The following is a 72,089-nucleotide window of genomic DNA, read 5'->3' as shown; positions in this document are numbered from 1 at the left end:
GAAGGAGCGGACCTCAAGGTAAGTCCAGATTGTTTGTCCTCCTTTTATGAAAGCAGACCTTGAAACTCTATCATAAACTGCCACAACCACATAATTGTCAGGATTCGCAATCGGATCAGCGGATAAGATAACCTTTGGGGAGAAAACCCTGAACCAATGACTCTGGGCATTGAAATCCAATAGAGGTAGACGAATGGGCGTCACATCTCTTTTGAACACGTTCACAAGTGTTGTACTGAGTTGATGTTCGCCTAGTTGATCTACTGCGACCAACCAACCTGGAGCATTACTCGAGCCACAACACCTCCTAGTGCTGTTACAAGCTTGTGGTAACTCAAAGTTGTTGTAGACCTTTTGCTCAGAGATGCTGTATAGTTTTCGCTTTCCTTGGGATTCTGAAGGGATCATAAGCATGGGATGCACCTTAAAACAACGCTGGGTTGTGTGGTTATAGTCTGTTGCGAGAGCATGCCATTCCTTGCAAACGGCAGCAAAACGAACATGGTCAGTTGGTTCCAAGTTCCAACAACTTATCCAGAATCTCTGAGAGAATGACTTGAGGAAGACTAGACCACTCTGCCAATAGGTATTTACGGAAGGTAGCAGCCATGTTCCTACAACATGACAGAGCCTCGTCAATTACCAAAACAGAACCCAAAGAAACAAATAACAAGGGTAGAACTAACAGGGGAATTGAAAGCAATCAAAATCCCATAAGAAAAGGATTTCAGAATCTCACGAAAAGAAGGATTAGTAACTAGAAGAATTTAGTATGAACCAAAAAGAGGACGTAAATGCATCAAAGATACAAAAGGTGGCATCCTTATTTCTTCTTCTGTGTTAAAATAAGCCTGATACTGACCAAATAAAGTAATAAACAAACAAATTCATAGAAAATGAATAAGCAGATAACCAAAATAGTACTCCTAGACAGGCGGGCGAATTGTATTATAAGGACCTTTTGGCAACAGCTCGAGCCTCTATTATCGACTGCCGTGGATAAAACGTCCGTCCGTTTTTCCAACATTCCTTTTCGGTCGGGGTTCTCTATAGATTCCATGCATTTGTCCCTCACGATCTCTTAAAAACTATCCATAAGGTAAGCAGCCTAGTGCCCTAGTAGTAATACTTCATTTGTAAAGTAAATAGAACATGTGTCCTCATTGACGTAATATGGTTCCTAATTGTGTAATTGGAGTTTTTTTTAGGGTGCGGCTATTGTCACCCTACAAATATTTGAATTATTGAAAGACTATATTACCCAAATACAAAATGACTAATAAGTACACTAATTTTCTAAAATTTAAATCTTTAAGGAAAACTAAATATATAACTAATTAAATACAAAACTACTTAATTTCTCTTCTGATAACATTAGCCTTCATCTTCCCCATCCAAATTTCAATTTATTACAATTTTCTTTTTTATCTTTTCGTTGCATCCTTATTGTTAATTCGTTATTCAATTCATAAAACCATTAGTGTTAACTTCATCAAAATCTTTTTAATACCTTTATAAACACCGAAAGTAAAATATTTAAAACGCGAAAAAAAATCTTTTTTTCATTACTCATAGTAGCACTTACTTATTTTTTTAATATAGATTGAAATAAACGAACATTGAAACTGAATGGAAAAAATAAAAAAAATGGAAGTAAATCAAATTATGATTTTATTAGGAAACTTTAATATATTTTAGGACGTCTTTTTAATTGATATAAATTAAATGAGAAATTTTCGTTAAACAAAATTTTTTTGTTAATTTGATATGTTATATGATGGAGGATATTCCTGGAAGAGAAATGGGTTAGATAAATAAATCTAATAATTGAAATTAAAATGTAGTGTGTAATGAGCAAGTAGGGTAAACAAAGAAAATTATAGGGTGACAATAGCCTCACCCTTTTTTTATCGTGTAATGTCTTTAAATAATAAGAAAATGACATCCATGACGATACATTTCTCTATTAATGATGACAAATGAAGTCAGAAGTTGTAATTAATGTTCTGTTTGTGGTTTTTCCACCTATGACCACATTTACAAGGGTTTAAACTTTAAGATGTGACAACGATTGATGTAAAAGAGGTCATTTTTGTTGTATTTATAGTTCAATTTTTTTTTTCCAAAGCAAAATATAAAAATAAAATCATTTTTAAAGATTGAATTGAGATTTTTGAGGTATGTCACTACGGGGATTATTTGTATATGCCATTTTGACTTTAAAATTAAATTAAATCTCTAATACTTTGTAAAAAATAATAATAATGATAACAAAAACAAAAGGAACAAAGTAATAATTGTTGTAGAGAAACTGAAATTGAGAGGAAATCATTGTGTATTCTCATTGATAATAGAGACCTCTTTATATAGAGGATATAGAATCTCAATCATATAAGGAAAGTAATCGTACATTGAATAGGAATCTAGATCCTTCTAATTTAACCATATTACCACTAGGTCAAGTAACCTAGAGTTTGGGCTAAACACAAATTAGGGTTTACTTGAACACTCCCCCTTGTGTTGCCCAAACGTGGTGCTTCTCTCATTGTCTTGTTAAAAACCTTGCCGAGTAACAAAAACCCAGTGGGACAAAAATAACCTCGGTCGAATGGGAAAAAGAGTACAACACACCCTTCACGTTTCAAGGTGAACATGTAGACATCTCCCCCTGATGTCTGCGTCTCCCCCTAATGACTACGATCATAGGAGTTCAGATAATTTCCGCAAGCCAATTCTTGCCACATGTTTCTCGAACGTGGATTTGGGCAATGACTTAGTAAACAATTCTGCCATATTATCCTCATATCGAACCTAGTTCACTTTGGTATTTGAGGAGAGTCTGTTGTTGCTGGTTATACTTGGTGTTGTCGCTTTTAATGTAGCCTTGCTTCATTTGTTCAAAACGAACAGCATTATCCTAAATGCTCGTAGGTTCATCTTGTGGTAGACTTCAAACCACAATTGTTCGAACATGCGTGATTATGGATCCAATCCATAAACATTCACGAATCACTTCGTGAAGAGCAATAATCTCTGCATGGTTCGAAGATATAGCGACTACGGTCTGTTCTGTAGACCTACAAGATATCACGGTCTTTTCCCATGGTGAACGCTTAACCAGTTTGGGAGCGACCTTTGTGTGGGTCAGAGAGGTACCCAACATCAGCAAAACCTTCCAAAACACTTATATCGTTTTGGGATGGGGATAGAGAACGCAAGCCAACGTTGGCGGCATTTCTGATGTATGATGGGTCCAAATCCATCATCTCTCTGTAGGGATAGAACAAGCCCATACCAATTGTACATCTCAAGTACTGAAAGATATCTTTTACACCAATCAAAATGGCGTTGCGTTGGCGCAGAGCTATACCTTAACTAACAAGTTCACTACAAACGAGATGTCTAGTCCTGTGCATTGAGCTAAGTACAATAATGCGCCTATTGTACTCAAGTAAGACACTTCTGCCTCTAGCACATCTTCATCATCATCCTTTAGACGAAGAGGATCATTTTCAGGATCAAGACTAAGAACGATCATGGGGGTGCTTGAAGGTTTGACCTTGTCAAAATGCCTAAGCATCTATCAACATAATGCTCAAGTTCTAAACCGAGACATAATCGTGTTCTCCCAAAATCCTCCATCTCGAACTCGGATTTGAAGTGTTCACCGGTTTCCCTTAACTCTTTAAGGGCTTCTAATGAAGATCATGTCCAACATGAACCGCGATGGAATCCGAAACTTGTTATGGAAACGCGTGGGCATATCCCTTCCCAATCAAGAAGTCATTTTAGCGAGCGTTTCAACCTCTTTGTAAACGCGCTCCGTAGTCTAGAGCCACTTGACTTGGGTAAATGAAGTTCACCATGAAGCTTATGTTAGAAGGTATTGGCATCACTAGCTCAAAAACCTTCCTTTTCATTAGAGAATCCATCTTAACCTGGATCGCATCTTTCCATTTAGGCCAGATTTCTCTACGGTGGCATTCATTCATCAACGGAGCGTGGTTCGATATCATCGGACTCAACAAACTCACAAGCAACGAAATGCGCGATTACATCATCAATCATGATAGAGTTTCTATCCCACGTCTCATATACACTAGTGTAATTTTCATAGAGCTCTATATTCTCAGGAATAGGTTCTGACGTTGAGGCATCCCCCAACGATGACCCTAACCCGGAAGATTCTCATAAGACGAATTTTGAGTCTTGATGATCAAATGATTGGAATGTGCCAAAGTGTCCTTCGAACCTACGGGCCTCCCACGCATCCTAGCTGGGGTCATGGCCTGTAACACCAGAGTGTCACTCTCTTTGGCGTTGGCGTCATGCCTACCTCCGTGTAGGGTGGTGCTACTTCCTCTCGTAGGGACGTCCTTCCTTGCAGGCTTGTTTGCCTCATATTTGTGTGATCTCGTCACTTTAACAGGGATCGAGATAAGACACAGTGGGGACAGGCCACGACAATTCCTGTCGTTCCTGCTGAACATCCGTGTTCTTATCTCCCCCTAACGACGGGAAGACTGTCTCATCAAAGTGACAACCTGCAAATCTAGCAGTAATGAGATCGCCTTGCAAGGGCATTATGTGGCGGACGATTGTTGGAGTCTCAAATCCAACGTAGTTGCCCATTCGTCTGTAAGGACCCATCATAGAGCGTTGTGGCGGCGCAATTGGCACATAAATGGCTCACTCAAATATTTGTAAGTACAATACTTGTACCCAATCACTAGCTGTAACGCAGAGGTACATTGAGTGGCGTGGGTCGTAGATGAATTAGCATAGTTGCATGCGATATTGCATAACCCTAAGCGGATATAAGGAGATTGGTGCGCATTACCAATGTCCGGACTACCATCGTAGTCGTTTCTGCAAGACCATTTGGGTGTGTACATGGGAATGTGATGTCCAACATCAGTCCCATTGCAATATCCATCAAAAGGCTTTCGATGTGAACTCTCTAGCATAGTCAAATCCAGTTGACTGAATAGGATTATCCGGGGAGTGAGCCCGTTGTCATATGATATGTGCTAGGAGTCTAGCATAAGCAGCATTTATAGGTGGACAATGGCACAACACGTGACCAGCGTGTTTGCGCGTCAACCAACATCATGAAATATTTAAACATCCGCAAGTTGGTTGAATCAATCCACAGAATCCCCATGGATTCTATGTAAGAACAGAATGAGTATGTTCATTTTCTTTGCATAGGACGGTCTTAGTCCTAATTTCCCTAAGGAACGGGCTTTGTAAAATGAGCGAGAGGTTTTCGAAGCAACCAATGAGTATTTTGGTTAGGCCTGAGCGTCTGAAACGCTATTTGAAGCAAGTTGGTGATTGCAGCATCACCTGGGGCGCCATCATCATGATGGACGCTATCCATGGTGTCATGGATAGGGACTGTGCCAGCCCTAGGCTGGTGGTGGACGAAGGCGGTGCCCTAGGCAGCAGCGTCGGTCACACTTAGTCCAGAAATCAACTTTTGATTAATGCTTCGTTTCGCTCAAAAGAAAAGATGTCCATATGAAGTCTTTAGTAGACGGATCATCATATCCTGACCAGGATGACCTATCTTGTCGTGACAAAACCAATATGTGTCTAAATCCAAGAGATCTTCTCTCATAACTTTATTGGATTAATAGCTCGAATAGTGACATAGAATCCACTAGAGAGACACATAAACTTCTCTAAGATGCACCTTTCTTCGCAATCATTAGAGGTGTTGCAAAGGAACTCATTTCCGTTCTCTACATGCGTTTTCGCATGGAATCCGTTGGCTATTCATAGGTGCGATTGGCCTTAGGAGCGTAGAGAGTTTCTGTGACAGTAATTAAGGTGCCATTTGGCAAGTAGAACTTGGGCTATTCCATGTCCTTGAATTAATACTGATGGCCCAGCCATCGTAGTCACAAAAGTCATATGCTCATAATCAAAATGGAGTCATAAAGAACTCGAAATTTTATTCATAAGCCAACAGAGTTACATCATTGTCTCTTTGACTAAACAAAATCTAATCCAAAATGATAGCTAATGCAAAACAATGGTAGTCGTCTAACTTCTTTCGGTAATTCCAAAATAAATGTGACCAGGTGAGTAGAGAGATGCCGGTGGAGCAAAGCTCGCTTAAGTACCACTAATCTCGGAACCTTCCTAGACATCACACTTACTTTGAGTGAGCTTACTTTGAAGAAAAGCTAAACCATTGGCATTTACTACAAAAATATATGGCAATCGCCTATTACATCTCTTGGAAAAATAAAGACTTAAATAGAATTGGCGATCTATTGATTCCAGCCAGATTTGTAGTCTTCAACCCTTCACTCTAGATCATCTTCTTGATCTTCTTGTTCCATATAGTGAGCTTCTCTTGCTTCACAATATGCTTTGTAGGCGGTGACGATTTCTTCACGAGCTCTACAAATGTGTGCCCAATGATCAGACACTCCACATCGAGAACATACATCTCTTTGCTCAAACTCCATTGATTGAGGTGCTTTGAAAGCGTCATTTAGATGGCTCTTAGTGTTGGTGGCGCCACCAACATGGCCAAAGGCGTTGCCTCCCTCTCTCTTTCCACGTTTACCTCTTCGGTTCCGTGTTCGCCTATTTTGGCGATTATCTTCCCAAGTAGAGCGATTATATGGACCAGAACGTCGAGAAGTATCCCTAAGATTAGGGTTTCGCTCTTAGCGCCCTCTTTTTGGAGCGCGACTATAATTGACTATAATTGGATTCCCGAATATGCTCTGTTCCCACGGATCTCGAATTATAGTTCTTCACAAGGATGTTGTCATGCTTTTCAGCGACATTCATAGCTCCAATGAGCTCATGAAACCTTGTGATTCGTCTTGCAGTAACATCGATTCGATAGTTCTTAGCAACCATCAATGCAGAGACGGGGAAAGTAGAGAGAGTCTTCTCAATCAACATCGCATTTGTGATCTCTTTACCACAGAATTCCATTAAGGATTTAATGCGAAGTGCTTCCGAGTTGTAGTCAAGAACTTACTTGAAATCACAGAAGCGGAGGTTATGCCATCTCACTTCTATGTCAGGAAGCAGGGAGTCACGGACGTTGCCAAATCTATCTTCGAGTGAGACCCACAGCCTTTTGGGGTCTTCTTCATTCATACACTCGTACTTGAGCGAATCATCCATATGACGAGTCATTAAGATGATGGCTTTCGCCTTATGTGCCTCTAAGACTGCTCTATTTGCTTCCAAAGCTTGAGCTTGCTCAACAGTTAGCACGTCCTGGCTAGGCTTGAGAATCGTATCCAAGATTCCATCGGCCTTGAGGTGCTGGCGGATATCACGAACCCACCTGTGATATTCAGAGCCAGTTGTTCCCAATGGAGCAAAGTCCAATTTGTTCAAGTTACTCATCCTGAAAGAGAACAAGAAATTAGGGTTAGTTTTGGAGCGAAAAAGGCTACCACGAAAACAAATAAAATTTTTGAGCGTAGTAGCTTCCAAGAATTTCGATTCCAAGAGGGGTTGGATTAGATCGAAACAATGATGTTTGCAGTCGATCGTTTTATCTCAACAAACTTAGTTTGGAGAACTCTACAAGCTCCAAGCTTGGAGTGAGCACGAACCCCCACAGTTCAGCTTAATTTGGTCTCCCCTATGATAAAGAAAGGGGGGTAGAAGAAGGGATGTTGGAAGTCCCCGATAAAAAGAAGAGAAAAGTAATAAAAATTTCAAAAACGGGAACTTTTAGAAAAGTTTACCTTGAAAAATTGCTGAAAATCTTGACAGGAAAATTGTCGCCAGAAAAGTGGCAGGAAAAGTCTCCTGAAAGTGGCCGGAAAAAGGTTGACCGGACAGATTGGTGGTTGACCGGAGGTGCTAACGTGGCAGGTGATTGGACGATGACTGGGCTGCTTGCGTGTCAGTGGGCTGAGGGGTTGGGCTTCTTGACTTGGGACGAGATCAGCTGAGCTTCTGGGCCTAGGGTTATTTTCCTTTTAGGCCGAAGCTTTGGGCTGCTGGGTTGGGTTAACTGAGGTAGGCAGCGGTTCGGCGGTGCAGTCACTTCAGGCGGCCGGTTCAGGTGATGGTTTTCCGGTTCCAGTAATCTGGGACGAGGTTCAGCTACTGACAAAAGATGGCAGTGGGAGGTGGACTAGAAGATGGCAAACCGGGCAGGAGATCTCAGATTCTTCTTGGGAGGCCGGTTTGGTCTCTTCCGATGGCCGGTTTAGGTCGATTCGGGCCGGTTCTGGGGCCAGCGCCGCTGGTTCTAGGCTCCTGGAGGTGAAAACTTCAAGGTGGGCGGCGGTGGTTCCTGGGATTTGAAGGCTACGAATATATGGTTTTAGGGTTAGGGCTTCGTGCTGATAACGTGTTGTAGAGAAACTGAATTTGAGAGGAAATCGCTGTATATTCTCATTGATAATAGGGGCCTCTTTATATAGAGGATTACACTGTATAGAATCTCAATCATACAAGGAAAATAATCGTTCATTAAATAGGAATCTAGATCATTCTAATTTAACCATATTACCTCTAGGTCCTAGAGTTTGGGCCAAACACAAATTAGAGTTTACTTGAACAATAATTTTTTTTTTTTTTTTTTTTTTGGAAATAACAAACTACTAAATTTTGAGCTTTTGAAATTTTTTTTTTATAGAAAAAAGGTAGCAGAGAGTGTCACATCTCCAAGCTAGAGGAGGGGTTTAAGGTTAAAGCTCTCCCCATAGAATTCTTTACACATGCAGATCATCAAACGCATGACCTCATTGAGGAGCCTGCGAACATTCGGCCAAACATGGTGGACCTAACCCCACCCACTAGACCAAACCCACATTCTAATCCTTGACAATACCTACAAAACCATGGGAAGCCTATTATTTACAAATGGAGTTCGATGTTCTATTATTTTTAATCCCATCAGTCCATCACTGGTCATATCTAACAATCTAGAGCCAAATTATGAAGGCTTTAGCTCATTTTATGGCATGCATGTGATATATATATATTACCATCTCATCACACACATATCGTACAATTATGTCTAGCCCTAACAATAAACAAATCCTCCATTGCAATATTTAGTCCATTCAGTCAGCATCATACCCATGTTGATGAGTATATAAACCACATATAATACTTGTTTAAGTCTCTAAGATAAATCAGACACTTGAATATATTGAATTGGTGCAGCCAAAAGTTTGGCTTTTGAAACCATCGGCGCACGATAGAGACTGCCACCCACCCAAACCCCAATTCGTATTAGTTTAGTAGCTTTCTTGGGTTGACGGCAACCTCAAGGTGCTGGGAAGTCACACTACAAACTTACCATATTTTCATGGTCGTCGTCTTGCTTTGGTTCGTCATTGACAAATACAGACAGCTCCACCAGACTATAATTAATCTAAACTCACCTTGTCTGCTTTCAATTATGGACCTACACCAGTCCAAAGATAGAATTTAGACTTTAGTGGAGGAATTAAATTACTGATTTACAACGGAGGTCAAGTGTGCAAATGGATTAACTGGTAAAGGTAATTTTCTCAAAGATGTGGACAGAATATGTTTGGAGGCTGTAGAATTTGACTCACTAAACACTCAAGGGTTTCGTAGTTTGAAAGTTTAGAAATATGAAATGTTTCGCAGTCTTTTTTTTAAATTTATGTATTATAAGATAAAATTTAATTTTTATTAGCATAATTTTAAATATCTATTTTAACCTTTAAAAGAGTGTTAAGGTAAAGACAAACATACAAAAAGATTAATACAAACAGCATACAAAATGTCTCAAAGAAAATTAAACAACAATAACCGAATCTATAAACTTATTAGGATAGAACCGAATTCAAATGCGCACAATTCTTTCACAAAGCTACGAGGAAAAAGCGTCAAGATATATACGGCACCAACCAAACGTTTCTATTGGGTCGAAGAAAAGGTTATGTATGATTTAAGATCATGGATACATCACTGTGGATCTCGCATAGATTTCAATACAATAATATATGATAATTAGTTCTCACTGTCCCTAACTTTTTGTCATTTGGGTAAAAAGACTTGCATGGTAGCCCCGATTATGGTGTGGCCATGTATATTGTAGATTTATATGTTTCCTGGCTACCTGGAGTTTTCAATGCCCAAAATTTGGATATTCTTCATGGGGTGCTCTGGTAATTCTCGTTTGGCATATCCCAGAATAATGAGGAATTCAGCAGCAGAAGAATTCATTGAGCCTCAAATTCTGCAAACAAAACGACAGACGAAAATTGGAGCTTTAGAGCCCCCAAAGAGAACGTGGCAAACATGCACATAGAAAGAGGACACTCCTTCATGTGATGCGGCACTTAGCTTATGACTCATAGACAGACAACGACACTTGGAAATTGAATCACTAGAATTTTATTCTGCTCTTCTAGTCTTCTTGGTCTGTCGGCAACAAAAATTGCTTCTTTAATCTGGCCATTGGAAAAGAAGTTTAGTCTCTGCGTGCAATTTGCATAGAGCTGCAGTAAAACCCCAGATTGCTTCCTATGAAACCGTAAGATCCGGTCCCAAAAACAAAGGTCGTATCGTATAAAAAAATACAATAAAGGTCGTATAGTGCGCTAAACGACTGAAACACTCGAGACATGACCGCTTTTGTGCCCTACGGCCCTGCCTATCATCGAAAAGTTCAAAAACATTCGCCAATTAATATTTTGGGAGTATTGAAGTTCAGAACAAGTTTACCATTAGGTCACCCAATCAGTTACTATTAATTATTTTTTAATATTTATTTTCACTCTCTGGATCACTGGCACAGTTTTTAAATTGATCTGAATCTGTGCCCATGCCCCAGAGAGTGAATAAATATAAAAAACAGTTAATAATAAGTGATCCGGTAACTGAACCGGTAGACTTGCTTTTACATGTCACACCATATTCGAACGGTTCAAATCTCCAAAGCTGTAACACCCGTAAACAGTTTCATCGAGCTGTAGAAGGCTAGACAAACACATCAGAATCGGGGCTAGCGGCATCATCTAGTTCTATTATGGTGACTTTAATGAATACTTCCAATAAACCAAACTGAGTACACTGATTCATAATGAGCAATTATGTATGTCCAAATTAGAAGCATGAAGACAAGTATATCTACACCCATCATGATATTGACCAAGCTGCTTGCTTTATCAGTAATGATCAACTGTTCAACTGTGGAAAGCAAGCCTAGAATAACAAAGCAGTTTTTCAGATGTAAACACCCCGACCCTGCATATATTATATACTAATATGAGGACTAACATGAGGTCAACACTGGTATTACTTAGAGATGTTGCGTGCTATAAGGGTTGAATGAAAGCAAGTATGCAATACAATTATAGCTCCCCCCTTCGTCAGTGATACAATTTCTTCCTGCCCCTTATTTCCATCCCATGTAATTAGTACCATTAATTTCCATCCATATATCTGTCAAAAGATGGTAACTTTCTCAACTAAACCCTGTCAAATATGTGAGGCTTTTCAATGTGATACTTAAATCTCAGCTACCCCAAATTGATGAGGAAACAGAGAAAGAAACCAACTTTGGCCTAGAAATTACTCATTTCCCAAAGTGGCAACACTGTAAAAACTATGATCGTAAATCGAAACCAAATGAAATGAAGCACAGAAGAGGGTAAACAACATTTCCCAAACTGGCTACACTGTAAAAACTATGATCGTAAATCGAAACCAAATGAAATGAAGCACAGAAGAGGGTAAACAACATTTCCCAAACTGGCTACACTGTAAAAACTATGATCGTAAATCGAAACCAAATGAAATGAAGCACAGAAGAGGGTAAACAACATTTCCCAAACTAGCTACACTGTAAAAACTATGATCGTAAATCGAAACCAAATGAAATGAAGCACAGAAAAAGGTAAACAAGAAGATTGATCATTGATATAAATATGAAATTACATTAATAGTTCCATTGGGATGAAGAGCTACCATTACATAATAGACATAAAAATTTTACAATGGTAGGGATCAGTAAGCGAGCAATAGCGGCGATGATGATGATGATAATAAACACAATAATTAACAAAAGGGGAGGGGAATCATACTCCACAGTCCACTCTGCTCTTAACTTCTTATGTACACAGCAAAATGGCAATTTCTTTTCTTTCCTTGCCAATCTAAACTCCGAGTTCTACTACCTTGTCCGAAACGATCCAAAAAAGACAGATTCTACTCTTCACCCATTAATATATACACATAATCTTGATATCTTCAGACTGACTATGCTTCCGAAATCAAATTCCACGTCTCCGATTCAGAAACTATTCACAAAATGAGAAAGATTAGAAGCAAAATAGGGATAATTAGAGAGGCCACCAAATGAACCCACAATAGAATCATCATAAAGAGTAAAATCCTTGTCACCAACAACCCACATGAGCCGCCACTTGGCTCATTCTCAATTCACCAGCTCAGAAACCCATCCAACATCCGGAGCACCGGAAGCCTGTGGCTCGGTCGGGTCGACCCGCTCCAGAGAATTCTCCTCCCTCAACCTCTCGAACATCTTGGCCCTCAAGTCCCTCCCAGACTCCACCCTCTCCATCGGCGGCTCCTCCTCGCAACCCTCGTCACAGAAATCCAGAAACCCAATTGCAGAGCGGGTCGGAATCCGGGTCGGAGTCGACGGCAGGCTACAGAACCCGGGACGGAGCATCGACCCGCGTGGAGAAACGAACCCGGGCGACCCGACTTGAACATTCCATGAAGTGGGCAGAGACTTGACCTTCCCCAGCTGCAAGTTCCTCAGCGACGCCACCATTTCATTAATCGAGCTCGAACCCAGAGACCGGCTCACCGACCTGGTCATCGGAGACACCGGCGGCGAATCTTCCGGCGAAATCGACGGCGGCGACGACATAAACGGCATGCCTTTCCCCAACGACGCCGCCTCCATGGCCTGCCTCAGCGGCGACCCGTCGTACGACTCGGCCGAGGTTGACCCTCGGGGACTCTGCTGGGGCAAAACCCTAAGCTGCTCCGGCGTGTGAGCGAAGAAGCACACTCTCCTCTTGCAGCTAGTACCATCTTTACAGGGCTGAGTCCGATAACGCGCAGGGTGGAGCCAGCACTCGAAAACGCCGTGAGCGAACTCGCACGAGTCTCCCTTCTTGCAGTGGCCCTTTCGGAAATCGGGGCAGGCGGAACCCGAATAGTGGTACTTCCTCGGGTCGCGGCGGCGGGCCTTCTCGCCCGGGTGGGCGAAGGGGCAGTCGGTCCAGTCATGGGACCTGCCACGTGCGCAGCGACGAACCTTGAACTCAAACATCCGAAAATGGTCGCAGGAGTAGGCGTCCACCGGAGAGTCCGAGTCCATACCCGAAATCTCGGAGTCGGAGTCCGGGTCCGGGTCGGAAGCCTCGTTGGAAGGCAAGTAGCGCTGGAGAGTGGCGAGAGCCTCGTTGAGGTGGTAGGGGCTGTTGGCATTGGTGACGTCAGAGTTGACGGAGACGCCGCTCAGGGGGTAGGGGGAGTACATCTCGGCCGTTGGATCGTCGAGGGTGAGCCACGGGGGGACGTGGATGGTCGGATTCGAACGGTGAGGTTCGCCGATCATCATTTTTTTTTTTTTTTTCCTTTTTCTCCCTCTGGTGGTGGGTTTGATTTGGACGGTTGTGTTTAGGGGAACAACAGAGAGAGAGGCTTGGTTTATAAACTGCTTCGAGACTAGGGAGTTAACCACGGTTGAGTTAAAAACTAACCGTGGTTGGGTTATTGGATTCTAGGAGCTCCGTTTACCGCAGCGGTCAAAAACCTAAACGTATGGCAAGGGCTTGGGTCACGCTGCTTTGGGACAGATGGAGTTCCCGTTCTATACGTGTGGATCGTTCGGAGTTTGAGGACGGTCAAAAGGCTCAACGTGGAGGGATGTGATTGGTTTGTGGGATGAGTGAAATGAACGTACTGTGTGTTGATCATGGGTTTGGACTTTAGTTCAGCCTTTGGTATTCCAAAGGCGGTGGAGCGGGTGGTACGTGGAATAGGGACTTTTTTTTTTTTTTTTGGGTTTGTTTTTATTTTTATTTTTAATGAAGCAAACCAAACAAAAGTAGAAAAATCCAGAAAATTCATAATAAACGAGAAACTTCTGGATATATTAGGGTTTGTTCGTTACGTTTCCACGAACAAAATCCATTAGGGATTGTTTTTATTAGGCAAATAGATCATGAGATTATCCCTGCTTCAAGTTTTTTGTGCTGAAATAAAGGGACAAGAAAAATATACTAATGTTGGGGCAGGGAGTCAGGGGACTGCCCTTCTCCATTTAGTTGAAAACTTTTGATTATCAGAATTTAACTATGGTTTAAGACTTTAAGTCAACTCTAAGTGAAGTTAACATCAACGTCTTGAGAGATAATCAGGGTCATGCTACTCTAGGTTCTACCCACTACACTAATATTGGACAGATGCAGATCCTAATATTTGGTTTGTAGTGGTCTAAGAGTTGAAATGGCTTAAGGGCACAAAACAAAGATTTCATATTCCTGACCTTGAAATGTTTGTGTGACTTGTGTAAATTTCAATAAAGAAATTTGTAGCCAATTTCAAATTCGGTTATCTAATAATTAGAAGTATAAACAAAAATGAATCTATTACCAAATATTTCGTAAGTTTAATAAATTTGTGTTTAATCTACATTATACTTGAAAAAGAATACGTTGATGTGGGAAAAATAAAAGCTAAAACTTATTTCTCTCTATTCATCAATCTCTGCGGTCTACTTTTCTCTTATCAGTGTATTTATTTTTAGGGTATAGCAGTTAAGTATATAGTATATTTAACTCATTTAATAACCGCGAAACATTATAATTTTAAATTTGAGAGATATTTAGAGGTCTTTATCAGTACTAAAGTACCAAGAACTCCCAAGGTAAAATCGATTTTCATGTTCATTGAGTAGTGGACGATTGGTTTGTTGCTTTCATCAATACAATCGTTACTCGGGAAGTCAAGGAATCCCGATCCACATCCCACCCTCACTGTCCTCCCGGTAAACGTCGAAGCCATGAAAAGGATGTTTCCCTAAACGCAGGGGCAGGGGCAGGGGCAGGGCCACATTCTTTACTGCTCTTGAGCAATAATTTAGCTCAAAATCTACAATATCGGGGATTAAATCAGGTGATTTAACCAAAATGGGGTATGCATGTGTTCCCCTGATGGCATCCAAGCATCAGGAGCCACAATTGCTCAGTCATTGAAATAATGAAGCAGCATGTGTGGCTGAGACTTTGATGTTTATCCACTTCAGGGCAGGCACGAGAGACCGCATTGGCTTACCGGATACCCCTTTTGGCATGCAACTAAAGTCGACCAGCCCTAATACTATTTAGCTTTGATGGATATTTTTAGGAACAAGATCACCGACTGCATGCTCTCCCCGAAAGAATAAAATACGATGGGACTTTAATTTGTCAAAAGAGGAATAAAGAAAAAGAACAAGAAATGATAGCACTGTAATACTTTGATTATTAGTACTGAAAAACTCTCCGCACACTACATTTACTTTTATATATATGGAGAATAAGTATAAGATAGATCAAAAAATAAAATTTACAAGCGAATAAAAAAAGATGATCATAATAAGACAAAAATCACAACGTGCTTGTGCACTAAATTAGAATCAAGTCGAATAAAAACAAGATTTAATTGATGCAAATGACGTTCATAAATTTAGTATATGAAACAAGCTATATACAAGAAATGAAATTGAGTGATTCCTATTAGACATTTATTCCCCGTACCATCAAAGAATTCGTACTAATATTAGTTGTCTGGAGAGAATATATATGCGAAAGTGAAAACCATTAGAAACCCTTATATTCTATGAGATGGTCACATCAACGATCTAATTTGGTTTGATCGAATAATATGAAATGATTATAGATTGAGGCTGGGGTCAAACGTGGAGGTTGATGAAGAAGATGATAAGATCAATGACCTAGGCAAGGCATGTGCAAATGTGCTGCAATGGAAGCAAGCTAGCTTAAACTAGGATGAGTGTGGTCAAGGGCAAGCATATAATTAGAAGAAAAGGAAAGCTCTTCCGGTGCCGACCTTTATCAATGCAGTATTAAAACATAATTAACATCACATAATTAAATTACCACAGAAGCTTTTGAAGTATGTCGACCCCTTTTGGTTACGTACAGTTGGAGGTTCCGTTCTTCTATCTAGGGCTAACCAAAGCTTTTGAAGGCTTTATTATAGGTCCTTTTATTTCGACAGTTCTAGTTGGGGGTTATGCCCTTTATATTAACTACTTACCGACTAAGTAAAGCAACATTGGGTATTAAGATCGAGCTGGACTCGGGCTTTTAAGGCCATCTCCAGTTGTGGAATAGCCCTTGGGATAAATTTTAGCCCTTGATAATCACTATTTATATAAATAGTAAAGACTATAATTTTGATCATTTCCAATCTTTATAGCTATAAATTTAAATGCCATGTTATTTTTTTTTTTTATCTAATACATAACGAGGTGATATATGAGCAGCAAGTAGCAAATATGGGAATGATTGAATGAAAAGGTATAAAAAAAAAAAATGAGAGATGGTGAAATATGAAAATAAGGTGATATGGGTATTTATAGAAATTTTTATTTTTCAAAAGTGTCGTGACATTTTAAAAATGAAAAAAAAAAAAAAAACCAATATACATTTTGAAACAATTAGCTGATATCATCTAATTACATATTTTAATCGATATCAGTCGTTGATCTCTATATTTTATCTCATATTATTTATTTGGATCAACAATGTGAAGCCCATAAAAAAAATAGCTCATGGGCTATACAAAGGGCCATCTTTAGCCCAACCCTAGGCTCTATAACCCCTCAAATAATTTTTTTGGTTTAGCTTAATTTGTGGAAATCTTCATTTTTTCGGCTATATGCCTCTATCTACCCCATAATCCACAGCTGGAGATGGCCTGGTTATTCACATTGCACGCTGCGAGCTTTTAACAATCTCGGCAGTCCCTTAAAACTAGCTAGCTAGGACTAGTTGTCCTTTAATAAGTTAGATTACAACCTTACGAAATTAGTTTTTCCATAAAATGTATCAATAGCATCTGAATATTAGTAATTTGATTTTTAATTCTTACCTAAATAACTCGACCTTACGTAATTACATAATAATTAAAAACTAATTCTTTAATAAATCGTTTATAAAGGTATGAATCTAGTTTAGCAATCTACTATTAAAGCTAAATGAGAGGATACATCTTGTGATCTTGATGAACTTATGAAAAAAGGAACCCTAGCTAGGAACTTATAATATGGAGGAAAATGAAAAGTGGTCGATAATAGAAGTGTCTTTATAATAGACTAGAGAAGCAGCCAACCCTAGCAAATATGGATAAGATTACTAGGGTAGGAAGACTAGAGCTAATATTTTATTGGTCTTGACTGACGGCGTCACGTGAAGTGTTGACGGCGATTTTGGGGGGGGGGTGTATGCGGTGGGACACATGTCCTAAGATAGGGCACTCCTCCCCCTTACGCGTCCCGACAAAACACAACCCAGCTCCCGGTACGAGAAATATCCCTTTGCTCGAATGCGATGTCTGCACGGACACGTCCCCACGCGTCCCGGTATTCTGCCTTCATTACGTGACCACCGTACACGTGTCATTGTCCTTTTCCACTCAACTCTGGAGAAACGACAAGCCCTGTCCCACAAACGACTGCCACGAACACCTCTCCTGCACGTGGCGACATCTCCGTGCTGGATGTCTCTCGAGATTCGCGTGCTTTTTACACTTCTTTTTTTGGTTTTGTTACCAATTTGACCGCCTTGATATTATCCAGGAGGAACGATCCGCTGCAACTCGGCAGCAGACGGAATAAATATGGCTTATGTTCATCGATCAGTAACTGACCAACGACGTTATGATCGGGCAGCAAAATACGAATCTTTCGATGAAAACACTACACTACTCGACATCAGAAAATCGCTGATCAGAAGGTTGAAGATCCCACTTCCAATGATTATGCATTTTGAACCGTAGATGTAAGATTTGCCACACCTTAAGAAATAATTGTTTCCGTTCCTGGTAGATTATGATATGTATGAAGGACCATTACCACGTGAGGTAGGGAAAGTAACCCTAAAATAGCTACCAGTTACCTTACACAATTGTGCGTCACGTACCCTGTACTGGGACACAGAATTGTTTACTTGCCTTACAAACAAGGTACATATAGTAAAATACCAACCACCACGTGATCACTCGTCACGACTCACGAGTAGTCAATCGAGCAAGATCGATACTTACCGTCTTTAGCCACCACGTACAAAGTTACAAAAACTATAAATTGTATAGTGAAATTTTATAAATTTTCGAAGTATTGAAATATGATTTATTATTTTATTAGATATTAGTCAGTGATTTATGTATTATAGTTTAAAGATTGAACAGTATATTTCTTTAAAAAATCGAACAGTTTAAATTTATTGAAGTGAAATCTTTCACAAAGATCAGATGTGAAAGTGCAAAATTGAAACCCTGATTATTGTTACATTTGTTGTAATTCTTTATGAGACTATGTTGATACAATATTTTTCGTAGAGGATAATTACTTTATAAATTAGCCAGTGAGTTATCATAGATTTATTAAATTATTAGCAATAAGTTAAAGACGATGACGTTAAACTTCGTCTAGTAGTAATAAAAGATGATAAAGTTAATTAGTGCTTTTAGAGTTAATTAGTGTAAGATATAGAGTTTATGTCCTTCTTATGTCAATCACTCACTCCGGACAAATTAAGAAAGAAAAGATAACTTTGTTCAAAACTTGAAAGCGACTCATTTTATGGAACTACATTATTTTGAGACACCATGTGTCCTAAGTTGATCTTAAACAATAAGAAGAAAAAGATATGATCTGCTCGCTTGCTAGCTCCATTTAGAATCTACTCTTATTCCCTCTAGGGCGCATCAATAAGAAATGACGCTTGTGCAACATCCATTTTTGAATTTCGTAGCCAAGAGACTAAATATGGAATCTAAAATACTATTTTAAAAAATAGGATGAAGCACATATATAATAGGGAATGGATCAAGAGACACTTTTTTTTACACAAATTTTGACACACCTTGCGAGCCATTAGATTTTAAAATGTTCAATGGTACAGATTTATTGTTTGAATGATGTCAACATACAACAAAGTGACGTGGCAAATGACATGGAATTACATATTTCTAATCTAAAATTAAACTTTTCTTCATTTAAAGAAAAAACAAAATTAAAATTTGAAGAATCAAAATCAACAAAAACTAAAAAGAAACAAAAGAGGAAGAAGAATAAGGAGTACTATTCTTATCAATACTATACACGATCAAAAGAAGAAGAAGAAACAGAAGATCATTCCATTGAATCTCTTGACACTCTTTAAAATTACCCAAATCATATTCTTTCCACGATGCACCTTCAAAATTGCCCAACTTTCCATCACCATGAAGCTTGAGTGACAGCTCTTTGCCATCATAACTTGGATTTTGATTTTTAGGTCAATATATAATTACTTTGAATTGGTAGGGCACAATAGAATACCTTGCTTGTTGATCTTTCCAACATGAACATAGACAAGTGGTATGCAGAAGCACCTCGCTAGCTCCAATTCCCGCCGTCTCAAAATGATGTTCATAAAAAAATATTCTCCTATTTAGATCAATGTTCAAAAAACCTAGCCCAACAAATTCACCAAGCCATGCAGCAATCATGTTAGTCTAATTGCTACATACAATTTCAAATACATGTGTTAATTTCTATTATTCAATTATCTTGGATCATGGTTTATAGCATATACCTGAATTAACTGAGCTAGCAACCAACCCTCTACGACATCATTCGAGGCATTCATCTTCAATAAAGGCTTCAACCTCTTTTCAGCGCGACAATCAAGGTTGGTGATGGAAAGCCGGCAATTTTGAAGGTGTGTTAAGACCTTCAATGGCCTGATCTTCTGCTATTCTTCTTCGTCTTTTATTTCTTTTTAGTTTTTGTTGATTTTGATTCTTCAAATTTTATTTTATTTTATCTTTTAATGAAAAAAAGTTTAATTTTATATTAGAAATATGTAATGCCATGTCATTTGCCACATGACCTTATTGTATGTTGACATAATTCAAATAATAAATCTGAACCATTGAACATTTTAAAATCTAATGGCTCACAAGGTGTGTTAAAATTTGTGTAAAAAGAAGTGTCCCTTGATCCGGACCCTGTATAATATCTAACTTACATATATGACATATACAGAAAATCTAATGTTGTGTAAATGTGTATGTTATAAGTAACATTTTTCTCTCGTCAATGACTTCAAAATTCAGTACATGGCTTACATGCATGTTTAGTAAAATTGAACAAAATTATCTCACTTACCCCAGCAAATTTTTTTTATTTCTAGTAACCCAATTTAACACTAAATGACGATTTTGGGCTCAAAAAAATATTAAAAGTTACATACTGCCACTCTCTATAGCTCTCTCCTCTCTCTTCCCTCTCTACAAAATCACACTTCTTCTTCTTCTTCTCCTCTCTCTCTCTCTCCCCCCACAACGTGCGGGCTTAGGAGCCACCAGCTTGGTCGCCGGAATAGCCTCCGGTTACGCGGTCCCCTCTTTCTCCTTTATCCTATCTAAAACGATGTCGTCTCGCCGCGTCTACCTAGATCTGACCTCCCAGGTCTACCCAAAACTCGACCACCTGTCATAAAATCCACCTTGTGCGTTCTCTTCTTCACGCTCTACTCCATCCTGAGAAAACAGTCGAGCAATTCCAAGGTCTACATATCGCAAGTTTTGGCCGAAGACGGATACAAGAAGAGTAGGCGAGTAGCCATTTCAATCTAGAGAGGTTGATTCCTTCTTCTGATTGGCTCAAAGTGGTGAAGAAATTGGATTCAAAATGCATCAGGAATTTTATGAAGGAACACATGCACAAGGTAAGAGCAACTCCAACAACTTCCCTATCATTTATGTATTATCGGTAGGGTTGTCAATGGGTGGTGTCGGATCAAGGTATTTGTCGTGTCGTAATATACAAACTCAAACCCAACCCATTTAATAATCATGTCAAAAATTTAAACCCAAACCCAACCTATTTATTAAACGGGTTACCCATTTCCAACCCACTTAACCCATTTAACAAATAGATCGCGTTGTGTTAGACAAAATAATCCATTTAAGGGTCAACAATGCAACCCATTTAACTAAAAAAATGCATAAATTGATTAAATTCACTAAAAACTCCACAATACTAAGAATATAAATAATTATATATATTCATAAATAATTAAATCCAATAATTATAAAGCAAAATATTTCAAATTGTCTAATCCTATGATCAAATACTCCCAACGTCCAAAATTTCAAGAAGAAGTATAGCATAATCGGGTTATACGGGTTCACTTCGTGTTGACGGGTTAACCCGTAGCCGACCCATTTATTAAATGGGTCATGGTGGGTTGACCCACGGCTGATCTGCTTTTTAATCGTGCGGGTTCAACACTTCAACCCGCTTTATTTCGTGCGGGTTTCGAGTCGTGTTATCGGGTCGTGTCGGAATTGACAGCCCTAATCAAAGCTTTAGCCTTTTTTTCTTCTCCAAGTCCAACATATTCCCTATTTTACATAAATCTCTAAAATCTCCATAATTCTTTCTTAAATTTTAGAGATTGCTGTAAATTTAGAGAATTGCTTTTCTCTTTCCTTTTTATCTCTAAAATATGGATAGTTTTAGGGAATCTGTTTGAACAAAATATGCTTATTTTTCCCTAAAATATGAAAAAAATCAAAACATGGGGAACCTGTTGAGGTTACTCTAATAAGACAAACTGGTACTCTCGCTATTTTTGAGAGAGGCATGGTGGAGACGTTTGGGTTTTGGTTGGCAGCTTTTCTGAGGGGGTTAATGGTTTGGGAATATTTTAGGGTAAGAAAGAGGAAAAACTAAGTATAGTTGTTGTTAATGAGATGGTCCAGAAGATAGATTTGCCAAGTTGAGGTCATGGACGTAATAGTTCTCTAGATTTGTACAGGGTAAACTAATCTTTTTATTTCTCAGTTTATTTTGTATTACATTATAAGCTATACTCTATTGCAATTTCTAATGAAATTACTCTTTTTTTCTTTTCTTTTTTCAATATGTTTTGAGTTGCTAAAATTTTTTAAAACAAGAACAATTTTAAATTTTCATTGATTATTGACTCTCAATAAAAATTTTGTTAGGAGGCAATAAAAGGCTATTGGGGGCAATAAAGGTCTGTCAAAAGTTTATTGGGGGCCAATAGACGTTTTGAATTGATGTAATCTCCTCGTTTTTTTATTCTTTAATTAAAATTTTATTTGTCTAAATTTAGGGAGATTAGTTCTCATTCAGGCTACTGAAAGCTATTGGGGGCAATAGACGTTTTGAATTGATGTAATCTCCTCATTTTTTTTCTTTAATCAAAGTTTTATTTGTCTAAATTTAGGGAGATTAGTTCTCATTTTGGCGACTGAAAGTTCTATTAGAGGGCAATAAACGTTATGAATTGATGTAATCTCCTCGTGTTTTTTCTTTAATCAAAGTTTATTTGTCCAAATTTATGGAGATTAATTCTCATTCCGGTAATTGAAAGTTCTATTGGAGGGCAATAGATGTCTATTGGGGGGCAATAGAGGTTTATAGGAGAGCAATAAACTTTTCCGATGACTTATGAGATATCCGACAACATTTTTGGGGACATTCAGCGATGTTTTTAAAGAAGTCCGGTAGTGGTGGCTAGTGACTGGAATCCAGCTGTCGGTGGTGGATTTCGACGGCCAGTGACAAACTCCTGCGAAGTCTCCTATGGTTTCTCCCGGAATCCCGTGACCAGACTCCGACGAAGTCTCCTATGGTTTCTCTCTCTTACATTCTCTCTCTCTCTCTCTCTCTCTCTCTCTCTCTTTATGTAACAAAGGGGTGACGGTAAAATAGTCTTAAAAAAATTGGGTATTAGAGAAGACTTTATTAAAATCTTCATGGGTATGGAGGAATTAAAAAAAACTTAATGGTGTAAGTGGGAAAAAAAATCCCTAGAATTAGGGTAAATGGACCAAAAACCCTAAAATTTATGTCACGTTATGTTGTCAAATTAGATTCGATGAATCTAGTACGGGCTCCCAACACTATGTGTGTGAATATTATTTTATTTCTTTTTTAAATAGGGAGTGGGAATTTTTTTTATAAGAGTGGGTAGTTTTTCATGGAATTTGGTAGTTTTTTTAAGTACTAGACGGGCTCCCAACACTATGTGTGCGAATATTATTTTATTTCTTTTTTTAAATAGGGAGTGGGAATTTTTTTAGGGTTTTTGTCAATTTACCCCAATTTTAGAGATTTTTTTCCCACTTACCTCATTAAGTTTTTTTAATTCTCCCTTACCCAAACCACTCTAAGGAGCTCTTCCCTAATACCCAATTATGTTTTTTTTTTTAAAAAAAAATTTGAGACTATTTTACCCTTTATCCCTTTGTTACATAGAGAGAGAGAGAGAGTGGAAGAGAGAGAATAGGAGACTTCTCCAGAATCCGGTAATCGGTCGCCACCCACCAAACTTCTCTGAAAATCTAGCCGGAGTTCTCCAAAGAGGTCGTCGGAAATCTCATAGGTTGTTGGAAAAGTTTATTGCCCCAAATAGACGTCTATTGCCCCCCAATAGACCTCTGTTGGCCCCAATAAAGGGGCAATAAAGGTTTATGAAACCTCACCAGAAGTCTCCGAAGAGATTGTCGAAAATCTCATATGGGGCCGAAGAGGTTTATTGCCTCCTGAATAAACATGTATTGCCCCTCAATAGACGTCTATTGCCCCACAATAGAACTTTCGGTAGCCGGAATGAGAATTAATCTCCGTAAAGTTAGACAAATAAAACTTTGATTAAGGAAACAAATAAGGACATTAAATTAATTCAAAAAGTTTATTGCCCCCAATAAAACTCTTTGTTTTTTTTTCCTTTTAGGTTTCTATGAGTTCTCTCCTCATTTTACCCAAAAAAAAAAAAAGGGTAAAAGAAAGAGATGACTTGATCCACATATAACCTAGCCGGCACTGTAGTAGCTAAACAACCAAACCAAACCATTTAGCAATCAAACTATTAACATGGAAATTCACTAAGCCGCACACAAACTCCACTCGCCCCCTGTTTTGGTGATTTTGGGCAAAGGGTCGGCCCCTAAAAGCTAGTAGGCATGTGTATCATACTCGCGCGAATATGGAAGTGAAAGCGGAAACAAGACGAAAGCCTTTGATGACTACCAAAACAAAGTCCTCGTCTTCTTCCACGCAACCTGAGAGAAAGAAGAAGAAGTCGGCGTCGGCGCTGGCAGAGAGAGAGAAAAGAAATTGGCGTCCTTGCACAGAGAGAGAGAGAGAGAGATGGATCCTCGGGTCGTCGTCGACGGCGTCCTTGCAGAGAAAGAGATCAGTGATGAGAGAGCATCTTCCTTACAGAGAGAGAGATCAGTGATGAGAGAGAGAGTCATCGACGACTTCCTTATAGAGAGAGAGAGAGAGAGAGAGAAAGAGTGGCGAAATGTAATTTTTAATTTTTTGGAGCCCAAAATCGTCATTTAGCTATTAAGTTGGGTTAGTGGGAACAAAATTCTCTTGGTGGTGTAAGTGGGCTATTTTTAGTCTATTTTGGTGTTATGGGTCAATTACCCTTTTTTTTATAAGAGTGGGTAGTTTTTCATGGAATTTGGAAGTTTTTTTAAGTACTATATGTTTCTCACTCTCATGATTTTTTTTCTTTCTTTTTTTCTATTTTTGTTTACGTTGTAATTTGACTATATTACCCCTATCTTTTTTTTTTTTTTTTTTTGAATAAAGGGCTGGTGCGGCTGCCCTCGAGCATTGATTAATGAAACTGCCGAATACAATGGGACATTAAGCTTAAAACCCTGATTACAATAAGCAATTAGAGTATTTCCCGAAATAATATCAGAAATATCTACATAAGACATGTATTATAACAAGCACCAACTTACAAATAGTGCACTATTGGCTACTCCATTTGCTTTGACATAGCAGTGACATAACAGAAATATAACTCGATATGTAACCCGATTACAACGTAGCATAATTACTATAATCTCAGCTTTCCTACTATGTTGCCGCCAAATGATATATCCGACGACACTTAGCTTCACCCTGCTACTAGGCAGAAGCGACCATTTGTTGAAGCAAACTCGCCGCCGACCTAGAGCAGACAAGGCACTTTGAGTGCATACACAGGCACATAACCCGACTAGTCCTACACAACTATTGTAGGAACTTATTTCTTGCAAAAAGCGGAAACATACTAAATAGCAAAGTTTTTTAATATTTTATTATTTTAGGATCATTTTAGACATTTTTTTCTATTTTGACTAACAAAATCTCTTCTATTTGACTAACAAAATCTCTTCTCTTAATAAATCTCTAAAATCTCCATAATTCTTTCTTAAATTTTAGAGATTACTGTAAATTTAGGGAATTTGCTTTTCTCTTTCCTTTTTATCTCTAAAATATGGATAGTTTTAGGGAATCTGTTTGAGCAAAATATGCTTATTTTTCCCTAAAATATGAAAAAATAAAAATATGGGGAAGCTGTTGAAGTTGCTCTAATAAGACAAACTGGTACTCTCTCTATTTTTGAGAGAGAGTACTATATGGTGGAGACGTTTGGGTTTTGGTTGGCAGCTTTTCTGAGGGGGTTAATGGTTTGGGAATATTTTAGGGGAAGAAAGAGGAAAAACTATGTATAGTTGTTGTTAATGAGATGGTCTAGAAGATAGATTTGCCAAGTTGAGGTCATGGACGTAATAGTTCTCTAGATTTGTACAGGGTAAACTAATCTTTTTATTTCTCAGTTTATTTTGTATTACATTATAAGCTATACTCTATTGCAATTTCTAATGAAATTACTTCTTCTTTTTTTTCAATATGTTTTGAGTTGCTAAAATTTTTAAAATCAAGAACAATCTTAATTTTTCATTGATTATTGACTCTCAATAAAACTTTTGTTAGGAGGCAATAAAAGGCTATTGGGGGCAATAAAGGTCTGTTAAAAGTTTATTGGGGGCCAATAGACGTTTTCAACTTTTGTAATCTCCTCGTTTTTTTTTCTTTAATTAAAATTTTATTTGTCTAAATTTAGGGAGATTAGTTCTCATTCAGGCGACTGAAAGCTATTGGGGGCAATAGACGTTTTGAATTGATGTAATCTCCTCTTTTTTTTTCTTTAATCAAAGTTTTATTTATCTAAATTTAGGGAGATTAGTTCTCATTTTGGCGACTGAAAGTTCTATTAGAGGGTAATAAACATTTTGAATTGATGTAATCTCCTCGTGTTTTTTCTTTAATCAAAGTTTATTTATCCAAATTTATGGAGATTAATTCCCATTCCGGCAATGGAAAGTTCTATTGGAGGGCAATAGAGGTTTATTAGGAGAGCAATAAACTTTTCCGGTGACTTATGAGATATCCGACAACCTTTTTGGGGACATCCGGCGAGGTTTTTAAAGAAGTCCGGTAGTGGTGGCTGGTGACTGGAATCCAGCTGTCGGTGGCCGGATTTCGGCGGCCAGTGACAAACTCCTGCGAAGTCTCTTATGGTTTCTCCCGGAATCCGGTGACCAGACTCCGACGAAGTCTCATATGCTTTCTCTCTCTCTCTCTCTCTCTCTCTCTCTGTGTGTAATAAAGGGGTGAGAGTAAAATAGTCTAAAAAAAAATTGGGTATTAGAGAAGACTTTATTAGAATCTTCATGGGTATGGGGAAATTAAAAAAAAAACTTAATGGTGTAAGTGGGAAAAAAAATCTCTAGAATTAAGGTAAATGGACCAAAAACCCTAAAATTTATGTCACGTTATGTTGTCAAATTATTCATCGAATCTAGTACGGGCTCCCAACACTATGTGTGTAAATATTATTTTATTTCTTTTCTAAATAGGGAGTGGGAATTTTTTTTATAAGGGTGGGTAGTTTTTCATGGAATTTGGTAGTTTTTTAAGTACTAGACGGGCTCCCAACACTATGTGTGCGAATGTTATTTTATTTCTTTTTTAAATAGGGAGTGGGAATTTTTTTTAGGGTTTTTGTCCATTCACCCCAATTTTAGAGATTTTTTTCCCACTTACCTCATTAAGTTTTTTTAATTCTCCCTTACCCAAAACACTCTAAGGAGCTCTTTCCTAATACCCAATTATGTTTTTTTTTTTAATTTTAAATTTTATTTATGAGACTATTTTACCCTTTATCCCTTTGTTACATAGAGAGAGAGAGAGAGAGAGAGAGAGAGAGTGTGGAAGAGAGAGAATAGGAGACTTCTCCGGAATCTGGTCACCGGCCGCCATCCACCAGACTTCTATGAAAATCTCGCTGGAGGTCTCTAAAGAGGTCGTCAGAAATCTCATAGGTCGCCGGAAAAGTTTATGCCCCAAATAGACGTCTATTGCCCCCCAATAGACCTCCGTTGGCCCCAATAAAGGGTCAATAGAGGTTTATGAAACCTCACCGGAAGTCACCGAAGAGATTGTTGGAAATCTCATATGGGGCCGAAGAGGTTTATTGCCTCCTGAATAAACATGTATTGCCCCTCAATAGACGTCTATTGCCCCACAATAGAACTTTCAGTAGCCGGAATGAGAATTAATCTCCGTAAAGTTAGACAAATAAAACTTTGATTAAGGAAACAAATAAGGACATTACATCAATTCAAAACGTTTATTGCCTCCCAATAGACATCTATTGCCCCCCAATAAAACTCTTTGTTTTTTCTTTTTTTTTTCCTTTTAGGTTTCTATGAGTTCTCTCCTCATTTTACCCAAAAAAAAAAAAAGGGTAAAAGAAAGAGATGACTTGATCCACATATAACCTAGCCGGCACTGTAGTAGCTAAACAACCAAACCAAACTATTTAGCAATCAAACTATTAACATGGAAATTCACTAAGCCGCACACAAACTCCACTCGCCCTCTGTTTTGGTGATTTTGGGCAAAGGGTCGGCCCCTAAAAGCTAGTAGGCATGTGTATCATACTCGCGCGAATATGGAAGTGAAAGCGGCAACAAGACGAAAGCCTTTGATGACTACCAAAACAAAGTCCTCGTCTTCTTCCACGCAACCTGAGAGAAAGAAGAAGAAGTCGGCGTCGGCGCTGGTAGAGAGAGGGAAGAGAGAGAGAGAGAGAGAGAGAGAGAGAGAGAGAGAGATGGATCCTCGGGTCGTCGTCGACGGCGTCCTTGTAGAGAAAGAGATCGGTGATGAGAGAGCATCTTCCTTACAGAGAGAGAGATCAGTGACGAGAGAGAGAGTCGTCGACGACTTCCTTATAGAGAGAGAGAGTCATCGACGTCGTCCTAGGAGAGAGAGAGAGTGGCGAAATGTAATTTTTAATTTTTTGGAGCCCAAAATCGTCATTTAGCTATTAAGTTGGGTTAGTGGGAACAAAATTCTCTTGGTGGTGTAAGTGGGCTATTTTTAGTCTATTTTGGTGTTATGGGTCAATGACCCTTTTTTTTTATAAGAGTGGGTAGTTTTTCATGGAATTTGGAAGTTTTTTTAAGTACTTATCTGTTTCTCACTCTCACGATTTTTTTTTCATTTTTTTTTTCTATTTTTTGTTTATTTTGTAATTTGACTATATTACCCCTATCTTTTTTCTTTTCTTTTTTGAATATAGGGCTGGTGCGGCTGCCCTCGAGCCTTGATTAATGAAACTGCAGAATACAAGGGGGAACATTAAGCTTAAACCCCTGATTACAACAAGCAACAAGAGTATTTCCCGAAATAATATCAAAAATATCTACATAAGACATGTATTCTAACAAGCACCAACTTACAAATAGTGCACTATTGGCTACTCCATTTACTTTGACATAGCAATGAGATAACAGAAATATAACTCGATATGTAACCCGATTACAATGTAGCATAATTACTATAATCTCAGCTTGCCTACTATGTTACCGCCAGATGATATATCCGACGACACTTAGCTTCACCCTGCTACTAGGCGGAAGCGACCATTTGATGAAGCAAACTCGCCGCCTACCTAGAGCAGACAAGGCACTTTGAGTGCATACACAGGCACATAGCCCGACTAGTCCTACACAACTATTGTAGGAACTTATTTCTCGCAAAAAGCGGAAACATACTAAATAGCAAAGTTTTTTAATATTTTATTATTTTAGGGTCATTTTGGACATTTTTTCTATTTTGACTAACAAAATCTCTTCTCTTAATAATAACTAGTCTTGAAACAGTTTTTTTTTTTTTTTTTAAATTTTCTTTTTGTAATATTTATGTCTTGGTAATGATTGAAGTTAGAGAAATATGAGGAGCTATCAGATGAGGCCATGAGGGCAATGAGAAGTTATTTGCATAATAGGATAGTGGGAAATTATCCAAGTACAAAATGGCTTAGTGGGAACATATTTTTTTCTTTTAACTATTTATCAGTATTTTATTATTTACTATAACACCCTTCAAATATTAGAAATTAATTAAAAATAATATATGATATGGGGTCTTCTTGTCTTTTCCCGTCCACTTTAGCTAACAAAGTGAGTTATCTTAATAATGATATAGATATAGATTAATATAGATAATAAAATTGGAGTATATATCAATAATTAATAATATATAAAGTAGGGCTGTCAATGAGTCGTGTCGGGTTGGGTTTGTGTCGGGTTAAGATATTTATCTTATCGTAAGATACAAACCCAAACCCAACCCATTTAATAATCGTGTCAAAAATCTAAACCCAAACCTAATCTATTTATTAAACGGGTGACCCGTTTCCAACCCGCTTAACCCATTTAACAAATAGGTCGTGTCGTATTAGACAAAATCACCCATTTAAGGGTTAACAATGCGACCCATTTAACTAAAAAAATGCATAAATTGATTAAATTCACTAAAAACTCCACAAGACGAAGAATATAAATAATTATATATATTCATAAATAATTAAATCCAATAATTATAAAGCAAAATATTTCAAATTGTCTAATCCTATAATCAAATACTCCCAATGTCCAAAATTTCAAGAAGAAGTATAACATAATCGGGTTACACGGGTTCACTTCGTGTTGGCAGGTTGACCCGTGGCCGACCCATTTATTAAATGGGTCATGGCGGGTTAACCCATGGCTGACCCGTTTTTAATCGTGCGGGTTCAACCCGCTTTATTTCGTGCGGGTTTCGAGTCGTGTTATCGAGTCGTATCGGAATTGACAGCTCTAAATTATAAAGAGATAGTTTAATACTTGGGAGCGGATTCTCTCGTGAGTATTTTTAAGCTTTCCTAAACTTTTCATCATAAACCGCCACTTGTTCAAAAATACATCTAGCGGCTCGTATTTTTTACTGTACTAATCTATCTGTTGTAGCTTAATTAGTTAATTGACTTAATTCTACGGCTAAAATAAGACGAAACCTTCTTTCTTCTTCTTCTGCAGGTTCTCTCTCTCGCTCTTCCAACACAAATTTGAAGCTTTATGTGCTACTAAATTTTACTGCAAATACACAACCCAAATTACCAAGTCATGCTTTGGGATCGAGATTCATAATTTGTCGCTGGGTGTTTCATTAATTCTCTAAGATTGACGGAATCAGCCATACCCATCAATCAATTTGGCCTTAATTCAATAATCGAATGATCGCAAGTGAAAAAAAAAAAAGGACATATCAACCTAACTTGCCATGTTGTTGGGCGATCAAACCAGAGCCAAGTCATGAAATTTCTTCTCTGCAATTTCGGGTTGTGAATTGTGATATCAGAGAAGGAAAGAATAAAAGCAAGGGGAAAAGGAACAGAAACGAGAGATCGGTAGAGAGTGAAGAAGTCTGTGCAAACAAGAGAGACCAACTTTTAGTAATTCTCCATGCTAAACCTTTGCAAATGGATGTTACAAACAGAAAATCTCTTCTATGCAATTTTGTTTGTGAGACTGAAGACTGAAGAACACAAGAGAGAGACATGAAAGAACCAAAGTGGCTGTAAATGAAAAGAAGAATTGTTGACCATTAGATTTGAGAAAGCCACGTGTCTTCATCCGCTCCCTGATACTTTGCCTGGTGGTGATGGTGTGGACATTAATTCATTATTCAGGGGTAGGCTTTTAAAATCATCCCAAGTGTATCAAAGATCATAAAAGGTGGAGTTTTGAAGTGACTGAAAAGAAAGCATGCATGCGAATAATGATGGATTGTGTACGGGTCAAGATTAAAAGGGAGGGTTTGCTCTAATCTCTATCTGGAGTTGCCCAATACTTTTGGATTTGTGTTAGTGGTTCGAATTAACACCTTCGGGTGATGTTATATATATCAGTAGGCTTTTCCACTAATGGAGCTGCTGTCAACGTTGATCGGATATAGAAGATCTTGACCTATTCAAGTGAAAATGAAAGAAAGCTGGAAACTAAACCTAGCTAGCTGATTCAATTCCTAGTCGACATGAATGATATGGTCCATATTCTTTGATACTGGTTTAGTTCTTAGGAAAATAAACAGTGGAAAGGTAGGGTTACTACAAAAAACAAACACAAGTAAACAAAAGGCCATAGTCAATTTTTACCTAAACCCTAGTATATGCATGCTTTTCATCAATCAAATCCTAAACCCTAAATCCAAATTCGACCCTAACACTACTACCCTACGTGGACCAAGTTAAGCAAATTGTAAATTCTAATAAGGTGAGCGAGGACTGTGGACGAAATTTTTTTAAGTTATTTTCTGTCTGTCAATAAACTATAAAAAATGAGACTTGATTCTCCTTTTATTAATTTTATAAAAAAGAAATTGGAAAAGTTAGTATCGCACGCAGTGCCAAATTAGGAAAATTAAGGAATCCTTTCAGAAGAATAAGCAATATAATTTGTTGAATAGTACATATGCAATCAGATAAAGATGTGAAGGTTGAAATCATCTTTTTGGAAAATAGAATATAAACTTGACACCCTGTTCTGCTAAATCCTGTGTTAATTAATTAACCAAGGACTTTATTAGCTCCCCCAGACGATAGCAAAAACTGATGTGACCAGACAACAACCTCCTGCTGCTTAGTGCTAGTGCTGGGTTCACATCAAGTGATCAAACACAGCATTTTATATATCATGCATATATAGCCGCCCTCTGCAATATATTAAATAAACAATAAAGGAGGAACCAACAGTTGGGATAATTAACTTCGAGTGCTTTTGATCCTTTGCTGAGACGACTCATAGGCCCCATTGCGATATTAGTGCACGGAAAATAGGCCCTTTCTTTATTATCTTTTTTTTTTTTCCGTTTAGGATGCTTTTGTGGGAAAAAAATTCTTGCTCATTTTTTGTTGACTGTTTTTTTTTTTTTTTTTCGGATATGAATTTAATATACTCGCGTGTTGACTGGTTTAAGTCTTAATTAAATTCTAATTTGTGCTAGTTCCAAGCAGCGGCAACAGATAAGTGAGCATAGGATTTTGTTAGGATTTTCATTCTAAGTGGAGGACAAGAACTACTCCCGCTCGTTGTTCTTGGCCCTAATTTGCTCGAACAAGTAGTACGTTTTTTTGTTATCAAATAAATTAATAGCACTTTTAATAATTTTTTTTTAATATGCAAAATCTTGTAATTAAACCTTCTTAATTAAATTTTGATAAAAAAACAAACCTTCTTAATTAAATAGAAATCAATGAATTTGGAAAAAGAAAAAGAAAAAAAGAAAAATGTCAGAGTTGGGGACTTGGGGTAACTTGTGAAACTCATTGATGTGAATTGGTTTCTATCACGTCGATCTGCTCAGGCATATCATTCAATACCCAAACACGTTATTGTTGTGGACTCTCATGAATGAAGTAGCTAGGTACGGCATGAGGTTCATCCTTGTTTCTAACCCAAGCTTTAATGTTCCGCACCAGATTTCAACTATGAGTGTAAATATGATCGATGCTTTCTATAAGAGCTAGGTCATAACAGTATTGACCAAAAAAAAAAAACTCTATTCATAAAGCCAAGTATGATTCACTGTTCATATTTGGTCAAATTTTTGAACTTCTGATTTTGTAGCTAGCCAATTTGAAGAATACCCAACAAACCATCTGCTTTTTTTTTAATAGCCATGTAGCCTCTCTTTGATGCATTACTTTTAGTGTCTTTTTTAAAATTCACAAATTGTCTATGACCGATTTTCTTGCCCAACAAACCATCATACACTGATATACCAAAGAAATTTTGTTGCTAGGGTCGTCATTTTGTTAATTTTGAACAAATTTCAAAGAAAAAAATCACCAAAAGAAATAGAGATGACACAAAAACAAATTCGGTTGGTTTGTTTATATGTTTATTTCACCAAGAGAAAAAAAAAATTGCACGCAGTAGGATTATATCAAGCAAAACTTTTTATCAAAATTAACAAATCCAATTGTGAGTGTATAAATTGTAATAAAATTATATCGAAAACATATAAACCATAAAAAAGACGGTTTGCACGTGCCAGTCCTTCCGCACGTGCATTGCAAAATTAAATTTATAATGAAGGTTAGTAAATTTAAATAAAACTCAGGAAATTTAGGATTTCAACCACTGACCAGTTCAGCCTATGGTCTCTGAAGTATATTAAGTTCATGAAAGTTCTTCCTCTTGAGTTATGGAGTGCCAAATAGATATAGAACATTGGGGAGAGCTTCTAATGAAGATCACTACAATGAGGACTTCATAAGGACTTTCTTGTAAAACTCACTTTTCGATCACATTTATGCAAATCAACCGTTAGATGTTTAGATATTCATGTGCAGATTATTTATGCAATTATTCAACCAAATTGAAAATCGTTAAGACATTCATAATTATAGAAATTTTTCTATACACCGACGATGTAAGTGACCCAGCACTTATAGCGGTAGAAATTCATAATCATTTATGCAATTTTTCAGCCTTTGATATTTATAGTCAAATTTTTTTTTAATCACCAAAAAGTGTATTTGATGTTATCCAGCCGTTCATTCATGCTGTGCAAATGCATGTTGGTATTCTGAATCCTCCCTCTCATATCTTGATTTATAATTTATGGACATGAACACTTCATGTTTGATAGATTTGATTAGACATGAACAATTCAGGTTTGATAAATTTAGTTCGTTCATTAATCTGATCTATCTTTGAAGGTCAATTAATCATGGTCCCCAAGTAGAGACATTTGTTGGTGGTGGAGGGCCTGGAGGGAGACTGCTCTCAAATTAGGGACATGGATATGAAACTGACAAAACGAGTCACGTACACTGGTGATAATCTGATACATATAGGAAGTAAGGATTAATTTCAACCGCTAGATGTCACTGTTATATAACGTATATTATATACATTCTTATGGGAAAGGAGTTTAAGTACAATCGTGGATGAAAGAGACAATTGATATAGGTTATATATGAATATATATTCAATTATTCATCAATGATCGATGACTTGAATTCGGACCGATGCAAGAATACACGAAGTGTTAATCAATCACGAAAAGACTTGATGTTATGTTTGTCCTTGAATTTCTAGCAAAAATATCGATAACGCGTCTTAACTTACTCTTGAGTGAACGTATGAACTTGAAGCCACTCGAATCTAAACATAATTCGCTGCACTCTCTGTGTTGATTGCATGATTAATTGTGTTATAAAGGTTTTGAATCAAAACATATCATACTGATGAATACAAAGTTCATTGAAATCCACAATTTCACTCGATGATTTATATATTATACCTCTCTTATACTTTCTCGAATCCTCTCTCGTTTTTTTATTTATTTCTTTTTTTTCCGGTTCCTTATTAATGATTTCAATACATGATTTTCTTTGCGGATGCATATAATGCACTAAGATGTAAGTGAATCCAATATTAAAAAGTTACATAAGACAATTAAATTTTTTCATTTGTTCAAGATTCAATTACATAATAAAAGAATTTATGTACATACGACGGGGTGCAGATGGTGGCGACGTGGGTCGGACGGATCTTGGCCGGAAGGTGACATATGACAGGGTAATGGGAGGCGCAGGTTGATTAGCCCAAATCTGAATGATGGGCCTGGAGCGTGGACTACCCTATTGAGCCCCGAATTGTTGGGTTGGGGTTCTGCCCTAGTCCATTGTTTGGGCTATGATTTAGGCCATTGGCCTAACTCTATGTTTTTAGTTTGGTCTAATTAGAATAATTTTTCTTGCATTAGGAACTTAAATATCTAGCGCATCCGGCGTAGTTCCAATGGAGAATTCTCGCTACCTCTACGTATTTGATTGTATAATGAGTAGGTCTATTTCTATGTACCACTGTGGGTACTACCACTAATTTATTGTCTGCTAATATCTTTAAATGGCAGCAGAAATCATGACTTGTGATGAATATATTATTTCACCTCCGGGGCTTGACTAAAAATATATATATATATATATATATATATATATATGTATTTGAAGTACTCGTAGATATGTATTTGAACTCCGATAAAAATGAGGAGAGATTAAACTCATCATTGGGCCGGCAACCATGCAAAGAGATCAGACCTAGATAAGGTTTACAAACACCTAATTTTATAGTATAAATGTATATAATGGAACTGAACACAGCTTTAACAATGAGGATTAAAGAAATCAACTATCTTTTGGAGTTGCCTTCTTTCTAATTTCTAAAGCTTAGACCAACAAAATTATAAACTTCGTAGAAATCTCACCTACCTACAAAATTATAAACTTTGTAGAGATCTCACCTAAACTAGATTTGATGTTCATCTTTTGCCTAACCAATTCGCCCAAACAACAAATAAGTACTTTTTGCCCACTAATTACATTCGAAACTGGGGAGCAAAGTACTATAAAAAATCTTATAAAGAAAAGGCGCACTGTAAAAATACCACTACGGACCTAGATTTGAGTCATAGATTGATCCTAACAAAAAGGTTAATTATTGTTAGTGGGCCGAATATATAATAGCTGCCTAAAGCAGATCAAAGAAACATTTTTGGTTCAATTGATTCGGACCCGGCCCAGTTTCAATACATTACTCATTAGTTTACGGGGGAGCTCTATAACGCACTCAGAATTTTGATCCAACCTAAACCCTAAACCACCCAATTTCACCCTGAATTTACTGATGTGATTTGAGAAGAAAAATTGTTACACCAAAATACCAAATACTGTTTTAGGAAAAAGGGATGCAAAGAATAGCAGAGAGAATTGAGAGAATGAGTTGTGCTTTATAGAGTATTACAAGCATAGAATCAAAGTCTTACAAGGAAACATAATCGTACAATGATTTGGATATATACGAAGATATCTCCGAGAATATCTGTAAGACTAACCCTATTACAACTTAGACAAGTAACTAGAGTTTGGGCCAGACACACAATTCAGATATACTTGAACACTCCCTCTTGTGTCGCCCAAAAGCGGTGCTCCTCTCATTGCCTCGTCAAAAATCCTGCCCAGTAACAAAAACTTAGAGGGACAAAAATAACCTCAGTCGAAGAAGAAAAAGAGTACAACACACTCGTTACGTTTTGAGACCATACATGTAGACATTTCCCCTTGATGTCTGCATCTCCCCCTGATGACTACGGTCATGGGAGTTCGGATAACTTCCGCAAATAATGCTACCAACATGTTTCTCGAAAGTGAAATTGGGCAATGAACAAGTTTGCCACATTGTCCGTAGATCGAACCTAGTTCACTTTTATCTTGAAGAGAGTATGTTGTTGCTGATTATACTTGGTGTTGTCACCTTTGATGTAGCCTTGCTTCATTGATTCAATACAAGCAGCATTATTCTCATAAATGCTCGTAGGCTCATCTGTGGTAGACTTTAAACCACAATTGCTTCGAACATGCATAATTATGGATCCAATCCATATACATTCATGAACCGCTTCGTGAAGAGCAACAATCTCTGCATGGTTTGAAGATATAGTGATTAGGATCTGTTTTGTAGACCTCCAAGATATCGCGGTTTTACCTATGGTGAACACATAACCAGTTTGGGAACGACATTTGTATGGGTCAGAGAGGTATCCAGCATCAGCATCAGCAAAACCTTCTAAAATACTAATATTGTTTTGGGATGGGAATAGAGGATGCATGCCAGTATTGGCGTTCCTGGTGTGTTATGGGTCTAAATCCATCATCTTTCTGTAGGGATAGAGTATGCCCATATAAATCGTATATCTCAAGTATCGAAAGATATATTTTACACCAGTCCAATGGTGTCGCATTGGCACAGAGTTATATCTAGCTAACAAGTTCACTGTAAATGAGAAGTCTGATCTTATGCATTGAGTTAAGTACAATAATGCGCCTATTGTACTTAAGTAAGGCACTTCTGCCTCTAGCACATCTTCATCACCATCCTTCGGACGAAGAGGATCATTTTTAGAATAAAACTACGGACAATCATGGACGTGCTTGAATGCTTGACCTTGTCAAAATGTCCAATCATTCATCAACACGATGCCCAAGTTCCAAACTAAGACATAATCGTGTTCTCCTAAGATCCTTCATCTCAAAGTCGGATTTCAAGTGTACAACAGTTTCCCTAAACTCTTTAAGGACTTCCAATGAAGATCATGTCACTAACATGAACCGCAATAGAATCCTGAAATTGTTATAGGAACGCAAGGGCATTTACATATCCCCTCCCAATCAAATAGTCACTTTAGTGAGCGTTTCAACCTCATTGCAAATGCGCTCTGTAGTTTAGAACCACTTGACTTGGGTAAATGAAGTTCACCATGAACCTTCATGTATATTCTGTATCTAGATCCCCATAGAGATACGTAGTGACCACATTCGTAAGCTGCATGTTCAGTTATTCGGAAACTACTAAACTGACAAGGTAGTGGAGTGCAAAGACATCCATTACGAGAGAATATGTCTCATCGTAGTCGATTCCAGGGCATTTTATGGGAAGCCTTGCGCCATAAGGCCAGATTACCATATCTTTTTCTCATCACGCTTTCTAATGAAGACCCATTAGTCAACATGTCTTATGTTAGGAGGTGTTGACATTACTGGCTTGAAAAACCTTCCTCTTCGTTAGTGAATCCAACTTAACCTGGATCGCATCTTTCTATTTAGACCAATTTTCTCTGCGTTGGCATTCATTCATTAACGGAGTGTGGTTCGATATCGTCGGACTCAACAAACTCATGCACAATAAAATCCGTGAATACATTATCAATCATGATGGAGTTTTTATCCCACGTCTCATGTACACTAGTGTAATTTTCAAAGAGCTCTATATTCTCAGGATTAGGTTCTGACGTTAAGGCATCCCCCAACAATAACCATATTTCAGAACTTTCTCATGAGACGTGTTTTGAGTGTCGATGATCAAATGATTGAGTTGTGCTAAAGTATTCTTAGAACCCACGGGCCTTCTGAGCATCTTTGCTGGGGCCATGGCGTGTAACTCCAAAGTTTCACTCTCTATGGCATTGGTGCCATGCCTACTTTCGTATAGGGTGACGCTACGTCCTTTCATAAGGACGTCCATCCTTGCAGGCATGTTTGCAGCAGATATGTGTGATCTTGTCACTTTAGAGGGGTTCGAGATGAAACATAGTGGGGATAGGCCACAACAATTCCAGTCGTTCTTGTTGAACATCCTCGTTCTTATCTTTCCCTAACGACGGGAAGACTGTCTCATCAAAGTAACAATCCGCAAGACATGCGATAAAGAGTTCGCCTAGCAAAGGTATTAGGTGGCGGACGATGGTTGGAGTCTCATATCCAACGTCTTTGCCCATTCGTTTGTGAGGACCCATCGTAGTGTGCTGTAGCGGTGCAATAGGCACATAAATGGCTCACTCAAATGTGCGTAAGTACGAGATACTTGTACCCAATCACTAGTTGTAATGCAGAGATCGATTGACCGGCGGTGGGTCGTAGACGAACTAGCATAGCTGCATGAGATATTGCATAACCCCAAGCGGATATAAGAAAATTGGTACGCATTACCAATGTCCAAGCTACCATCGTAGTTGTTTCCACAAGACCATTTGAGTGTGTACATAGGAATATGATGTCCAACATCAGTTCTGGTGATATGCAATAATCATGGAAAGTCTTTGATGTAAACTCTCTAGCATTGTCAAGTCCGATTGACTGAATGAGATGATATAGGGAGTGAGCCCGTCATCATATGATCTGTGCTAAGAGTGTAATAAGCAACATTACAAGTGGACAATGGCACAACATGTGACCGGCGTGTTTGTGTGTCAACCAACATCATGAAATATTTAAACCTTCGCAAGTTGGTTGAATCAGTTTACAGAGTCGCCTTAGATTCTATGTAAGAACAGAAGGAGTATTGTTGTATCATTTGCATAGGACGGTCCCAGTCCTAATTTCCATAAGGAACAAGCTTTGTAGAATGAGTGAGAGGGACTTAGAAGCAACCAATGAGGATTTTGGTGGGCCTAAGCATCTGAAATGCTATTTGAAGCAACGTTGGTGATTGCAGTATCACCTGTGATGCCATCACCATGATGGACGCCATCCATGGTGTCATGGATATGGACTACACCAGCCCTAGGCTGGCGGTGATTGGTAGCGGAGCTAGAGGCAGTGACGACGGTCACATTTGGTCTAGGAATCAACCTTTAATTCATGCTTCATTTCGCTCTAAAGAATGGATGTCAGTGTGAAGTCTTTAGTAGATGGATCATAATATCATGACTAGGATGACCTATCTTGTCATGGCAAAATTAATATGTGTCTAAATCCAAGAGATCTTCTCTCATAACTTTATTGGATTTAATAGCTCGATAGTGGTGACATAAAAATTCACTAGAGGGACACATAAGTTTCTCTAAGATGCGCCTTTATTTGCAATCATTAGAAAAAATGCAAAAGAACTCATTTTCGTTCTCTACATGCATTTTCGCATGGAATCTGTTGGCTCGAATGGCTCAATAGGGTTCGCCCTAAGAGCATAGATAGTTTTTGTGACGATAATCAAGGAGCCATTTAGCAAGCGGAATTTGGGCCATTCCATATTCTTGAACTAATTCTGATGGCCCAACCATCGTAGTCATAAAATACTATGCTCAAAATCAAAATTGAGTCATAATGAAAAGAACTCGAAATTTTATTCATAAGCCAATGAAGTACATCATTGTTTCTTAACCATTTAGAGAATCTAGTCCAAATACTAGCTAATGCAAAACAATGGTAGTCGTTTGACTTCGTTCGGTAACTCCAAAATAAATATAACCAGGTGAGTAGAGAGATGTCGGTGGAGTAAAACTCGCTTAAGTACCACTTATCTCAAAACCTTCCTGGACATTATACTCACTTTGGATGAGCCTAGTTGAAGAAAAACTAAACCAATGACATTTTGTACAAAACATATGGCAATTGCCTATTACATCTCTTGAAAAAATAAAGACTTAAACCGAATTAGTGATCTATTAATCCCAACCAGATTTGAAGTCTTCAATCCTTCACTCTAGGTCACCTTCTTGATCTTCTTGTTCCACATAGTAAGCTTCTCTTGTTTTACAATATGCTTTGTAGGCGGTGACAATATCTTCACAAGTTCTACAAATGTGTGCCCAATGACCTAATGCTCCACATCGAGAACATACATCTCTATTCTCAGACTCCATTGATTGAGGCACTTTGAAAGAGTCATTTAGATGGCTCTTAGTGTTGGTGGCGCCACCAACATGGCTAGAGGCAACGCCTATTTTAGCGGTTACCTTCTTCATTAGAGCGAGAATATAGACTAAAACGTCCATAAATGTCCCTAGATTTTGGGTTTCGCTCATGACGCCCTCCCTTAGGGGCACGACTATAATTAGACTCAAGAATATGCTTTGTTCCCATGAGCCTCGAATTATAGTTCTTCACAAGGATGTTGTTATGCTTTTCAGCAACATTCATAGCTCCAATGAGCTCATGAAACCTTGTGATTCGTCCTGCAGTAACATCGATTCGATAGTTCTTAGTAACCATCAAAGCAGAGACGAGGAAGGTAGAGAGAGTCTTCTCAATCAACATCGCATCTGTGATATCATTTCCACATAATTCCATCAAGGATTTAATGCAAAGTTCTTCCGAGTTATAGTTAAAAACTGTCTTGAAATCACAGAAGCAGAGATCATGCCATCTCACTTCTAGATCAGGAAGCAGGGAGTCACGAACGTTGCCAAAGCGTTCTTCGAGTGAGACCCACAGCCTTCTGGAGTCTTCTTCATTCATATACTCATACTGGAGCGAATCATCCATATGTCGAGTCATTAAGATGATGGATTTCGCCTTATTTGCCTCCAAGGCTGCTCTATTTGCTTCCAGAGGTTAAGCTTGCTCAATAGTTAGCACGTCCTAGCTAGGCTTAAGAATCGTATCCAGGATTCCTTGGGCCTTGAGATGCTGGCGGATATCACGAACCTACTTGTGATATACAGAGCCAGTTTTTTTCAATGGAGCAAAGTGCAGTTTGTTTAGATTACTCATCCTGAAAGAGAACAAGAAAAAGGGTTAGTTTCGGAGCAAAAATGCTACCACGAAAAAGATAAAAATTTCTGACCGTAGTCGCTCCCAAGAAATTCGATTCTAAGAGGTATTGGATTAGATCGAAATAATTATGTAAGTGGTCGATCGTATCTTCGCAACAAACTCTAAGTTTAAAGGTCTTAACAAGCTCCAAGCTTGGAGTTAGCACGAACCCCCACAGTTCGGCTTAGGTCTCCCCATGAAAAAGAAAAGGGGGGGGGGGGAGTAGCAGAATGAAGGTTGCAAGTCTCCGAAGAAAAGAAAAGAATTGAAATCTTAAAGAAAAGTACACAAAACTTTAATGAAAAATTACCTTGAAAAGGACAAACGGAGGTTGTTGGAACTTTTGGCCAGAAGTTGGTGCTTCTGGCCAGTGGTAGCCAAAATTTGCAGGAACTGTCCTAAATAGCTTCCGTCTGGTTTTCTGCTTGCGGTTCAGTAATTGAGTAGGCTGGTTTGGTAATTTTTAGACCTGTTCTTGAGGTTCTACTTCTGGTTCCTGAATCCTGGGATTGAGGCGCTGCTGCTGAATAAATTCGGTGGCAATCAGAGGTCAGAAAGTCGGTGAACCGGTGAAGAATCTAATTCTATTTCTGGTGCCGGTTCGGTACTTTTCCTGCCAGTTCTGGGGATTCTGCCGCCTGTTCTAGACTTCTGGGATCAAGGTCTTTAAGGTGTGCGACGGAGGCAGAAAAGGTTTCAAGGTTTTGTATTCGGATATCGATTTTGGTTTCAGGGTTTGTCTATTTGTTTCTGGGTTAAGGCTTCGTGCTGATAACGTGTTTTAGGAAAAAGGGATACAGAGAACAGCAGAGAGAATTGGGAGAATGAGTTGTGCTTTCATTGATAATAGAGGCCTCTTTATATAGAGGATTAAAATCATAGAATCAGAGTTTTGCAAGGAAATATAATCGTACAATGATTTGGATATCTACGAAGATATCTTCGAGAATATCTGTAAGACTAACCCTATTACAACTCAGACAAATAACTAGAGTTTGGGTCAGACACACAATTCATATATACTTGAACGAATACAATATTGTGGAATTTTGTGACCAATATTAAGAAAATTATCTACATGCATATTAGTTTTCTACAACACATACCGAAGAGATAGTTGTTACCTTAGCACTCGTATAGTTGCCAAAACACTTACCGCCATGGGGATCTTGATGAGAAGAGAAGAATCGCCTTAAAGGACTTTTATCGAACTATAAGAACCCTACTATTCCTACATCCTTCACCCCAACGTTTAACAGTGCTTTTTACTTCTTTGCTTTGAGTCTTTTTCTTTGTTTCCCTCAACACATACTGAAGAATTAATTGTTGCGTTAACACTCATGTAGTTAACAAAACAATCATCGCCATTTTGATAAAAATAAAAGAATCTACTTCAACTAACAAACATAAATCGATCTGTTAACACAAACTAAACCCAAATGTAACTCAACTAGTCCTTTGCTTGTAGAATTGAAGAATAACTGATTTGATAGACCATGTAATGGTTTTCTCATATTATGATCCTTGATAACAAAATCGGCTTAAGTGGTCAATATAAAAGGATGAAGACAAAGAAATTTCTCAACCAATTAAAGTTATTATGTTCTTTTATCTAACTTTCTAATGAAATGCGATTTCTTTAACTAGGCAGTAGCTAGGCACACTCAATATGAGTAGACCTGTAAATGGACCGGATTTGAGCATATCGACCTAAATCCAAATCCGTTTGCTAATAAAAAAATAGATTAATTTCAGTTTACCCCCCTGAGGTTTGGGGGTGTCATCATTTCACCCCCCGACTCGCAATTTCACTTTTTTACCCCCTAAACTTTTCAATTTTTGTCTTCCGTGCCCAATCTCTGATGCTCTGTCCAATTTGGACGTTAAATCAGAATGTTGAGGGCTAAAATAGTCATTTTATGACCAAATAATTATACAAAATATATAATAAAGCCTTGAAAGAGATGAGGTTCTAATCCCCAACCTCTTTCACAACAGCCCAACTCCCCAACGCTGGAGCAGGAGCTGTCCTCAATATATTACCTACAAACTTCATATTTATGGTAATATATTGAGCATAAATATGAAGTTTGTAGGTAATATATTGAGGACAGCTCTTGCTCTAGCGGTGGGGAGTTGGGCGGTTGTGAAAGAGGTTGGGGTTTGAACCTCACATCTTTTCCAAGGTTTATTATATATTTTGTATAATTATTCGGTCTCGCCTAAAAGGATTACAAATATGAAGTTTGTAGGTAATATATTGAGGATAGCTCTTGCTCCAGTGGTGGGGAGTTGGGCTGTTGTGAAAGAGGTTGGAGGTTCAAACTTCACCTCTGTCAAGGCTTTATTATATATTTTGTATAATTATTCGGTCATAAAATGACCATTTTAGCCCTCAACATTCGGATTTAATGTCCAAATTGGACAGAGCATGAGAGATTGGGCACGGAAGACAAAAATTGAAAAGTTTAGGAGGTAAAAAAGTGAAATTGAGAGTCGGGAGGGGGGGGGGGGAAATGATGACACCCCCAAACCTCAAGGGGGTAAACTGAAATTAATCCTAAAAAAATTTATTCCGAACCCGCTCTATTAACCCTGCGGATCATTAATAGCTCGATCCCTCTAGATTGAGGGATACCCGATCAGCTAATCCGATCGGTTTATAATTTTAAATATTTTTAAATTTTAAATAGTAATAATAAATTTATATCATGATACCTTATAAAATTAAAAAAAATAATTAAAACAACATGAAGAGTATCACTGAAAATAGAATTATAGTATCAAAATATAACCTGATAAATTAAGAGAGAGACGTCAGGAGATGTGTATGAAATTAATTGTGCTTCTACAACTTTCTTAGCTTTTTGGTAAACTAAACAAAGCCTTGGTAAATAATGCTTCTTGGGTGATGGATTGATGAACTATGTTTACGAAGACCGTCCCTTAGGTTTTGCAAAAAATTTGTATTAGAAATTCTTAATATTTATATTTATATATTTTATAAAATAATAATGTATTAATAAAAAATAATATTTTATTACGATGAAAACGGATTATTAACGGATCGGATCGACCTAAATCCGTATTTGATCAATTAAATAAACGGGTTAACGGATTCGGATAATTAACGGAGGAATGGATCAAAATTTTCAATCCAAACCTGTCCAATAGCCACGGATCTGGATCAAAATCCGGTTAATTTACAGGTCTAAATATAAGTACATAATTGCATCCTGTATTTTTTAGAGAAATTAAAGAGGTCGATCTTTATCATTTTACTGGCATGGGATTGGGATTAATAATGAATAGATGAACCGACGGAAATGAAACCAACCATACACATTGATCAAAGGAAAGAGTACCCCAAGTAAAACTATTTCTTATTTCACTTAACTGGCGAGTCATGAATATATACACAAACTAAAGGACACACATCTTGAGGGCTGATGTCACGATGGCCTCCTCATTTGTTTTATTCATGGGGTGTAAATTAAACCTTGAAAATAAGGCTCTGTTTGGGATTGCTTCGCTTTTAATATATATATATTTTTTAATTATAGGTTTTATTGTGTTTGGTAAATAAATAAAAAACAGTTTTTATTGAAAAATAATAGGTTGGCAGTAGATTTTAGAAACAACCCAAATGTTGTTTTTAGAAGCTGCTTTGAATCAAAACACATTTTGAAGTCATTTTGTGTACTGACAGCACTTTGAAAGTACTATTTACCAAACACGAAACTGTTTTAATTCAGAGCTGATTATTCTCACAACACAACAGTAACAATTTTTTTTTTAAAATCACAGCAATATTAAATTAGCCTTAAAAAACTCCATATAAATCATATATAGTATGTGGAGTAAGTTGACCTTCTTTTCTTTAGGACTAATTTCAGTTTACCCTGCTGAAGTTTGAGTCCAACATCATGTTAGTCCCTATAGTTTCAATTTAATCAGTAGTACCTCTAAACTTTCTAATTTCATCAATCCTGTCCAATTTCACTAACTCCATCCAAATTCGTTAACTTTAACGATGGGGCCCATTTTTAGGGTCAAAATGGTCATTTCACCTAAAAAAAAAAAAACCCACGACCAAATGGCCGATCAACTCTCTCTCTTTCTCTGCTCCCTTTTCCCTCGTTCTCTCTGAAACTCTGTACTTTACAGAAATCTAAAAATCTCACAATGAATTAGCCCAGAAACCAACAACACCCCAGAAACTGAATTCCTCTGAGAAATGAAAGCAAACAAAACAACAATACAAGTTACAGAGCTTGAAGCTATGTGGTTCTTCTTCAAAAAAATGGTAGTCTTGTTGTCGAGTTCTGTTGAATTACAAGCTCAAGAAACAACAGGAAGAATGTAAGGAAGCCATTTTCTTTGTCTTACCTCGGAGGACATGAACACCAAATTATTGTTGTGGTCAAGTATCCTTCAAAATCAAGTCAATGGGGAGCAAGTTCATGTGTTCAGTTGTGAGAAAGCTTGGTGGTGGAGATATAATCAAGGCGACAAGGCCTGTCATATAAAGAACAGATTCAGTGCTATAATTAAAAGCATAATTGTTAGACATGTCAAAAGTATGCTCCAGCTTTGCTTTATATGGTAACTAAATGATAAAGAACAAAAGCCTCTGTCCAGGTGCTTTGAAGAGTGACCAAAATATATATAAACTGAGTATGATTGTCACATTGCTACAAGTTTGTATTCAATTCAAGTCAAACAACAAAAGACAGAAGCTAGGTGCTTCTTTCTCAATCAAAAAAAAATTATGCAAACTCAGACTACCTCAATGTTTAATGTATGGCTTGAATTGATCAAGCTTTTGAGGCAAAAAAAAGACGAACATTGATGGAATTGAAGGGAACCAAGCGGACTCCGTCAAATCCTTCGTCATCCATCTTTATCTCCAAGCCCAGTAATTAAATCACCTACTTTTGAATTATTCATGCTCTATATTCCAATTCGTAAATTCAAGCTTCGACGTCGGTAATAGAGGATCTTTCTTCGCTTGAGATTGGGTCCCTCCATAAGTTCGTCAACTCGCAGAGGGATCTCTTCCACAGCTAGATCGATGAGCTCCAGGAAAATCGTCATCACCCAATGCAAATTCACCGACGCCAATCCACTCTCGCAAGAGATGGTATGTTTTCAAATTTCAATTCTGTTCTGCATTTTTTTTCTAAGAAATTAGAAGAAAACTCAAGGTGGGTTTTGACAAAGAGCGACGGGTTGAAGAAGAAGAGCAGAAAGAGAGAGTTGACCATTTGGTCGTGGGATTTTTTTAAGGGTTAATCGACTATTTTAGCCCTCAAAGTTGGCCATATTTTCAGAATTAACGTCTAATTTAAAATGAATAAGTGAAATTTGACACGGCTGATGAAATTAGAAAATTTAGAGGTGTTATTGAAACAAAAGATCTGAGGTTACCCAAATCTCAGGGGAATATACTGAAATTATTCATTTTATTTATTATAAGAATTACTACTGTTACAGGCCGGTACTATAAAATCAACGTTTTAATGGCTTCCTGGAATTTTGTTGAATTTAGAGAAAGAAAAAATAATACATATTAGTCAGCCATGACTAGACTCCTTGTCAGTAGGTCCAGAGATAATTTTATTAGATATGATATCCACGTACTTCTGACTCATATATGCATGCCCTTTAGACTCAAAAATTGATTTACAATCTTCCTAATTTCGTAATCTGGGCTGCAGCCCTTATCGATCGGTTTCCCTATTAGCTGTATTTGAGCGTTTCAATCGTTTGTGATTTGGATAAAATAGTTATGGAAACAGAGTAGTTTTTCAGTTGAGGACTCCTTTGCTTCCTTATTTTCATGCAAGGACTTTTATCGAACTATAAGAACCCTACTTTGCCTACCTTTCTTCACCACAGCGTTTAATATTGCTTTCTCCTCTTTGCTTTGAGTCTGTTTCTTGGTTGAAGATTTGGAGACAAGGATGACTATCCTCATTGAGCAACCAGATCTTAATGGTATGCATGGTTCAATAAGCTTTATTGTTCATCTACGTAGTTCTTCTGCATTCTGATCTTAATATCACATTTCTGATTACAGTGCCGCAATTGGAGGTCAAGAAGGTTTTGGACTCTGAGAACAATGAAGAAATGTGTGAATTGGTATTGGATGGTGGGTTTGTGATGCCAAAAGACATAGCCGACAACGATGGATGTGTGAAGCCAGAAGTTCTTGAGTCAAATGATGAGTTCATTGCCCCCGACATCAATGCATTTGGCCAGACATTCAGGTCTGGATTGTGCTGCTTCCTTTGTTTCGATCATGTTCATTTTCATTAAGTTTTCGAATTGAAGTCTGATGTAATAAATATGCAAACGCATTGTTGTAGGGATTATAATGCAGAAAGTGAGAGGCAGAAAAGTGTGGAGGAATTCTATAGGTTGAACCACATTCATCAGACATATGATTTTGTGAAGAGGATGAGGGAGGAGTATAGGAAGATGGATAGAGTGGAAATGAGCATTTGGGAATGCTGTGAGCTCCTTAATGAGGTTGTGGATGAAAGTGATCCTGACTTGGATGAACCGCAAATCGAGCATCTGCTGCAGACAGCTGAAGCAATTAGGAAAGACTATCCTAATGAAGATTGGCTGCATTTGACTGCTCTTATTCATGGTATATACCCTTTCAAAATGCATATATGCATTTGACTTTTTCAATTGGATAAGTGATTGATTAACTTACTCAATGTGGCATGCGTGTTTTCAGATCTTGGAAAAGTGCTTCTTCTTCCTAGCTTTGGAGGGCTTCCTCAATGGGCTGTTGTTGGTGAGTTTTGTGTTGTGGACATAGAAATGTGATGGCCCTTTTCTCTCTCCTTTTGAGCTCTTTCAATTGACAAGGTCAATTTTTATGTTGCAGGAGACACACATCCTCTTGGTTGTGCTTTTGATGAATCCATTGTTCACCACAAGGTACGTATGAACAAGTCTCAAAGCTAGGCTTGGCTAGATTGAATGCATCTCAAAAGTGACTACAATCAATTAAGTAAAACTAAATTTGTCTGTTCTTGTAGTATTTCGAGGGCAATCCAGATCATCACAACCCTTCCTATAACACTAAGCACGGAATTTACTCTGAAGGCTGTGGACTAGAAAATGTCATGATTTCTTGGGGACACGATGACTACATGTACTTGGTATGCATTCACACAGTTCTGAATCAGGACTAATATATACATATACTTGTCATAACTCTAGCTTGTTGAGCTAATTAACTTGCATATTGAATGTGTAGGTGGCCAAGGAAAATGGAACAACTTTGCCTGAAGCTGGATTATTTGTTATCCGTTATCACTCCTTTTATCGTAAGCACTGTCCTCAAAATCTTTTCGAAGAATGCAGATAGTTGAGTACTTGAATCTGATATTCAAGCGGAATTTCTAATCCATTATATATATATATATATATATATATATATATATCTTTCAGCTCTTCACAAGTCAGGGGCATATAAACATTTAATGAACAAGGAGGATAAAGAGAACTTGAAGTGGCTTAACATATTCAAGTAAGCTTTCTTCCCAATTCACTTGACTTGTTTACATTTTCTATGTTGTAGTTTTAGATCTCTCATGTGTTATATTTTGCAGCAAATATGATCTCTACAGCAAGAGCAAGGTTCGAGTTGATGTCGAAAAAGTCAAGCCGTACTATTTATCTCTTATTGACAAGGTGAGTTCTCTTCAGCAGTTCTACAACAGGATCAGAGCATTTTTGTATCTGTATATTCATGCTCTAAAGTGGATGTGTGAACTTTATTGCAGTATTTCCCAGCAAAGCTGAGATGGTGAGCCATACTAGGGAGACTACAACTCTTTGCTCTCATTCATAATGTACAAACATTGTTTACAGAAGAAGAGACGTTGTGCTCCATCCACTGCAGAGATTTATTTACAAGATTGATCTATGTATTTCAAGAAATGTATTCTTGCGCTTATACGCGCACTGCGGAAATACCCAATTAATTCCACAGATAAATAAAATAAGTTTATTCTTGCATCATTTCTACAGCAGTAATTCATTTCCTTTGCACATTTCTTTTACTCTTGACCCTCAACATATTTTCCTCTAGCTCTTGGTCGATTCTTGCAATTGTCGTATAAACGAGTTCGAAAACTAATACAGTAGCTAGTGGTGTGTAATAGTGGCATTGCTCTTCTTATTAGAAAAGATATATTCCCATTTGTATAAGACAACACTAAAGCCAACATTATAAGACGAAGTAACTATTAAGTGACTAATCTTTAAAAAAAAAAAAAAAAAAACTATTAAATGACTAATCACGTATCAAACAAGCAGAAAATTCTTGATGAACCTAACAGGTTTGCACTACCTAATTCACTATCCTTATAATAATGTAGCTTATGAAGTTTTGATAGCATTATATATTTATATATAGCAAAGAAAACAAGAAAGAAGGTAACAAAAAAGAGAGGCAGCTTCTCATGGCGGTGAATGTGACTGATTACATTGGTATATATAACCCAAAGATTCATATTAATTGGTCCAACAATTCCATCGGGTGACATATACCTAGAATTGGGAAAAACTAAGATAAGCTTCTAGTGACATCGAAATGACATATTCTGTTGTTTCTAATTGTGTTCTTTCTAATTGTAGCAAAGAGACTCTGTCTTTGCACCTGGATTGATTACAGCGTTGAATTGGAAAAACTGAGATGGAAGAACAAGAGCATTTGTAGGTAACAAACCTCAAAAAGCTTCCAAAGGGAATTTGGCACGTGCCATGCACACGTGCTAGCTGGCTGTTCATCATCAACTCTTCGTCTTCTTCCTGTGCTTCTCTGTCACAACCACAACGCAACGCCAGACACCATAAACAATCCTTTCTCTGTTTACCATTTTCATTCATATAGTCAAATTTCCCAATAAAGGTCCTGGCTTTTTGGGTTTTCACATCATTCTCAATTCAGTGTTTGGTTAAAGTTCCAAACTTTGATCCAAAATCCAGCTCAATCCAATCTCTGTAACCCAGAAATAGGGTTTTACATTCCCCCAATTTGATTCCCAAATCAATTTCCTTTCTGGGTTTGTCTCTGTGATGAGTTTGAAGTCTTCAAGATGGTTCCTTTTGCCTCAGTTCTCCACCACCTTTTCATTCTCAGCCTCTTCACCCTTTTTACCATAAACCCTACTCTCTCCACTGATTTGGGCAATGAATTCTCAATCCTTAGCTTCGATTCCGATGACTTTCGTGGAGACTACGCGCCTCCATCACCACCGCCGAGTCCGCCGGAGCCTCAGCCGCCCTCACTCTCCTGCAGTGAGGGTCTCAATGCAACTGGGTCTTTCGACACCATTTGTGAGCTCAATTCAAGCTTGAGTCTTGAAAATGATGTGTATATACATGGAAATGGGAGCTTTTATATCCTCCCTGGTGTTAATGTGAGCTGCCCACATTTGGGGTGCTCCATTGTGGTTAATATTAGTGGAGGTTTTAGTTTAGGTAGCAGTTCAGTGATTATTGCCGGGTTAGTTTCGGTTAATGCTTCCAATGTTAGCTTGTTTACTGATTCAGTGATTAATGTGACCGGGATGGCGGGGGCGCCGCCTCCGATGACTAGTGGCACACCAGGGGGTGAGCAGGGTGCTGGTGGAGGTCATGGTGGGAGAGGAGCTAGTTGTGTCACAGATAACAAGAAGCTCCCGGATGATATTTGGGGTGGGGATCCATATGCTTGGTCATCGTTGGAGGAGCCGAAAAGTTATGGGAGTAAGGGTGGGAGTACTAGTAAGGAAGTGAAGTATGGTGGGGAAGGAGGTGGAAGGATTTGGTTGGAGACGAGAAACTCGATTGTTGTTGGGGGGAGTGTTTTGGCTGATGGTGGTGATGGTGGTATCAAGGGTGGAGGAGGGTCAGGAGGCAGCATATACATCAAAGGTCTTAGAATGTAAGTAATTTACCTGATGTTTCGTTGTTTGTTTAAGTTGAAATAATGACGCACAAATGCTTATGTATATGGTATGCTCATTTGTAGATTTAGATGCTATAGGTTTGTCATGTTTGATTGATTGTTGCTCTTGTGTGTTACAAGTGTTCTTATTATTATTCTCAATCCATGTCTGCATAGAACAGATGAATTATTATGTTCTCTACGTATTGCTAGTACAGGCTTTTGGGAACTTAAAGTAATATGAGGGTGGGAAACAACTATAAAAAATTTAATTCTTGTGGTCAAGAAAGGGATTAGGAAGAAGAAGAGTCTTATTACATGGTGACTAAATGCTGAGTCACTGGTGGATTTTGCTTTAAATTCCACCTGGTGGGGGAAGGTCGACTTTGTTAGGTTTAAGTTAAATGTGGACAGTTGGTAAATCATAGTTCAACACTTAATACATAGTGTCCAAGAAAGCTTCACAACCACAATTATTTTTCTGTGAAGAGCAGGACTGGAAGTGGCATGATAAGTGCAATTGGGGGTAATGGATTTGCTGGAGGTGGAGGTGGAAGAATTTCTATCAATGTTTTCAGCAGGCGTGATGAACCAGAAATCTTCAGTCATGGTAAGACTCAGATTTTTATTTGAAGCTAATTTGTCAGAGGAACTGTGTGCTTAAAATTTCTTTTACGCAATATGCGGAGGAAGAACTTCTATTTGAAATAACCACCAAAACTGCCTTGCTTTTGCATATTCCTGCTGGTATATTACTTATGTCCGGCTTCTTCCTGCAGGGGGAAGGAGTTTAGGCTGTCCTGAAAATGCAGGTGCTGCAGGGACATATTATGATGCTGTCCCTCGAAGGCTTATAGTCAGTAATCATAACTTGTCCACACGGACTGACACGCTTCTGTTGGAGTTTCCTAAACTGCCCCTCTGGACAAATGTTGATATACAAGATCATGCCAAGGCTCTGGTTCCTCTGTTTTGGAGCCGTGTTCAGGTCATTGAAGAACTAACATCTTTTGCTCTGTCGTCTTGCTGAACATGAATTAATATGCATTGCCTCTCTAGTTGATTCCGTTAAGACAAAAATGCTTCTTTTGGCAGATGATATTCCAATCCTGCATACTTTATTGGCCTTATCATGTCTTATATTTGAAGTTTTTCTTTTTAATTTTGTTAATGCTTTGATTTGTTTATTTTGTCATTTTCATTTCTGTTGAAAACATATGTTACAAAAGTGGTGGGGTTTAACTTTTAAGGAAACTCATAGTTTTATTGTACTTTTAAAAGAAATTCGTTAAGGATTAGATAGAGCACCTACCTGTTGCTGGTGGATTGATTGCACAATGGTAGACTGAAATTAAGAGACATCTCTAAGAGATTAACTGCATTTAATAGAGGATTGTAACATTCGTTTAACACATAATGACTCCAACGTTTTTTCGTTGAATACTCTAGCACATGCATGGGGCCGCTTCTTTCTTTCACGTTGAATTTTTTAGGCTTTGTTCATCAGGACTCTTGTTAAGTAGTGCATATATATTATATGTTAGTTTGTCATACTCTTCTGTAAAAATTTCAAGAGGTATCAAAGGAATACAAACCCAAGCCCATGAATTATCTCTCAATTTACATAATAATAATCTTGAGATGAATCCTGTTCGTCATCATGGTATTTCTGTTATTATATTGAAATATTAATCCATCTTACAGGTTAGAGGTCAAATTCGTTTAACATGTGGTGCTGTTTTGAGTTTTGGTCTTCAACATTTTGCTTCATCGGAGTTTGAGTTAATGGCAGAAGAGCTTGTAATGAGTGATTCTATCGTCAAGGCAAGTTTCAGACTTTTCATTCATTTTTTTCTTTTCTTATTCTAATCTTTAATGTAGTATTCCAGTGTTTTCCCCCTTGTAGTGTCACTACTATTTTTGATTCTACTCGATGTAAGATGTTCATTACTGTCTTTTCCTTTACATTCAGATATTTGGGGCTCTTCGAATGTCTGTGAAAATGCACTTGATGTGGAATTCCAAAATGCTTATAGAGGGTGGTGTTGATGCACTTGTGGCAACATCCTTGCTTGAAGCAACCAATTTAATGGTTCTCAGGGTACATTATAAACAGAACCTTGATTTTGAATAACCTATTGTGTGTTTATATTGTTTAAATTATAAATTTGTGCTTTGTATTTGGTTGTCAGGAGTCCTCTGTGATACATTCTACTGCGAATTTGGGAGTTCACGGACAAGGTTTCTTGAATTTGACTGGGCCAGGAGATGTTATTGAAGCAAAACACCTGGTTCTGTCTCTATTTTTTAGTATCAACGTAAGCTACAGATTCATTATGTAGATCCTATTGGTTCTCCTTGTTGGGAATATGAAAACTATTTTTTGGTTACTTGATTTTTAAAGTATAAATTCCATTAACTTATATATGCATATTCTCATTCACCCGTACTCTGTAGATTTTTAAAGCGTACTGTTGATTTGTTCACTAATCATCACTCCGCTTGCGGTGTTGCTATGCATTTACATACTGAATGTCTGTTTCTCATATGAAGGTTGGACCTGGATCTTTTCTGCGAGGGCCTTTGGATCGCAGCAGTAGTAACTTTACGTAAGTTATATATCCATAGTTCTTAGTACTGCTATTTTTTTTCTTATTTTTGATGAACTTGATATCCATTTTTGGAAATGGTAGGACACCCCAACTCAACTGTGAGCTCCCAAATTGCCCTGTGGAATTACTTCATCCACCTGAAGATTGTAACATGAACTCTACATTGACCTTCACTCTTCAGGTCTCCCATTGATACAGATTGAGAACTAAGTACTTATCTTGGTCAATTTGGTAAAACTTTTGTAATGGTTAAATGAATTACACCTTCTGTGTCTGATGAGTGGTTGGCTTGGATTGCTGCTCCAGATTTGTCGAGTTGAATATGTTATTGTTGAAGGCATTATAACTGGATCTGTTATACATTTTCACTGGGTGAGAGATGTAGTTGTACACTCTTCTGGGGTAATTACTGCATCTGGTCTGGGTATGCCTTCTGTCTATTATCGTTTTAACTGTTTTGACTAAATTGAGGACCTGAATTTTTGGATTTGAAGTGACAAATGAAATTTCTTAATCTTTGAAAGATATAGTCCCACAATGTCATAATTTTATAGAAGGTTCGAGTTTCAGATTTTGACTTATAATATGCATTCTTAGATCTAATGAGTCTTGATTTTGAACGTGTAGGTTGCACTGGTGGGCTGGGTAGAGGAAGATTTTTTGTAAATGGTCTTGGCAGCGGTGGCGGGCATGGAGGCAAAGGTGGAGATGGGTTTTACGACGGAAATTTTATTGAAGGTGGTGTTTCCTATGGAAATGCTGATTTACCTTGTGAACTTGGTAGTGGTAGTGGAAATGATAGTCTGGCTGGTGCAACAGCAGGTGGTGGTATTATTGGTAAGATTTAAATTGTTCTTTGCAACTTTATGTGGAATTTAGATAACTCTTACGCAATGATAAAGGTCTTGGAGGCTTGGTTATATAGACAAATGCGACTATATAACTTTAATTCATTTATTTATTTTTCATACTTCATTCTCTGTATGGGGTTTTTTATACTGGGAGGCTCATTTATTGAACCTAAGCAGGATTTATAGGAACAAGATATTTAAGACCCAAGCAGAACGCAGTATCAGTCACGGATCAGATGTTTAAATATAAACTTTTTCTTTGAAGGACATTAATAACCCAATAAAATAAAAATGTTATTTTGTTTCTGTTTCTTTTCCTGATGTATAGTTTTTTTATATTTAATTTTTTTCTGAACAGTAATGGGTTCATTGGAGCGCTCATTGTCTAGTTTCACTCTTGCGGGCTCTCTTAGAGCTGATGGAGAAACCTTTGGAGAAAATTTTGGGGAGAAAGTTGGTCAGACCATTTTAAATATAGGTCCTGGCGGTGGATCTGGTGGAACCATTCTTTTGTTTGTTCAGACATTAGCACTCGGTGATTCGTCTACAATCTCAACTGTTGGTGGGCATGGTAGTCCTAGTGGTGGCGGTGGAGGAGGTGGTGGGAGGATTCACTTCCATTGGTCGGACATACCAGTTGGGGATGCATATCTACCCATAGCAAGCGTGCGAGGAAACATTAATACTGGGTTTGTATCTGGAAATTATTATTTCTTTTCCCAGTTTCAATATATTTCCCTTTGCAGCTTTAACTTCTATCAAGTAACTATAATGAATAATTATGTATGATTATTTGCACAGTTAATGATAGGTGTGTTGGAATACTTCATAGGAAATTGTTTATATTTATTTATTTATTTTTGATCTGATAATTACTTGGTTTTACCTAAACATCGTTGAAGTAATAATTTTGGTGCTTCTGTTCCCTCCCAATTCTGGCTTAAGGGCAGCTCCTCCCCCTTAGGAAGGACGGAGTGTGAGTTTGTATTCTTTCTCTGGTAGATATATCTGTACTCTGTTTAGTTCCAGAGAAGAAGGAAAAAAAAATTGATCAATGAGTCTTGTGTAAGAGGTTAAACTCTTTAAAAAATTGGAGAAGGCAAGTCAAATGAAGCTCCAAAATGTGTTTAGTACTATTGATGAACATGATCTGTTATGGGGGTGTGGGCTTCAGAATTAACTCCTTGCTCCCTTTACGAAATGAGGCAAGGGAAAGATGTGAATAAATAACTTGTCATATTTTCCCCCTAATATTTTTATAAAGCTGATTTTTGCTTCTGATTGGATGTTCTTCTTAGAAGCCAACATATCTGCTAAACTACTTAATTAAACAAGCAAATAGCAGGTGATAAATCGTTTTTCACTTGTTAAAATTTGCAATCAAATTAGCTGCCAACCAAATTTTTAACTTTCGTTTTACTGAATGCATTTCAAAAATAAATTTTTTCCTTAGAATACATTTCTGGTATTGCGAGATAATCACTTTTAAACCCTCTTTCTCCTCTTGTTGATGGCAGGGGAGGATTCGGTAGAGGAAATGGGCGTGCTGGACAAAATGGGACTATCACTGGAAGGGCCTGTCCCAGAGGGTTATATGGTATCTTTTGTGAGGTATACAATTCATACGACTACCTCTGGTTAATATATTGTATTGCTGGTGTTGAAAATTCCACTTGATTTTACACTGGTTCAATTCTTTTATGTTAGTGATACATATCCTCGCTCTTTAAATAATTTGATTTACTCTTTTCAAAAAAAAAAAAAATTTGATTTACTAGGGGTATATATGATAGGTCAGCAAATTATTGGTTCATATTAATTTCATATGCGTATTGAGCTCCGCGATTGTAGGATTGAGGATGCCTTTAGGGCTTGCATTTTCTTTTAGTTATTCACCTTTATGTTTACTATTTGAGCAAACTGCACTGCAGGAATGCCCTCTTGGCACCTTTAAGAATGTCAGTGGCTCTGCTAGAGCCCTTTGTCATGCTTGTCCTTCTTTTCAGCTTCCGCATCGTGCCATATATGTTACCGTTCGAGGTATTCCTGAACTTTTTTCTAGTCACTAATTTATGCAGAATTTTTTATGCTTGTGGCATTTCACATCGTTTCTCATTACTTCGCTTTACCCAGGTGTTTATGGATAGTTTACTGGTTTTTATGGATATTGGTTATTTAGACTTGTGTTGCATTATATTAGTCCTGTAAATTTTTATTATTATTTTTTTTTTGAAAAGAAACAGCTTTTTATTGAAAAATCGAAAATCAAGTTACAAGGAGTCCGCTTTAAAGATCTAAAGAGGGCAGCTAGGGCTATAGGCGTAGCATCTCGTCTAATAATACTAATCAAAGCTTAGGGGCTTATACTACAGCTGCTTGCCAGTTCAGAATAATGGAAGAAAGATTATAATCCTTAAATTCCTTAGAAATAGAAGCCCATAAGGATGCCCAGAACTTGACTCTCTCCCACAGGTCTTCCCTCTCCACCCCTCCATAGTTTTCAAATAGTCTTTTATTTCTTTCCATCCAGACCACCCAAACTACAGCTAGCACCCCACAACCCCAAAGGGTTCTGGCCTTTTCCCCTGTACCAAAAGCTATAGGGTTTTCTCTTTGCAAGTCACTTCTCTCTAACGGAATTGTCCAGTCCACTCTTGCCTCCCTAAATAACTTTTTCCATAAGAAATTAGCCACTTCACAATGCACAAAGACATGATCAGCACTTTCCCCTTGAGCTTTGCATAAAATGCACCAGTGAGGAGAAAAACAACTTCCCGGTCTTCTCCTTTGAAGAACATCACATGTATTCATCTTCCCCAGTACCACAAGCCATCCCAAAATCTTCACCTTAGTAGGGACCTTGATGTTCCAAATAAACTATGCAGGAGCAAAAATTGGATCTGATTCGCCACTAGTTAAGAAGCTATGGAAAGATTTTATTGAAGTTTCATTTTAGGTGCTGTAAATTTTATTGAAGTTTCATTTTAGGTGAACCAGCTCTTTAACGTCATTCAACTTTTATCAGGTGGTGTTACTGAGACTCCATGTCCATTCAAGTGCGTTTCTGACAGATATCACATGCCAAACTGTTATACAGCAGTTGAAGAATTGGTATACACTTTCGGTGGACCGTGGTTGTTCTGTCTTATTCTGTTAGGTCTCCTCGTCCTCTTAGCTCTTGTGCTCAGTGTTGCACGAATGAAATATGTTACTGCAGACGAATTACCGGCTGCTGTACCTGCTCGACGGGGATCCCGTATAGATCATTCTTTCCCTTTCCTTGAATCGTTAAATGAGGTTCACTTCCATTTTCTTCCTTGGGCTACTTCTGAATAAGGTTCACAAAAACCAAAGTAGAGTGTTCTGCTCTTTATATTGCGTTCAGTATAATATAATCATGTTGTCATTCAGGTTTTGGAAACAAATAGAAATGAGGAATCTCAGAGTCATGTGCATAGGATGTATTTCATGGGGCCAAATACATTCAGTGAACCTTGGCATCTACCTCATTCCCCTCCAGAACAAATAACAGAGATAGTGTATGATTTCTTTCCCTTTTGGTATATGATGAATTTAGTAGTTGGGTCCCCACTTGCAAAATAATGCTGTTCGTCAAGCTTATGTTCAGTTATGCAAGTGTATTCAATCATTGGTCATAGTTATTAACTGAAGTTTCATAAACTTTGCAATTGTATAAGTGGTTAAGTACTTCATTACTTGGCAGATATGAGGATGCATTCAATCGGTTTGTGGATGAGATTAATGGTTTAGCTGCTTATCAGTGGTGGGAAGGATCAGTCTACAGCATTCTTTCTATTCTTGCCTATCCACTTGCTTGGTGTTGGCTACAGAGTCGACGGAAACAGAAATTACAACAACTTCGTGAATTTGTTCGATCAGAATATGATCATTCTTGCTTGCGTTCTTGTCGTTCCCGTGCACTATATGAAGGGATTAAGGTTGATCTCTAAAATAATCCTTTGTTTGAAGTGTTTCCGTACACACATTCTTTGGACTCATAATGTTTTAAGATGTTAAGAACCGCGAACAATTTTTTGTCTGCTACAGAACTTGCCTATATTTACATGAGTCTTGTACTCTTATGAAATACAAACAGATAATCAATTGTTTTATCTTCAGTTTATGCTACTGTTCTCTTGCTACCAATTTCTGATTTCCCTAAGAGGCATTGTTTGGTTTGATTCAAGAGTTTAGTATGTTCATTTACAATTTTGTATTGCAGGTGGCTGCAACTACGGATTTGATGCTTGCATATGTGGACTTTTTCCTAGGTGGAGATGAGAAAAGAGCTGGCCTTCCTCCCCGTCTTCATCAGAGATTTCCAATGTCTATAATTTTTGGAGGAGATGGAAGTTACATGGCTCCTTTCTCTCTTCAGAGTGATAACATTCTTACTAGCCTCATGAGTCAGGTTTGTTATCTATTCTTGTTTAGGGTTATGTGAAGTTCAGCTCCTATTGGTATTTAAATGAACAGACTTCTGATTATTATATTTTGATCTTTTTTCAGTCTGTTCCACCTACCATCTGGTATCGGCTTGTAGCCGGTCTAAATGCTCAGTTGCGCGTAGTCCGGCATGGACACTTAAAACTGACTTTTAGTCATGTTACTAGCTGGCTTGAAACACATGCAAAACCTACTCTTGGTGCATTTGGCATACATGTTGATCTTGCCTGGTTTCAGCCTACAGCGTCTGGATATTGCCACTTCGGAATCGTGGTTTATGCTATGGAAGTTGAAAGTCTGCCATCTGAATTGGACGGTCAAGGTGCATTCTTTCTACCAGAGCATCAGTCACGGTAAAGATATGCTTAAAATTATATCTGTAGTGAGTTAGTTTCCTTGAGCCTTATCCTCACGTTTCTTCCACCACATTAATTTGTTGCAGCATGCCAAGAAATCATTGGGAAAACCAAATTGAACATTTGAGACTCATCGACCTTTGGATATCTCAAAAGAAGTTTTCTGGAGGGATTTTACACACCAAAGGCTTGAGGACGTTAAAAGAGAAGAAGGCCATATGTTATCCCTTCTCTTTTATACTTTATAATGCTAAACCCATTGGCCATCAGGTTGAGAGTCTTTAGCTATTCCTCGTTATGATATTTGGTTGAAGTTTTTAGATACTATTCTAACTCTCACTTGCACTCTTTCTTCTTTCGTCTCAGGATCTTGTTGGTTTGGTCATTTCTATTTTACTCTTGGGAGACTTTAGCTTAGTTTTGCTTACTTTGCTCCAGCTGTATTCTATTTCACTCTTAAGTTTATTCTTAGTCTTGTTCATTCTTCCTCTCGGTCTACTATTCCCCTTCCCGGCTGGAATCAGCGCTTTGTTTAGTCACGGGGCTAGACGTTCAGCAGGTCTTGCCCGTTTATATGCTTTGTGGAATCTCACATCCTTGATCAATGTTGTAAGTTGTTCAAAACCTTTTGGCTTAGTTAGCATGTAAAGAAAGTACATACACTAGAAGGTAACATTATTTGATGTTGCTGATTCCTGACATTCGTCTCTGGTGACAGGTAGTTGCTTTTATATGTGGATTGATTCATTATACGACTCACTCAAATAAAAAGCATTCCAATTTTCAGTCCTGGACTTTTAGCATGTAAGTTTTTCGCTCAAGGGCAGCAACTTCAGCAGTACCCTGTAATTTTGATCGCAGCAACTTCAAATCTCACTGATGAAAAATTCTTGTCTGCAGGGATGAAAGTGAATGGTGGGTGCTTCCTTGTGGTCTGGTACTGTGCAAAGTTGTCCAATCACGACTTATTGATTGCCTCGTGGCAAACCAGGAGATTCAGGATCACTCACTGTACAGCAATGACCCTGAACTGTTCTGGCAGTCGTGATTCATGATCAGATGCTGCTTCGACCCTGAAGAGCCCTGATTTTTTTTTTTAAAATTTTTGTTCTACCATAAATTTTGGTATATATTCAGTCCCTTACAGGAACTCCTTTTTTTGATCTAGGTCACATTGCCTTTTTCGGGCAGTACAACTATAACCTGTAACACAGTTTTCTGACTTTTCTCAACCTATATGGCAATTTGCATTGTAGTTTGCCTCCACTTTCTTATACAGTACCAACAGTCTGGCTGTTATGTTCGTTACACTCTTTGACATTTCCATTACTTTTCCATTGGTTGATTGGAATTGGCCTTCCCTTGCTATTGACATTTTGAAAATAAGCGAAAAGTTCTCGACGCCAATCAATCCTCAGAAGTCTGGATTCTTGACATCTTTGATTACGAAACGTTCACAGCAAAGCTGAGTTTATACTCCTTTCCGACGACCAAGTCGGTGAAGATGGCTTCCACGGAATCACATAACCACTGGAGTCTTTTTTTTTAATTTCCGGGCATTGTCAGCATTATCAGTCTTAACACTCCACCCATTATTTTAGTTCCACCATATAAACAAGTAGTAATGAACAAAGTCCGCTCCAACTTCCATGCCTACTTTACAAGCTCTTCCAACCCAAATTACAAGCACAAACTTGGCTTTGCTTTGTGTCAAGAAAATTCCAGTCCAAAATATAGGTAAACAGTAAAAAATACACTCGGCATTTTGAAGCTCAACACAAAAGTTATACAACTTACAAGTAAGATTCTGACGTCTTGGCTGACGTGTCAGCAGCACAGTGGCCGGAGGTTGGCCAGGTAGAGACGGAATCTTCCCAATATATGGTTAATGTTTCTCATTTGGCAGGAAGAATCTGATGACACACATAAGAAATTAAGAAGAAGCCAATCGAAAACAGAACTTTGTATTGGGTTCGAAAAACCGACCACATTAAAATGGTGACAGTGATATATTACCAATAGTATTAATAATAATGTTTTCCATAATTCCTGCCACTTCTCCCATTTCCCCAAACTACATTTTGTCTCTTCTCTGTTTCTGAGCAGAGAGAGAGAGAGAGGGAGATATGGGTCAGCAGAGCTTGGCAACTCCACTTGTGTCTGATAACAACAACAAGAGCTGGAACAGGAATGCTAGAGCGCTGTGGATTCTGCTTGCTTTTACAGCAATCATTTGTAAATTTTGTTTCTTTAATTTCCCTCTCAATTTTTCACCTTTCTGATTTTGGTTGTGTGTTTGGGTTGATCCTTGTAATGGGTTTGCGTGATCAATTGAGATTCAATTTGACTGCAATTGTATGGAAACTGTGAGAACCCAGTTTTCTTTTTTACTGTTCTTGTTCTCAAGTGTTTTGACTTTCCTCAGTGTGGTCTATGTGTGCATGTTGGCGTTAGAATCTTTAAAAATGAATTGGCTTGTGTGTTGGGTTTTTGGATTGGTTTGATTTTGTGTATGAAATGGTAGTGAAGTTTTGATCTTGACTGCCCTTATTGGGTTTTGTTCATGTTTGTAGTTGTGGGGCTTATTTTTGGTGGCAACGGCAACACAAATGGCTGGGTAGTACTGAGAGAATCAGATAAGGGGATTGGAGCAAATGAATCTGACATTGTTGAGTCAGAGCACGGTGTTGTTGCTGCTGATGATGCCAGGTGTTCCAAAATCGGTGCATCGATTCTTAGGCAGGGTGGGCATGCTGTTGATGCTTCAGTGGCAACAGCATTGTGCCTTGGCGTTGTTAATCCGATGTCAAGTGGAATAGGAGGTGGGGGGTTTATGGTTGTCAGATCTTCAGCAACCTCGAAAACCCAAGCTTTCGATATGAGGGAAACTGCTCCTTCAGCTGCTTCACAGGTTCAAAAACCCTCTTCTTCTTTTTTTTTTTTCAGCTAACATACTCAGTTGATCGGAAATGATTTGTCAGTTGGTCATTATACTAGAATTGTAGCATAAGATGATGATTTTCGCAGTTAATGGAACTGTATTTGTGGATAAACAGAATATGTATGAAAGCAATGCTGAAGCCAAGTTATATGGTGCATTGTCAATGGGGGTTCCTGGTGAGATTGCTGGTCTACATGAAGCATGGTTACAACATGGGCGAATGGCGTGGAGGACTTTATTTCAGCCTGCAATAAAGCTCGCTAAAGAGGGATTTGAAGTTGCTCCTTGTCTTGGAGGACATATACGTTCATGTGAAGAAATGATTATAAAAGACCCTGGCTTAAGGCAAGTGTTTGCCCCAAACGGGAAGGTGTTAAAAGCAGGTGATAAGTGTTATAATGTGGAACTTGGCAATAGCTTAGAGGCAATTGCAGAACTGGGGCCACAAGCCTTCTACAACGGTAGTCTTGGTGAAAAAATTGTAAAAGATGTGAGAGAGGCTGGTGGGATTTTGACAATGGAGGATTTGAGGAATTACAAAGTGAATGTTACGGATGCCATGACTGCAAATGTGTTGGGATATACTATATCAGGAATGCCACCTCCTTCAGCTGGAACTTTGGGGCTTTCTATGGTGGGTGCTATCTTTTCCTATTTCCTTGTTTACCATTCTGTTCTGTAGCTTTATTGATGTCACCTTGACCATGTGAACTGTTTACACTTTGGTAAAAACAGATTCTGAACATCTTCAACAGCTACGGAAATTCAGATGCAGCAAACGGAGATCTTGGTCTGCATCGTCTGATTGAAGCATTGAAACACATGTTTGCAATCCGAATGAACTTGGGTGATCCTGCTTTTGTAGATACCCATGAATATGCATCTGACATGCTTTCTCCATCCTTTGCTAAGGAAATTCAGCAGAAGATATTTGACAACACAACTTTCCCACCAGAGTACTATTCATACAGGCATGATCACCCAACATTTTATAGTCTAAATTAGAGCTTCCTTTCTCGACATAAATTTTTGACCTCTAAGTCATTATTCTAAAAGCTATTCAGCTCATAACTTAACAGGTGGAGTCAGCTCAGAGATCACGGAACAAGTCATTTCTGCATAGTAGATGCAGATAGAAATGCGGTATCAATGACAACCACTGTAAACTATCCTTTTGGAGGTGGAGTACTCTCTCCTTCTACTGGAATTGTGCTCAACAATGAGATGGGTGACTTCTCAATTCCCACTGACATATCGCCAGACCATCTCCCTCCTGCTCCGTCAAATTTCATTGAACCAATCAAAAGACCTTTATCTTCCATGACTCCTATAATAGTCACAAAGGTATAAATAAATACTGCTTATGTACTGGAGGTGTTATCGAGAAAAGCTTAGTGCCAATTTGACAAGCAACATTGTTGGTCGTTGCAGGATAATCAATTGGTTGGTGCGCTTGGAGGTAGTGGTGGTTTGAACATTATCCCAGCTGTAACTCAAGTGTTTATCAATTATTTCATATTGGGGATGGAACCTTTAGCCGCAGTTCAAAGTCCAAGGGTCTACCACAGGGTAATTGTTTAACTTGTTTTAATTCTTTGTCATGATACACATTAAGGACTCTCACATCTATATTTGTTTGCTGATTCTTTTCTCTTCGATAATGCAGCTAATACCAAACATAGTGTCCTATGAAAACTGGACTGTAATCGATGGAGATCATATCGAGCTTTCAGACGAAAGAAAGCTCTTCTTGCAGGAGCGGGGTCATGAATTGCAGGCTAAAGCCGGGGGAGCCATCACTCAGCTCATTGTTCAAAGACTTGGAAACCCTATTCAGATGGGCAGGAAATGTGGTAGAAGTTCAAATGAAAACGTTTTCCATGGTATACTCACAGCTGTAAGTGACCCCAGAAAAGATGGAAGGCCTGCAGCTGTATGATAATTTTGCAAATTGTTTATAGATTAAAATTTATGTTGTTGAGGGATAGGTCTTGGTTAGAATCGGGTGTTGCTAGTGTAAATATCAATTGGGAAATCTGAATATGTTCAGGGGACTTTGGGTATGTTTACCAAGACTTATTTCATTAACTCTTTAGCAGGCATGATCTTTCTTACATGGTTTGTAGTCGGGTCAATGAGGTGTGTGGCACTCTTTTTCCCTTACTAATGTCAATTAAGAAATGGTAAAACAGTAGTTGATTCAATATGAGAATTTCTTGATCAATTAATATATAGGGCATATATATCGATCTGATTGCTTTTTAACTTAGGTTTGAATCTAGCTAGTTGGAAAAGAGAAAAAAAAGGGAAAGTAATTCGATCATCTTAATATACATATAGCTTCAACCAACACATTCAACATGCAAATATATATGAGAAAGAAAATAAAGAATATTACTAAAACAATTTGCTAGGTTTTTCTATTTTCACATCGACGATACAATGACGACAAAGCGGACACGAATCTTCTTTCACCTTATCAATGCAGTCACGGTGGTACGTGTGCTTACATTTCTTAAGCATCGCGCACTCTTCGTCTTCCTCAAACTCTCCCAAGCAAATAACACAATCTCCGCTGTGAAATCCAACAGCTTCCACATCCTTTCGGTGATGAAAAATTTCATAAGATTCAACCCTTTGGGCCTTCTGCTGCACTGTTTGTGGTGATTGTGGTGGAGTTGTTGGTGGCGTGCCGGTTTCAATATCATGGATTTCTTCATCAACTCCAAGACACATCTTCATCTTCTTGTAGATGTAGGTAACGGCTCGACATGGAATACAGAGAAGGACTGCGACCACCACTACAAAAACCAGATAGGGGGGAAACGGATGCATGACACTAACACTGTGATGTACAATTTAATCAAGATTTTAAGCTCGAGATGGAATAGAGAGAATGACTGAGTTGCTAATAAATATAGTTTCTAAATATTGCATAGTTAGGGTTTAGGAATCCACGTCCTCATGGGATTTGGATTCTGACATATGCTAATTTTAAGTGAGTCAATATAAGTTTTCAAAGGTTAACAAAAACATACTTCTGTTGCTAAAAGGATATAGGGAACTTGGTACTGCATAAATATTTTAAAAAAAATAAATAAATAAAAAAACCACAAACATCTGGGAATATTAGTACCGACATGTTTAAAAGATTTGTGAATGGAAATTAATATAGCTACAGTGAAAAGCATAGAAAATTGACCGATATATAAGTATATCTTTAACATAAAACGATACATTGATCTGAATGCTAGTGTACCATGAAGATAAGAAAACAATACATCGATCTGAATGCTAGAGTACCATGAAGAAAGAAAACAATACAAAACATGCATGCTAGCTAGAGTACGTTGTCTATTTTTCGATGCATGTCTTTGGTACTCTTTTTCCTTTGGTCGTCGTATGCCGCTGAATAATGTTAATCAAGAAATGGTAAAACACTAGTGGATCCAATATGAGAATTAATTAATCAATTAATATATAAGGCAAAATGGCGTAGATCGAGATCGATCTGATTGCTGCTTAACATCGGTTGGAATCAAGTTGGAAAGGAGGAAAAAAGGAAGTAGTTGATCATCTTGATATACATATAACTTCTATCAACACATTCAACATGCAAATACAGAAGGAAAGTAATAAAGAATATTACAAAAAAATTAGCTAGGGTTTTTCTATTTTCACATCGATACTATGACAACAAACCGGACACGAGTCTTCACCTTATCAATGCAGTCACGGTGGTACGTGTGCTTACATTTCTCAAGCATAGCGCATTCGTCATCTTCGTCAAACTCTCCCAAACAAATAACACACTGTCTGCTGTGAAATCCAACTGCTTCCACATCCTTTCGGTGATGAAAAATTTCATAAGATTCAATCCTTTCGGCCTTCTGCTGCTTCTGTTGCTGCACTGCTGGTGGTGGTTGTGGTGAAGTTGTTGTTGGTAGTGTGCCGGTTTCAATATCATGGATTTCTTCATCAACTCCAAGACACGTCTTCATCTTCTTGAAACAATATGAGACGGCTTTACAAAAGAAGAATGGAGGATAGTAAAATGGAGCCATAATAATGGAACAGGTGCAGACAAAGGCTCCGGGAAAGCATATGATGCAAGAAGGTAACAACGCGACCGTCACTGCAAAAACCAGATAAGAGGAAAAACGGATGAATGACACTAACACTTTGACGTACAACTTAATCAAGATTAGGTAATTCTTTCAGCTCGAGATGGAATAGAGAGATGATTAAAATCTTGCTACCTATATACGTAGCAAATGACGAGTTTCTTATGGGATTTGGATTCTGATATATGCTCATTTTAAGCAAGTCAATATAATTTTCAAAGGTTAACAAAAATATGATTCTGTTGCTAAAAAGATATGGGGAACTTGGTACCACATAAATATTTCAAAAATAAAAAAATTGAACCGAAAACATCTGGAAATATTAGAACCGACTTATATTTAAAAGATTGGTGAAGGGAAATTAAATAGCGGCGGTGAGATGCATAGAAAATTAATCGATATTTAAATATCCTTTAGCACCATAAAGATAGAAAACCATCGATCTGAATGGCACAACATGCATGTATTAGTTCCCTAGCTAGAATACGCGTGCGCGTTGTCTATTTTTCGATGCATGTCTGATGTAGGACGAGATTTTAGCCAACGTCAATAAACAATCTCGAAAAGAAAGAAGCGTCTGCACATTAAGAAGAATGATTTGAATATTGAAAATTGGTATTCAAATAGGCTTCTTAATGATGGAATTAATCATAAATTACTCTTTTGGATATATCGGGATTCTCGAGCGAAATCTTGGTTGAGATTCCAAATATATGTTTGCGTAATATTCTTTAATATCTAGGATTTTATTTCCGATTTTTATTTAATTAGGTTTCTGTTGTAGAGAAACTGAATTGGAGAGAAATTTTCTGTGTGTTCTCATTGATAATAGGGGCCTCTTTATATAGAGGATTACAATGCATAGAATCTCAATCATACAAGGAAAGTAATTCTACATTGATTAGGATTCTAGATCCTTCTAATTAAATCCTATTACCACTAGGTCAAGTAACCTAGAGTTTGGGCTAAACACAAATTAGGTTTTCCTTCAACACTCCCCCTTGTGTTGCCCAAACGCGGTGCTTCTCTCGTTGCCTCGTTAAAAACCTTGCCGAGTAACAAAAACCCAGTGGGACAAAAATAACCTCGGTCGAAGGGGAAAAAGAGCACAACACACCCTTCACGATTCGAGACAAACATGTAGACATCTCCCCCTGATGTATGCACCTCCCCCTGATGACTACGATCATGGGAGTTCAGATAATTTCCGCAAGCCAATTCTTGCCACATGTTTCTCGAACGTGGTATTGGGCAATGACTTAGTAAACAAGTCTGCCTCACTATCCTCAGATCGAACCTAGTTCACTTTGATCTCGAGGAGTGTCTGTTGTTGCTGATTATGCTTGGTGTTATCGCTTTTGATGTAGCCTTGCCTCATTTGTTCAAAACAAGTAGCATTATCTAAATGCTCGTAGGCTCATCTGTGGTAGACTTCAAACCACAATTGTTCGAACATGCGTAATTATGGATCCAATCCATATACATTCACGAACCACTTCGTGAAGAGCAATGATCTCTGCATTGTTCGAAGATATAGCGACTACGGTCTGTTTTGTAGACCTCCAAGATATCACGGTCTTTTCCCATGGTGAACACTTAACCGGATTGGGAATGACCATTGTGTGGGACAAACAGATACCCAACATCAGCAAAACCTTCCAAAACACATGTCGTTTTGGGATGGGGATAATGGACGCAAGCCAGGGTTGGCGGCGTACCTGGTGTGCGATGGGTCCGAATCCATCATCTCTTCATAGGGATAGAACAAGCCCATATCAATCGTACATCTCAAATATCGAAAGATATCTTTTACGCCAATCCAATGGCGTCGCATTGGCGCAGAGCTATATCTAGCTAACAAGTTCACAACATATGAGATGTCCGGTCTTGTGCATTGAGATAAGTACAATAATGCGCCTATTGTACTAAGTAAGGCACTTCTGCCTCTAGCACATCTTCGTCATCATCCTTCCAACGAAGAGGGTCCTTTTCAGGATCAAGACTACGGACGATCATGGGGGTGCTTGAAGGCTTGACCTTGTCAAAATGCCTAAGCATCTATCGACACGATGCTCAAGTTCCAAACCGAGACATAATCGTGTTCTCCCAAAATCCTTCATCTCAAACTCAGATTTCAAGTGTTCAGCGGTTTCCCTTAACTCTTTAAGGGCTTCTAATGAAGATCATGTCCAACATGAACCGCGATGGAATCCGAAACTTGTTATAGAAATGCGTGGGCATATCCCTTCCCAATCAAGTAGTCACTTTAGTGAGCGTTTCAACCTCTTTGTAAACGCGCTCCATGGTCTAGAGCCACTTGACTTGGGTAAATGAAGTTCACCATGAACCTTCATGTATATTCCGTATCTAGATCCCTATAGAGATACGTAGTGACCATATTTGTAAGCTGCATGTTCAGTTATTCGGAAACTATCAAACTGACAGGGTAGTGGAGTGCAATGACATCCATTACGAGAGAATATGTCTCATCGTAGTCGATTCCAGGGCGTTTTGTGAGAAGCCTTGCGCCATAAGGCGAGATTACCATCTCTTTTTCTCATCACGCTTTCTAACGAAGACCCATTAGTCAACAGGTTTTTATATTAGGAGGTGTTGGCATCTCTAGCTCGAAAACCTTCCTCTTCGTTAGAGAATCCATCTTAACCTGGATCGCATCTTTCCATTTAGGCCAAAAACTCTCTACGTTGGCATTCATTCATCAACGGAGCGTGGTTCGATATCATCTAACTCAAAAACTCATGCGCAACAAAATACGCAACTACATCATCAATTCTGATGGAGTTTCTATCCCACGTCTCATGTACACTAGTGTAAGTTTCATAGAGCTCTATATTCTCAGGAATAGGGTTTGACGTTGAGGCGTCCCCCAACGATAACCATAACCCGGAAGATTCTCATGAGACGGATTTTGAGTGTCAATGATCGAGGATTGGTTTGTGCCAATGTATCCTTCGAACCTACGGGCCTCCCACGCATCCTAGCTGGGGCCATGGCCTGTAACGCCAGAGTGCCACTACCTTTGGCGTTGGCGCCATGCCTACCTCCGTGTAGGGTGGCGCTACGTCCTCTCGTAGGGACGTCCTTCCTTGCAGGCATGTTTGCAGCATATTTGTGTGATCTCGTCACTTTAATAGGGATCAAGATGAGACATAGTGGGGACAGACTACGACAATTCCTGTCGTTCCTGTTGAACATTCGTGTTCTTATCTCCCCCTAACGACGGGAAGACTGTCTCATCAAAGTGACATCCGCAAATCTAGCGGTAAAGAGATCGCCTAACAAGGGCATTTAAGTGGCGGACGATTGTTGGAAGCTCAAATCCAACGTAGTTGCCCATTCGTCTGTAAGGACCCATCATAGAGCGCTGTGGCGGCGCAATTGGCACATAAATGGCTCACTCAAATATGCGTAAGTACAAAATACGTGTACCCAGTCACTAGCTGTAACGCAGAGGTACATTGAGTGGCGGTAGGTCGTAGACGAATTAGCATAGCTGCATGCGATATTGCATCATCTCAAGCGGATGTAAGAAGATTGGTGCGCATTACCAATGTTCGGACTACCATCGTAGTCGTTTCTGCGAGACCAATTGGGTGTGTATATGGGAATGTGATGTCCAACATCAAACCCATTGCAATATCCATCGAAAGTCTTCGATGTAAACTCACTAGCATAGTCAAATCCAATTGACTGAATAGGATGATTCGGGGAGTGAGCCCGTTGTCACATGATATGTGCTAGGAGTGTAGCATAAGTAGCATTTATAGGTGGACAATGGCACAACACGTGACCGGCGTGTTTGCGTGTCAACCAACATCATGAAATATTTAAGCGTCCGCAAGTTGGTTGAATCAATCCACAAAATCCCTACGGATTCTTTGTAAGAACAGAATGAGTAATGTCATATCCTTTGCATAGGACGGTCTCAGTCCTAATTTCCCTAAGGAACGGGCTTAGTAAAACGAGCGAGAGGCTTTAGAAGCAACCAATGAGAATTTTGGTTAGGCCTGAGCGTCTGAAACGCTATTTTGAAGCAAGTTGGTGATTGCAGCATCACCTAGGGCGCCATCACCATGATGGATGCCATCCATGGAGTCATGGATAGGGACTACGCCAGCCCTAGGCTGGTGGTGGACTGAGGCGGTGCCCTAGGCAACAGCGTTGGTCACACTTAGTCTAGGAATCAACTTTTGATTCATGCTTCATTTCGCTCGAAAGAAATGATGTCCATGTGAAGTCTTTTTGTAGACGGATCATCATATCAGGACTAGGATGATCTATCCTGTCGTGACAAAGCCAATATGTGTCTAAATCCAAGAGATCTTCTCTCAAAACTTTATTGGATTTAATAGCTCGAATAGTGACATAGAATCCACTAGAGAGACACATAAACTTCACTAAGATGCGTCTTTGTTCGCAATCATTAGAGGTAATGCAAAGGAACTCATTTCCGTTCTCTACATGCATTTTCGCATGGAATTCGTTGGCTATTCATAGGGTACGATTTGCCCTAAGAGCGTAGAGAGTTTCTGTGACAACTGTAATCAAGGGCCATTTGGCAAGTGGAACTTGGGCTATTCCATGTCCTTGAATTAATACCGACGGTATAGCCATCGTAGTCACAAAGTCATATGCTCAGAATCAAAATTGAGTCATAATGAAAAGAACTCGAAATTTTATTCATAAGCCAACGAAATACATCATTGTTTCTATGATCAAAGAAAATCTAATCCAATAAAAAGGAATATGGCAATCGCCTACATCTCTTGGAAATAAAAAGACTTAATCAAAATCGCCAATTTCTGGGTCTTGATCCTTGTAGTCTTCCACCTTTAGATCTAGATCACCATCTTGATCATCTTGTGCCATGTAATTTGCTTCCCTTGCTTCACGATACGTCTTGTATGCGTTTGCAACATTCTGGGGTGCGGTACATGTTTTGGCCCACTGTTCAGTTGATCCACATCGAAAACAAACATCATTATGGTCAGGCTCCCTTGATCGAGGCGCCATTGGGGCGCGGTTTGGACGACCTATCCTCTTGGTGGCGTTACCACCATGGTCGGAGGCTCCGCCTCTCTCTCTCTTCACACGTTGACCTCCACGGTTCCGTGCACGCCTCTCTTGGCGATTTCCTTCCTCTTTAGGGCGAACATATGGACCAGAACGTCCAGAATTGTCCCTATCTTTAGGGTTTCGCTCCTTGC

The 72,089-nt window shown here is 38.3% G+C and overlaps 5 protein-coding genes across 5 annotated transcripts in view; 3 read left to right on the top strand and 2 right to left on the bottom strand.

Moving 5' to 3' along the window:
- LOC112183538 (F-box protein At2g26160-like) overlaps positions 1–414 on the bottom strand; it is a 1,077-nt gene extending 663 nt beyond the window's left edge. Inside the window, exon 1 of the mRNA XM_024321923.1 lies at positions 1–414. This exon is cut by the window's left edge and continues 39 nt beyond it. Coding sequence (XP_024177691.1) covers positions 1–414 — 414 coding nt within the window.
- Positions 415–11,871: 11,457 nt separating this feature from the next.
- On the bottom strand, positions 11,872–13,658 carry LOC112187183 (zinc finger CCCH domain-containing protein 20). Its single transcript, XM_024325867.2, has one exon. It carries the CDS (start codon positions 13,577–13,579, stop codon positions 12,419–12,421), a length of 1,161 nt encoding a protein of 386 aa, XP_024181635.1. The 5' UTR covers positions 13,580–13,658; the 3' UTR covers positions 11,872–12,418.
- A 33,599-nt stretch (positions 13,659–47,257) lies between these two features.
- On the top strand, positions 47,258–49,598 carry LOC112188549 (inositol oxygenase 4). Its single transcript, XM_024327687.2, has 10 exons — positions 47,258–47,552; positions 47,635–47,824; positions 47,924–48,210; positions 48,304–48,363; positions 48,457–48,509; positions 48,611–48,733; positions 48,832–48,901; positions 49,026–49,104; positions 49,187–49,268; positions 49,361–49,598. The coding sequence occupies exons 1-10, from the start codon at positions 47,519–47,521 to the stop codon at positions 49,385–49,387; spliced, it is 1,005 nt and encodes a 334-aa protein (XP_024183455.1). The 5' UTR covers positions 47,258–47,518; the 3' UTR covers positions 49,388–49,598.
- A 522-nt stretch (positions 49,599–50,120) lies between these two features.
- On the top strand, positions 50,121–61,099 carry LOC112187178. The gene is made up of 22 exons (XM_024325856.2): positions 50,121–51,507; positions 52,005–52,120; positions 52,290–52,498; positions 53,215–53,334; positions 53,483–53,611; positions 53,703–53,828; positions 54,064–54,119; positions 54,204–54,303; positions 54,429–54,546; positions 54,750–54,959; positions 55,332–55,662; positions 56,491–56,584; positions 56,905–57,013; positions 57,999–58,270; positions 58,385–58,512; positions 58,698–58,932; positions 59,217–59,405; positions 59,504–59,793; positions 59,883–60,066; positions 60,163–60,405; positions 60,515–60,600; positions 60,697–61,099. The coding sequence occupies exons 1-22, from the start codon at positions 50,678–50,680 to the stop codon at positions 60,842–60,844; spliced, it is 4,323 nt and encodes a 1,440-aa protein (XP_024181624.1). The 5' UTR covers positions 50,121–50,677; the 3' UTR covers positions 60,845–61,099.
- Positions 61,100–61,779: 680 nt separating this feature from the next.
- LOC112189285 (glutathione hydrolase 3) lies at positions 61,780–64,898 on the top strand. Its single transcript, XM_024328589.2, has 7 exons — positions 61,780–62,031; positions 62,370–62,707; positions 62,853–63,371; positions 63,473–63,708; positions 63,817–64,081; positions 64,169–64,306; positions 64,404–64,898. Exons 1-7 carry the CDS (start codon positions 61,923–61,925, stop codon positions 64,674–64,676), a joined length of 1,878 nt encoding a protein of 625 aa, XP_024184357.1. The 5' UTR covers positions 61,780–61,922; the 3' UTR covers positions 64,677–64,898.
- The last annotated feature ends 7,191 nt before the right edge of the window (positions 64,899–72,089 follow it).

This window comes from Rosa chinensis, chromosome 2, assembly GCF_002994745.2.
Source record: "Rosa chinensis cultivar Old Blush chromosome 2, RchiOBHm-V2, whole genome shotgun sequence".
NCBI classification, from domain to species: domain Eukaryota; kingdom Viridiplantae; phylum Streptophyta; class Magnoliopsida; order Rosales; family Rosaceae; genus Rosa; species Rosa chinensis.
The sequence above is the reverse complement of the archived record's forward strand: the minus strand, read 5'-3'. Positions and strand labels throughout refer to the sequence as shown.

Coding starts and splice junctions, on each gene's coding strand:
- LOC112187183 (XM_024325867.2), bottom strand. CDS start 13,579: ATGATGATCGGCGAACCTCACCGTTCGAATCCGACCATCCACGTCCCC.
- LOC112187178 (XM_024325856.2), top strand. CDS start 50,678: ATGGTTCCTTTTGCCTCAGTTCTCCACCACCTTTTCATTCTCAGCCTC. Junction 56,585..56,904: donor TATATGGTATCTTTTGTGAG/GTATACAATTCA, acceptor ACTGCACTGCAG/GAATGCCCTCTTGGCACCTT. Junction 58,513..58,697: donor GAACAAATAACAGAGATAGT/GTATGATTTCTT, acceptor ATTACTTGGCAG/ATATGAGGATGCATTCAATC.
- LOC112188549 (XM_024327687.2), top strand. CDS start 47,519: ATGACTATCCTCATTGAGCAACCAGATCTTAATG. Junction 48,734..48,831: donor ACGATGACTACATGTACTTG/GTATGCATTCAC, acceptor TTGAATGTGTAG/GTGGCCAAGGAAAATGGAAC. Junction 48,902..49,025: donor CCGTTATCACTCCTTTTATC/GTAAGCACTGTC, acceptor TATATCTTTCAG/CTCTTCACAAGTCAGGGGCA.
- LOC112189285 (XM_024328589.2), top strand. CDS start 61,923: ATGGGTCAGCAGAGCTTGGCAACTCCACTTGTGTCTGATAACAACAAC. Junction 63,372..63,472: donor GAACTTTGGGGCTTTCTATG/GTGGGTGCTATC, acceptor TGGTAAAAACAG/ATTCTGAACATCTTCAACAG. Junction 64,307..64,403: donor GTCCAAGGGTCTACCACAGG/GTAATTGTTTAA, acceptor TCGATAATGCAG/CTAATACCAAACATAGTGTC.